The sequence below is a fragment of the Lampetra planeri genome, chromosome 14 (genome assembly GCF_965212315.1).
Source record: "Lampetra planeri chromosome 14, kcLamPlan1.2.h2, whole genome shotgun sequence".
Lineage (NCBI taxonomy): Eukaryota > Metazoa > Chordata > Hyperoartia > Petromyzontiformes > Petromyzontidae > Lampetra > Lampetra planeri.
In genome coordinates, this window is record NC_136120.1 from 7,945,035 (window position 1) to 8,017,123 (window position 72,089).

At 47.5% G+C, this 72,089-nt stretch overlaps 1 protein-coding gene across 3 annotated transcripts; it reads right to left on the reverse strand.

The window, feature by feature from the left end:
* Positions 1 to 35,707: 35,707 nt before the first annotated feature.
* OSR2 (odd-skipped related transciption factor 2) lies at positions 35,708 to 52,526 on the reverse strand. Of its 3 annotated transcripts, none has more exons than XM_078600515.1 (4): positions 51,973 to 52,526; positions 41,678 to 42,401; positions 40,703 to 40,802; positions 35,708 to 38,356 (listed from the first exon to the last, which is right to left on the reverse strand). In XM_078600515.1, exons 1-4 carry the CDS (start codon positions 52,076 to 52,078, stop codon positions 38,174 to 38,176), a joined length of 1,113 nt encoding a protein of 370 aa, XP_078456641.1. In that variant the 5' UTR covers positions 52,079 to 52,526; the 3' UTR covers positions 35,708 to 38,173. The 3 variants fall into 3 exon arrangements, with proteins under 3 accessions (XP_078456641.1, XP_078456643.1, XP_078456642.1); XM_078600517.1 differs by lacking the exon at positions 51,973 to 52,526 and adding an exon at positions 43,402 to 43,564; XM_078600516.1 differs by having other exon boundaries at positions 38,221 to 38,356; positions 40,664 to 40,802.
* Positions 52,527 to 72,089: the final 19,563 nt, after the last annotated feature.

Below are 72,089 nucleotides of genomic sequence, written 5' to 3' on the forward strand. Positions count from 1 at the left end.
TTTCCAACACCGACTCAGATATGGCAACGTGAGTTTAGCCCTGCCCAATACTGAACTGCGCATGGAGTCTCTCTTTCAAGTTATTATTTTCGTGGATTCATTCACTTAAACGCAATTTTATTATTTTTTGCACAAATATATAAATCCGCACCTGAAACCATGGCAGGCAATTGTTGTAGATCAGGGGTGGCCAACCTGTATCAGAGCCAAGTTTTTATAATATTACATCATACAACTTAAATTCATGATTTATTGCGACTTTGAGAGTATGTTCTACGTTATGCCCCTTCGATAGAGCAGCATGTGGTGGATTAAAGAGCCCCATGAGGCTCGGAAGACGCCGGTTGGCGACCGCTGTAATGTAGATGAAAGGTCGCACAAGTTTGCAGAATGGAGGAGGACCAGTTACCGAGCCAAGCCTTGGAATGGTCTCCACGACTCTGGTGACCAAGCGGCAGACCACGTGGCGAGATACTGCTCAGGCAGATCTTGGAGGTCGCACACTGTCTTCTACTGTGCAGCAGCAGCAGGATCTGGCACAATGTAGGACGCGCTGGCAAGACATGGCAGCATCAATGACTTTGGCCACGGTGACGTCTTGATGTTGACAGAGGCTGAGTAAGCCATTCGTTTAATTGGTGGTATCCCAGCGTGGTGTCAGCGCGTGGAGCGAGCAGCAACAGCCAGCACCGAGGAGCCCATTCACCGTTGCCCACGACCTCAAGGAAACTATTGGAAAAGGGAGCGCGTTCACTTCCCAATGCTGGCGCCGCTACAACTGCCCATGTGTGGAAAAAACCCGATTTTTTCCAGCGGCAGGCATCGGGTTTTTTTTTTAATACAATTAAACCCGATTTTGGGGATTTAAAACCTGGTTTAATGAATACGAAACTCTGATAGGCTTAGGCTGCTTCCTCATCGGTGCTGCTATCGTACTCGGGGCCGTCGGGCACGGGGTAGTCGTAGAATGCGGCGGGCAGGTTGGTCTTGATGAACACGAGCTTCTCCACAATCGTGGGCGCTAGTGAGTTCCTTAGCTTGGAATGGATGAAGCCCATCGTTGCGAAGTGCGGTTCTGCAATTAGAACCAATTAAACCACATTTCTCCCAATCTCAGATGATCGGGTTTAATATAAAAAGACGATTAAACCCGATTATAAAAAACCCGACTGTGCCACCCTTGCAACTGCCCAATACGCCAGCACGAAGCTGCTGTGATGTGAACACCACGGCTAATACCTCTGAAGTCGAGGAGGACAGCATTCCCTATGATGTCCGTTTGTCCTAAAGGGAGATGCTTATCCTGCAGGTTGGCTAGCGTTCACTCGAACTGGCATCACGGGATAACGACCTTGCTGCACATTATAAATGCAGCAAATTATGTACAGTGATCCATCTATAGTTACCTCACCAATTTCTAATGACCGCTCTGCTTCATCTCAACGTGCGATTGAACAGTGCGAAACTAATAGCTTCGTATCTTGCAAAGGAGATGTGTTAAAATATTTAATGTGTAAGGAGATTGGGGGGGGGGGGGGGTTACACGAAGAGGCATTGCAATAAGACGTTATTTTCCTCTTTTATTATTTTAGTGGGGTATCTGTAAATGGATCACCCTGTCCAAATGCCTGGGTGATGCGATGGCTGAAAATCGCTTTGGATATGCCACCTAATGACAATTCGGATAAGGGGTCTCCTCCGGAGTGAGTACAATGAGTACCATCTTTGAGAAAACTGCCTGGTATTGTCCTACGGTGGCCACCTGTTGCTTCCATAAGAATTTGGCTTTTCCACTATAGGCTCTAGGAAACAAATTAAGGCAAGCACTGCCCTACACGTTTTTCAAACGGTGCCACCACGGCTACCATATTATCTCAGCGGCAAGTGATGTTGAGTTTGAATCTAGGGCACGGCTCACCTCATCAGCGGCAAGCGATGTTGAGTTTCAATCTAGGCCATGGCTAACATCATCAGCAGCAAATTATGTTGAGTTTTAATCGAGGCTACGGCTCACATCATCAGCGACAATTGATATCTAAACCAGTCTTGGGCACCCCCCCCCTCCCTCTTCAGCAAACATGAACTGACTATGATGGTGAAGTATGGTAAGAAAATGCACACATGACAAACATGGCCTTCATTGCTTGGTGGATGGAGAACAGTGGCAATGATTTTATTGCATTCAACCCCCATAAGACAAGCGACTCAATACTTACCCACCATAATGAGGGCATCCTATTGGCTTCCCATTAGCTTGAGCAGAAGCGGAAACTACTCAAGAGCGTACAGCTTGATAGGCTGGCTGCTCGACTAATGAAGCCCATAGACAGTTTTCACTTAGGGCTGTGGACTTCTCAATGGGTGACTGGATACCGAAGCATTATCTGGTAAAGGGAGCAGCCCTCTTTTTGATGGGGGTAGGGGTGGGCTGCCTGGCTGGGCTCCAATTTTCCAAACTTGCCAGTTCCGCCAATCTAACAGCTTAGCTATTGATTTTAAATAAAAATTGCTACATACCGATTTGAAGAAGAGAGGTGGCATTTTTGTTCTTAGTATATTTTTCAGAAAGCCGTACATGTAGCTTTGAAAAGTGGTGTGCAGTAAAAAGGGTTTAGAAGGGAAATCAGCAGCTACCGCTTAATGCGCGAGGGTTGGCAAGTATGATATACATGTGTAGTGACATATGACGTCAATACTGTGTTGGCTCTGTACGGGTACTGTAGGCGGGGTGTCACTGAGGTCGCGTCAGGCCGTGACACTCTGCGTGAACCCGACAGGACACGTGACCGGACAAAGGGGAGCTTGGTGGTCACGTGGTAAGGGGCCCGTACCTTCCCGAAGGATCAGGAAGGGGGGCGTGGCCGAGGGCGGGGCCGGCCCCGCCACGGCAGTTATAAGTGAGGTGTGTATGGAGAGCTGGGATGTTTGACCCCGGGATGAAGACACCACCAGCGGTCGTCGAGTCCCCCATCTTCGTCCGTGACCAGGCAACCTGTTAACCCGCCCTGGTCACGCTATGTAGTATTTAATCTGAGTGTTAGTTAAATTAGGAGCGGTGGTCACCATCTTATGTATCGTGTTCAAGTTGGTTGTTACATGTTAATAAATAGTGTTGCCTCCAAGTTGAGTGTGCACTTCAATGGAAACCATTAAACATGCCACCACCACCACGCGTGAGTTAGAAGGCCGTCCTGATTCCAGGTGTTCCTTTCGTGTTAAATCTTCTACTCAGCTGCATCACATCAGCAATGATGTTGTCAAAGTGTTTAATCCCTCACGTATTTGTGAGATCATTTTTTTTTAAAGTGGCCTGTTCTGTCCACTTCATTATTCTTGTACGATAATTGGGCAGGGTTAACGTGCACTTTTTTGTTCGAGACAATTGTAACCGAATGACGGATTCCTCGTCAGAGCTTGCGCAGTGGCAGTATAGTGGCAACTCCTGTGTAAGTCTCAAGGGACATCACGGCGGTGCAAAGCAGGCTGGGTATTTCCAAGAAGGCAGCATTGTTCTGGCATAGCAATTGAATTCACTTTCACGTTTCCTGTAAAAGGGCAGGTTAACGTTAAACTACCTTCAGACAAATGCATTGCAAAGTGGACAGCAATCAAGCTATTGTTGCATTACTTTCAAGTTCGAATATTCACGAGTACTCAGTTGACGTGGTCAGAGGGGTAGAGAAAGCCCTGGCCCACACCAACAGCAGGAGAGACTAACTCACTCGAAAGCAGCAGAGCCTGGATCGTGCTCGGATGGGTGGCCACCATCGGCTGAAGACGTGTAAATAGGTGGTGCTGTTGGCAACGCAGCAAAAGCCAATGTTCCGCATTTTCCCTCAAACATCACAGACCCCACACTGACCGTCGTGGTGAGGTATGGCCCAACATCCCTCGCAGCCCGCAAGGTGTGACGAGGCCCTCATCCAGCAGTGGATTGACATCAACAAAGGGCGCTGACAATTGACATCATACCGAAGGGTTATTGTGCAGTAGTAGAAAGCAAGTGCATGCATGCATGGGTGGGAATAGGGACACACCGAGGCTCCAACTGTTAATACACAACACTGATAATGTGTCTACTTTAGGTCACAAAAAAACCGTTGTAATCTGAACACGAGGAGAATAACACAACTCAATGAATATATTCGACAACAAGAGCTGCTGTAAAACAAAACGATTGCCGATGATTGGGCTTTGCAATGAGCAGATGTGTGAGTGGAGGTTCGACTAATTGGCGTGGCTTTAAATCCGAACTTTTGTAAATGTGAAATCCTCAACATGGAAAAAGAAAAAAAAGGTAATTTTTTGAAAAGGCATTAAGGAGAATAAAAACTGTGTTACGGAGTCACTGGAGCATCGCGCTTTTAAATCGAGATTTAAAACTCATTCCTTTAAAACTTTTTTTTGCGTTTAGTTCGTTGTCCTTCCCCTGCAACCTCCGATTAACGCAGTTGGCTGCGAATGGTGGGGAAGAAGTTTAACACACACACACACATACAAAGCTGTGCCGCATGCCTAAAGTGACGACGCTGTTCAAAGCTGAGCGCTGTAATCCCACAACCCCCTTTGTTTGTCTTCAGCCCCCCTCGTACAAGTGGCACTTTTTGTCATTAAATCCCACAACACCCTGTTAGCCTTCTTCACCGAGGGTGATTTTTATTTCTGGTACTACATGTTATGCAGGGCAATCGTGAATCCCCTCCCCATGGTTGATAGGTAAAATGTATCTTCACGGCAATGTTTCATGTTGAGGCCCACCTTAAACATGTCGGACAAATAAAAATGTACGCACCATCATCCCTCGTTTGTTCACACTCTTGCAGACTTAAAACAAACTTGATTCTTGACAGATGCAATTTGGTGTAATCCGTCTGTGCTTTTAAAACAAATACTTTTAAATCTTGCATATATAAATAATAATACATCTTCATACATCTCTCTATATATAAAACAATACAAACATATACTTTAACACAACCCTTCAGACTCACGACCAGTGGGTTGTGTAGAATGTGTTAAATGGAAGGATCCTCTCTTCAACATATGGGTCCTAGTTCAACGCAAAGTGATATAATACAAATCCCAATCGTTTGCATTGAACTCTGACCCATATCTGAAAGAGCGGGGGGCATTGGCTATGTAACATCTGGCACTGCACGTTAAAGCTGGTCCACAGTTTGCTGCTACCAACTCATTGCTGCTGCAGGAATGATGCCCTCCCCCAAGGTTGTAGGGCTGACGGTTTGTAAAAAACAATACTTTTATTTGTGGATAGACGGATTCATTGATGAGACGTATTATCTGCGAATCGACTTTGTTTCATCCTCCACAACTGTGTCCGTGGTTATTGCGCTACTTTACAGCTGCGTGAAAGCTCTGTACAGGTTACCAAATGTGTAATCATTCTCCTCGATGAAAACGGATATTGAATTGGTGCCTCTTTCTCAGAGGTGTGGACTCGAGTCATGTGACTTGGACTCGAGTCAGACTCGAGTCATGAATTTGATGACTTGCGACTCGACTTGGACTTGCATAACAATGACTTTGTCCCACCTATGAGATGTGGACTCGAGTCATGTGACTTGGACTCGAGTCAGACTCGAGTCATGAATTTGATGACTTGCGACTCGACTTGGACTTGCATAACAATGACTTTGTCCCACCTCTGCTCTTTCTATTGGGCATTGTGAACTACAACGGTGGAAATTTTACATCGTCAGGGTCCACATTGTTTGTAGGGACTTCACCGTCTCTAAAATTCCACTATAAAATCACTGCACTCTGTATAAAATATTCCAAAGTGTCTCCTGGTCAAAAAACGCATGGCACCGATCTCAGCTCTGTTGGTGGTCCCAAGGCCAGTGGTGGAAATAACACACACACCTACATCAGGGACCTATAAATATTCTAATTAGAGTTAAATGTATTTTGAGGGGCCGATGTTTTTGCATTAGTATTCATGTCTGCAACTCATCACGCCGCAAAATGTTCCATTTCGGCGACTCGGTGCCGCGTTGGACTGAGCTCGAAGCGGCGGGTGGCGATAGCGGCGGAGGAGGTTTTGAGAAAGTTTCGACTTTTTGGTTACACAGTGTCAACAGCTCCAAACACAAGGGAGTGGTGTCCACATCACAGGCAGGAGCCACTCGACACAGCAGAGGCTGTCCCACCCCCACCCCATACAACAACATTATCGTCGACGCAGATCGCCCATTTCCCTCCCATCGCCTCCACCCCCCGCGTGCCGCGCGCGTTATCTGCTCCTCCGCGCGCCATCCTAAAGGGCCACTTTAACCGCTGCTTGGGATGAGGAGCAGTCGTCACAAACACCAAGACGTGCTGAGGAAAATTGCGACCCGGCTCTTAAGTAAACAACTCGCTGACACTTTGATAGAGGAGCGAAAACAAACAGCAGGCCGCTTGCCACGGTGCAACACAAATAAGCCCCATGCAGACAGGGCAATCAGCAGCGAGGCGAGATAAGCCAGAGCGATTCCAAAATCACTTAATTGTGGACAATGATGAAGCCCTTCGGGTCAGGGAGCCACTCCTGTTTAGTGGGGCGCCGCAGCCACGCTGAGGACGCGAAATCAATTTTCTAGTCAGCGCGGTTCTAGAACGACCGATTAGAATCGATTGCCAATCACGTGGCCACACTTTTCCGGGAGGGGGAAAGTTAATTAAAAGTGTAGTCATGCCCTAACGAGCATCGGGGAGTACACGTTCTCATCAGTTGCAAGCACTGAACCAGTGGAAATCGGATTTCTGACGGCAGGGACCATTCTATCCATACACGATCATGGTTACTTTCTTCTAACAAATTAGTTTTTTTTTATAGATTGGAGATGAATCAGGGGCTAAAAAGAGTCCCAATAAATGTGCAAACAAATTCAAAACACTTAAAATTACATATCCTCATTAAACATATCGTTTTACCAAATAAAAGAGTAATTTGACACACCATAAAACCGGAACCTTCTTTGGATTGAGCCATGTTTGCTTTTGGCTCGTATAACTAAAATCTTGGAGACGGTGGAAATCTCGTCGGGTGGTGGAGGGGTGATTAAATTAATTCTGGTATAAAACTACCCCACGTGGCCCAGCTAAAAAACAAATACAGATCATTGCACTGGCTCAAAAAAAAACCTACGCTTTAAGTCGTTAGATTGTTTGATGATTTTTTTTCCTCATAAAATGAAACTACTAATAATATTCTTTTTACGTTCATCTTTTTTTGGTGCCAGAACGTATGTTAAATCGCTCGTCAACATCTGAAAAGTGCATTACATTTTATTGCAATGTATCATCCACGCGTACGCTCGATTACGGACTTTTTACAAAGACGCTGGGGAAGATTGAATTGCAACCCCAAGCTCAACAAGCGATGTGCCAAATGAATGTAAAAGGCATTGTAAACAGCAATCTAATACACGCGGAGTAACTGTTTAATCCCATAACCCTCATTGACATAGAGGATGAGGTCCAACATTAAAGTTTCTTCATGCTCATACAGGACTGTGCTCATCATTCCCATTGACATCCCTTGCCAGTCATGAGACATTTCCGAATTCGCATGGCAGGGGTCAGCTTTTACATGTTTCTGACACAATGTAATATACTATTTACTATATATATATTGTTTTACCAGGTAAGGCCCATTGAACTATACAGCTCTTTTCAGAAGCGATCTGGCCACAAATGACAGCTCAACAAAGTGGCTTATCGTGTGGAAATTTACAGCAGCCAAACACTCGAAACGCTTGTATCTAAATGTGGAGGGAAAACCCCGAGGACTCAGAGAAAATCCATGCAACCATAGGACGAACAAACATGCAAACTCCAAATATAAAGGCGTCAGGGTCGGGATCGAACCCACAACCTCCTCCATACCAGGTGATGGTAGTTAGCATCTCGCTACCGCGGCACCCCTATACTTTCATTGGTACAGCGACCGAGATCCCAGTAGTAAAATCCTGAATTTTAAACCAGTGTCATCATTGTCATCATTGTCACCTCCACAAACACTACCACCGCCACCACTATCCTGCATGACCGGTACAGTCACCAATAATTATCGAAAAACAAAAAATGAGCGCCACCCAATAATGCTTCGCAGCTTTGTGGAAAGTAATTAACCACGGTCGTTCAATTTGGGGAGAACAGGTCCCCGCCATAGCAACATGGATTTTTATTTATTTATTCGGCAACTGACTCAGAATCGCCAACGACGTGAAGGACGACGCTCCGTTGGCGTCCGCGGCTGTGCTCTGGGTTTTGTCGTTGCGCCGTTGCGCCGACCGACCCAAGTTGCGCTCCCAGCGCGTGGAATACATCGGCAGCATCACCCCGTCCTGAAAACAGACGAGTTGAGCACCACACATTCACATTGTGTTTCAGGGGTGAGCAAAAAGGACTGTATTTGTCACAATAACTACAAAAATTAGGCTAGATTTTATATCATGTACGATAGACATACACATACGCACACTCGAACGATAAACAATGTACATGAAAGCCAACAAAAAAGCATTGTATTTGCTTTGTCTCGTGATGGGGCTCAGTCGTGCGCAAGCGCTTGCGAATTTAAGATGCAACAGTGCACTGCAAGCTATACTTCACTGGCGCATGACCATTTCACTTCAAAGACAACCACTTATACGACGGGGATTTACTACCGGCTAAGAAGGGGCTGGCCAGGACACGGGGGAGGGAAGCCGAGCTGCGATGCCTGAAGACGTGGCATCCTCCCACCCCAGTTACTCACCGCTCCGCTAGGAAAATATTGTCTAACCCTTGGCTTGGCCTGGGCTCCTCCTGTTGCCTCTCGTGCAATGCGCGGCGCGCCAGACACTGCTGTGACCCGAGCTAAGAAAAACAAGCGTCCAAACCATCCTGCTGCCTCCACAGACATCCCTGGCACCCGCCCTGCCTCGCCGCCACCTCCCACCTCTCTGCGACCTCCCCCACCCCGCCGCCACCACTTGCAGAGGGAAACTGCCAAGCCCAAGACAATCAAACAAACAAATAAAAAACACAAGACACGTCGCGGAGACGACCTCTGTTTGCGAGTCTCCTCGCTTGCGCTTGCTGCGAGGATGTGGCTTCAGACTCGCTGGACCGTGGAGCATGATGACATGGGTTTATTACCCCAGGGGGTTGTGTGAGAGTGACACCTCAGCGCAGGGGGGAAGCTGCCCTGGTTAGCTGCAGATTCTCCCTCGGTTACATCCCAGCGCGTGAAAACAAGCTCCCTGATGTGGTGAACATTCTGCCAGCAAATAACCGCAGAGGCATGCATGCTGTAGAGGAGTTTACAAATTGTTCATGACAACAACCACCTACCCATCGTCAACCAAGACATCAACAATGTTCGTCGATGCCAACGCAAGCCCGGATCCCCCTTCTAGAATCGCGTTGTCACCATACCAGAATCGCACCCACATTTCGGCAGAACGCTGGTGAACAGAGTGGAACGATGCGGACGTTCAGAAGAAAAAAAAAACCCCAGCTCATTCGGGAGCCAATCAAAAACATCGCACCTCCCTCTTTTGGAATTCCTAAAATACTCTGGTTTCTCATCAACAATTGCGTCAGCGCATCAACAAGCCGACGCACACGTTGCCTTTAATAATTGGAAAATTAAAGACAAGCCACAGTGCGATTGTGACTATGCAAGCCCCAAACTATGGGACATAATCAACAGAGTAGCGACACACCACGATCTTTCTGCTGACCACCACCACCACGTGACTTTTCTTTCGTGTTGTTGCGCGGTGCTTTTAGTGCCACAGCAAGTGGATTTGTGTCGTTCATTTTCATTTCTTTGCTGGTGACTGTATTTCATATCGAAATCGCCTGCAATGTTTTTGCTGCTGGCGGCAATAAAGGTTGTTTAAAAGTCAAAAGTCTCTCCTGAAACTCCTATCTCAAAGTGGCGAGCAGACCTCACCATTCGCATTTAACTCTTGAACAAATGGGCCCTCCATAAATTACGTCACGCACCTATGGGGGCGGGGGGTCAGACATTTGTGACGATGTGTGACGACGGGAGGGTGGGGGGTTGCGAAATGTGACGTTACGTAAAAATGCGCGCCTTTTAATAAATATAGACAACACGTTCTACTTAATTAAATAGACTTTTTAATAAATGTTTTCTCCTACAACATCAGAGTGCAGCGCCACATTACATACGCACTACAATGACAATAGTTTAAAGCGATTTGAAGCATGTTTTATTTGTTGGGGGGGGGCAGAGCTTTATGACGTCATATTTGAGGGGGGGGTCTGCATTTTCGTGACGCCGTGTGACTAGGGGGGGGGGGGCGGGGTCAAAAATCGTCCAAAATCGCGTGACGTCATTTATGGACGGCCCCATATTGCCATATCCAACAATAGAATGCGGAAGTAACGACTGCATATTCATTGTATTCAACAACCCACGTTTCACACTACAGTAAGTGGTACAGGTGCTGCCCTGCATTTTCCTTCTCATGCCACTACGCCTCCACACTGGCCAGATGTCTTGGAGGAGGTGGGACTAAGAGATTCCTTCCTGCTAACGCTCTCCTGTAAGAAGTCAAAAACACCGGTGTCCCTTTGTTGAGCATTCTGACAGTATTCGTCACCATTGCTGGTCCTAATGCAACGGTTGAAGATTCCGCGTTCTCGTGGCCAGGGCATTTCTAACAACTACCAAGTTCCCTGGAGTGGTTAGGGGGCATTCTATCCATACTGGCAAGTCAAATTCTGATGGGAAGTACGATTATGGTTGGTTTGGTTTATGACTCTACTGCAATATTCCATTTGCGTGTGAAACCCATAACTCATTTGCAAAGACTTCATAATATTCATAATAAACTTGCAAAGACTTGTCTCTCTGGACTCTCAGTCATAAAGGATCTTCAAAGTTTTTTTTTTTATCCCAAAAGCAATTTTATTGTACACTCGTTGTAAAGTTCAAATGTTGTAAAACAAACGAGCAATTGGTTGATTAAAGAAACACAAAACATATAAAACCTTTGAAAGAAACATGACGATTTAAGAGAGAAAATGTTGTTAATCAAGCTGCTGAATTTAACAGGGGTCATTATGCAATTATTCCATTTTTATTACATTCCAAAGTTTTTATAATCCCCGTAAAACGCATCAATAATCATGCAAAATTGTCTACAACATTCCTACTCTTTCAGTGTGTCTCGAGAAGAAACATGTTACATGTGTTTAACGTTAACAAAGTGCTCATTTAGAAACATTACAAAAAAGTGTGTATTTGAATCGTTGGTTGAGGAAATCGAGACGTTCTCCGAGTACACATTGTTTCTTCCTTGTCAACTCAAAACTTTAACCATTTGAAACAAGTGTTCAGGTGAGTTCACCGTCTTTACAACTGAACAACGCTATGCGCACAAAGATGGCTTCTGGCAAAGACGTAAATAAAAGCACGTTGTCAAACGCTTTGTGTTTTAGTTTATATTTCGCCACACTGCACGCCGCTGGAATGCTTTCAATTCCTCATAATTGAACTGTACTAATGGTGACTTTGAATAAACACGTTTGTCGTTAATCACGGTGAATATATGCCTCCAAAATGGAACATAAACAGTTTGTCTGCTCGCAAATTACTTTGCTGGAAGCGACAGTTCGTTGATGGATAAATCAAAAGCGGCATTTTCATTGAGCGCTTTGTAGAACAAATATAGAGCAGCCACACTCCGAATCTAGACTCAAAATGGCAATTTAGCTTCGTTTGCGGGGAATATAACCTAAAAGTGGCTGGTTCGATCTCCAGCCACGGCAGTTGAAGCAATGAGTGTGCTCCATTGGTGGCTTGTAGCATGCGATTGGCATTAACACATTCATATGGCAAAGATGATTTAACTATTGGACAATTACAGTTAGCTGCCGGAACAATTGCACACTGTATTTGATATCAACAACGCCACACGTATGATTGGTTGACTCAACATCATGCAAAGTGGTGTGATCAAGGAATTGCAGGGCTGCACTTCTATCAAAGACAAAGATCCCCCGTGTAGCCTTTAACCGACTGTTGGGGCAAGTGCTGTTGGCGAGCACCTATGAAAGACTGCACCACGCCGGGCCGCATTTGTGTCGTCAGTAGCAATGCTTACAGGCCACCGCAAGTACTCGTGTGAAGCTGATTCGACCTCTAGGAGGCCGAGGACCGGTTCAGATAATCATCACTGATGGTGGCCGTGAGCGGGAATCGAACACACGCTCACTCAAAAAGCGCTGAGACACGTGGAGTAGAATTGACCATTCAGTTCTAATCAGTCACTATTATTAATGCTGCGTTAAAAGAGCACTTGTTATGTTCTAGCTGTGTGAATTGTAATGGTTTGTTATATTGCTGTCCAGTGTACACATCCGTGTGATGTAGGAGCTGGGTTCAACTCTCGACCACGCACAGCTTCGGTGGCAAGTGGTCTCTGAAACTGTCCAGGACCTCCCGCCCACCCCAGCTAGGGCCACTCGGCCTCAAATACAACCGCCTCCTAAGGTACGACATTGTTAACAAACTCTTTGGTTCTTTCGGCAAAGTCACGAAGGTAGAACATTCAAAATTATCTAATCACGACGTTTCGATTGCAACACATCAGGTGTGAAAACTACGGTATTTTTTTTATTAGCCGTAGTTTTCACACCTGATGATGATTGCTTGTGCTGCAATCGAAACGTCGTTATTTAATTTATTTTATATTTTATACCTACGTGACTTTACCGAAAGAACCAAAGAGTATGGATCCCTGCAGTCACGAAAACTTCAAATCTAGACATTGTTAACGCTTGGCGATTATTTGAGCAGGCGGGCGGGTAGGTATGATGCACTTGGAGGAGACAGAGGCGGCTTGGCCACGCTCGCCACAACCTCGTGGGCTGCGGCAGCCCTGAGCGGCCAGACAGAGAGGTAACAAAAGTGCAGCCCTCCAATAGTTTGCCCACAGTACTGCTGGTGGAAGGGCCTACACTAGGGGGAGTTCAAGAGTGCCCCTCCTCCCGCACACTTCGATGAGGATCCTCTGACTCTGCGCGTGTATCCTCTAAAAATTAAGGATATTTGTAACATCACCACCACCACCGTTAAAATACATCTCATTTTAATCGTTTTATTTTTTTAACTCTGTGCGTGACTCTTCGAATAGGCTAGACGTCTTCTGACCCAGAGGATCGCGGTGGGCTCGCGTCCCCGCACCTCCGATTAGCACGGTTGGCTACGTACGGTGCAGAAGAAGTTCAACGCACATCCATACACGAGATGCAATTTGGGAGACTTTCACGCTGGCCTGATGTCTCAGAAGGTGACCCACACTTTACGCTACCGCACGTAAACGGCCTCTTAACCGACTGTGGTGCACCCATCCAGAGGCAGTGGGGGGGGTTAAGAAAACGTGCGTCATTGTTTCAACTGTCGCGCCAAGAGACGTCATCGAATCGGCAACTTCTGAACTGCAAGTCCAGTGAGCTTACCTAATAACCACTTGGCCCCAAAATCAATAATGATGCACGGGGGATGTTTATCTTGGTGCGTGGTTATAGGAATAAAGGGTCCTCAGCTCAAAGGTTAAAGCCAGAAAGCCCGATTCAGTAAGCTATAAATGTACATTAAATCATTTGAAGGCATTATAAAGCTGCCTATTGACTTCAAATCGTGCGACACTGTGAAGCACCTCCGATTAGCGCGGTTGGCTACGTACAGTGCAAACGAAGTTCAACATACACAAGGGGCTTTGTTGTAATCCTCAAGAGTTGGAAAGATAACCCCAACCAGTCACCCCTCGGATGTCTAAAGTCAACCAAATCCCATAGCCTTCCGGCCAGCAGTTCTGATGCCTTTAAGATTGCATTCGTAAACATGTTGGCCTTTTTTTTGTTAGAGAACAAACGTGCACACAGACGCTTTGCAAACGTGGACGGAAAAAAAAACCACCTCCATTCATCGTTTGAAAGCAATTGTAATTCATTTGTGGAGTATAACAACTTGTGCGCCACTTCTCAAATTACAGAGATTGTTCCCCGCGTAGCCTTTAACAGACTGTTGGGGCAAGTGCTATGAGCAAGCACCATTAAAGGCCGGCACGGCACATGAGCGGGGTGGGTGTTCAACACCACGGCACGGCTGCACTTACCTCCCCGGTGCTGATGTTCATACACCGCATCAGGTACTCACTTAAGGCCGATTCGACCGAGCTGAAGCCCAGCACTGGTTAAAATATGTGCCACTGTTATTGGTCATTGAGGAGTATAGTGTTGTACTGCGCTAACCGCTGCAATACAAAACCACTGCGCGGCTGTTTACCAGTACCACTTCTCGCAAGCATTGTATTTCACGCACACACTTGATTATGTAATGGCAAAAAATGGTCACGAGTGTTTGAAGCGTGTATTTCCGTACGTCGTGCGCGTCTATTGATGCTGTTAACGTGTGTTTATTGGACCTGGCAGTGAAACAATCGGGTTCATGTCTTGTTAATTATCATATTATCTTTTTTTATTGCATGATGAAAGTTTTCCAAGTCTTGGGCATTTCCACTCAATTCCAAGAACAATAAAAATTAAATACTTACCATAAATACGTAACCATTGGACTTTGCTAGCCATCAATGAAGTAGAATTGGTCCAATACCTTTTTTGCAGATGCACAGGTTACAATTAACATAAATATCCGTGCCTACAAATCGATAGTAACATTTTTGGATAAATCAAGGACGATTGGTTGATTCAACTTGTGACTGGAATTCTTACGGGTAGCACCTATGAAGGCCAGCGTGGCACGCGAGGGCGTGAGTGGTCAGCACCACGCCTGGCCACCTTTGTCTCCCTAGTTGCAATGTTTGCACACCGCGCCAGGTACTCGTTTGAGGCGGAGCTGACCTAGGGGAGGCCCAAAACGAGTCACTGATGTTAGCTGTGAGTAGGAATCAAACTCAGGTTGCCGGGCTTGTAACTTAGTGTGCTAACCGCTGCGCCACCGCTCCCCACCATCGACACTAAGACAAAGATCCCCCGTATAGCCTATAACAGACTGTTGGGGCATGTGCTGTTCGCGAGCACTCATGAAGGCCGGAACGACACACGAGAAGGATGGGTGGCCAACACCACGCCTGGCCTGCCTTTGTCTCCCCAGTGGTGATGTTTACACATCACACCAGGTACTCATTTGAGGCTGAGTCGAACGAGGTGAGAACCAGGACCGGTTCAGATTATCGGCAATGGTGTTGGTTGTGAGCGGGAATCGAACTCGGGTCGCCAGATTCGTAGCACAGTGCGCTAACCATGACACTACCGCTACCCACATCGACACGCATACATACACGCATACCCAGTTATGATAAACACCAAGTAAAATAAAAACAACTGTGTTTTTTACTGACAATGGGAAGATAGAGTTTTTGGTCCATTAGCTTTCTTCAGTGCGTTAAAAAAAACCTGTTTCAGTATTCGTTGGGCAAGTTGGCTGTGGCAGAAAGTTTCTACACCGCAGCTATTTGCATACAGACAATTGGCACAATCAAACGCTCCTTCAAGCACCTTACATCGTCGCTGTACGCATCCGACAACCTATCAGATCGATCGCATGATGACATATGACAGCGTGCGATTATCCCTCATATGAGTTTCACTCGCGACGTACGAATTAACAAGAGTTCATTCTCGCAAGAGCGGGCTGCCTCGTTATCCGCGTTGCACTTCTGCTCTGAACTTCAAAAAGGAGCTTGCTTTGCGTTCGTCTTCAAAGTCTGTCATGAATGTTTTTTTTTGGTTGGTGGTCGAACACATAAACACATGAAATTGTGGCAGAGCTACGCAAACATTATGCAAGGTATCCCACCCAAAGTTTGGGGACTTTTAAATGCGGACTTTTAAATGCCATCTGCCCCCTCAATTCCTTTACAGGCTTTCATAATTACACGTCTGAAGAAATGATTGCACATGGCAAACTATCGGTGGGGTAACTACAGAGTATCATTGATGAGTAGTCAGAGACGTTCTAGCGAATGCTCGGACAGCATTGCAACGCTCCACTGCTTTATGCGCTGTCGTTTTAAGCAACGATGAAAACACAACTGGTAACAAACCCACTTTAAAACAGGGGCACCACACACGCCCACGAGTATTACACACGCGAAAAAAGGTCCTCCGTAATGCGCCACCAAAGCCTCGTTTCGAGTCAAACATCAAAACGTGGCTCATTTATGGGCGATGTTTTTTTTCAATCAGAGATCAAATTCATGAGAAATGTGTATGGGTGGGGTTTGTGTGCGGTTCGTGGATGAACACGGCGCCTGTGATGAATTTGCATCACCGGCAGTCGTGAGAGATACACGAAGAATGGGCATTACACCTTGAGAGCGCCTTTACCTTGAACCTAGCAGTTAAAGGTTCAGTCCTGAAAATACTTGCTCACACCACAGCTGACAGAAGGTCCTCCACTAACAGCACCAAAGCCTCCCCCCTACTTTTCCAACACGCTCTTGCTTGCAAATGCCCCTGCACGCTGGACTTGCAATCCACACGTTACACATTTGCATTATCCCTCTAAATGTGCGTTGTACATGTGATTCGATGTTACATAACGTGCTCACATAAAGCTTTTGTTTGCATTGCCTGGGTGTGACAACTGTGATCTCACGCGAACCACAATAATAATCGGCTTGCATGAAGTAAGCGTGTCTCGATGTCTAAACGAGAGGGTGGCACGATTGGTAATAACCCTCTCCTGGCTTTCCTGAAGCAGTGACGAAAATATCCACATTCGTGCAACGGAGGACCTTGTTTCTATCAACGAACTCCCTCTTCAAAACATGACAACGAATCCCTCTGAAAACGCCCTGGAATATCTTCAACCTTAAAACAACATTTTCTGGGAAATAGCAAAATCCAAGGGCAATGGATAGAGAGAAACTTGAAAGATCTGCAGGTAACAATTTATTTGGGAGTGGATCTTTAAAGTAATAACTTTTTGAGAGAGAGAGGGGGAGAAAACAACGTTTTTTCGAAAATAAATTAAATAATAGAATACGACGTTTCGATTGCAACACAAGCAACCATCATCAGGTAGAACAACATTTGGGTCTCTGTGTGTCTATGTTGTGTCTCTCTCTGTGTGCCTCTGTGTTGTCTATCTCTTTCTCTGCTTGTCTGTGTGTCTCTGTGTCTGTGTTTTGTCTCTCTCTCAAACGTAGTTCTACCTGATGACAATTGCATGAGTTGCAATCGAAACGCCGTACTCTATTATTTATTTTATTTTATTTCTACGTGACTTTACCGAAAAAAACAAAAGAGTCATTCCTGCAGTCACGAAAGCTTCAAATCAAAGTTTGAACGTTATTTCGGTGCCACTTCGTCATCTTCACAAGCTGTCCGTGTTTTGGTCAAGCGGTCGTGGTGAGCGCGCCCGTCCGCCGTGGCTGCCCGCGGAGTTGTTTACTCACGGGTCGAGGCGGGGGTTGGTGGGTGGGTGGAGAGTGCCACCCCGCAGGGGGCCGCACGCGACCGCTCTTGACGCGGCCACCCTGACAGCGACTCGAACGCGGCCGTCCCATTGAGATTGGATCCGCGGCAGAGCGCTCCAAGGTCGCGAGTTCAATTGCAAAGTCGGGGGATGGGGGGGTTGGGTCGACTGCTGCTGCCATCGACTTTTCGCCTAGATGAGTTAAATACGTTGTGGGGGGTGGAGGTGGGACACATCGTGCTCTACGATGTACTTGACACATATAACGATTGATCATATATAACGATTGGCGAAATACTTTCGTGTAAATATGACATTGGGGTGGAGCGGTTGGTAACGTGACGAGTGCACAATCGGTCTTGCCCTCCCCTCCATGCCCCTGGGCTGACCAGCGTGGCAACGCACGGCTAAAGAACCCCCTGGCCGACACGGTGATGGATTGAGGAGGCCTTTCGTCTATTTGGTGGATTGAAAATTATTGCGGAAAATAGACATTATAATGTATACAGGACGACTGCGGGATGTTAAAAGGGGTTGTTCTATGGAATAGACCGTCCCCCTCCATAGAAATGTGGAATGTATAGCACTGGCTTAGGGCCACCGATTGAAAGGAAAAGTTCCCAGCACTCGCTTGACCAAGGGCACACTAATCCCCCACACCCCACCACTACATTTAAACAAAACAATTTATCAATAGCATTGCTTTTTTTTTAAACAAGAGTAAACTTGGAATGACACCCCAATTTTTAAATGAGCAATGGCATAATCGTGTGCACCGCATCGTAGGTTTTCACCGTCGTGCCGTGTCGCTCTCTTCCGGTGAGTTTTCGGGTTGTACCGCGTGTTGATTGGCACGATGTCCGACGTTTCGCAGCATGCGCTGGGTGCTTCATCAGTAACTAAACGGATGGGAAAAAAACTCCCGAAACGTGAATAAAAAGTCCCCATCCCACACTTTCCCCGCCCCCATTCATGGGAATAAAAACAAATAAAGCAGGAAGACTTTGTTTGGCTATCAAAAGGAGACATCTGCGGTTAACTGTAAGAATGGAAGTCTAAAAGACACTTGTAAAATGATTGCATAAAAGGGCCTTTTTTAATTTGTCTCCAGTGGCTAAGCCTCAAACCATAATAATAATAATGACGCCTCCCTCGTTGTTGTGCGCCAGAGCACGAAGCTTCTCTGCCGAGACAGGTTTCTCTTGCTGAGAGAGCGCAGTTTCCACCGCCAGGCGTGGTGACTCACAAACAAAAACAAAGATCCCCTGTATAGCCTGAACAGACTGTTGGGGCAAGTGCCCTTAGCGAGCACCTATAAAGGCCGGAACGGCACACGAGAGGGGAGGGTGGGGACCAACACCACGCCCAGGCGCCTTTGTCTCCATATTTGAGGCTGAGTCGACCTAGGGGAGGCCCGGGACCGGTTCAGATAATCGTCACTGGGTGTTGGCCGTGAGCGGGAATCGAACTCGGGCCGCCGGGATCGTAGCGCAGCGCGCTAACCGCTACACCACCGCTCCCCACGACTGCACACCCACACACATCAGCACATGGGGGGCGGGGGGTGGTGGTGGATCGTACTCAGAGGAGACATCAGGTGCACAAGACACGCAGTGGCTAGCTATTGATGTGCGCTTCCAGTCGGGAGGAGAGCAAGCGGGTTGGTCATCTTTCTGTGTGTACATGGTTTTGCCCCCCCCCTCGACCCCCCCCCCCCCTAAATGTAAAGCCCGAATAAAAAAAAAGGTATTTGGCAAACAATACGGTCCACGAGAGAATCCATCTCAAGACTCAATGAATCCTTCCTGGGGGGGGGGGACCCAAAACAAAACAAATAAACACCAAAGTCTAAATAAACTCTTTTTCTTCAAGCTCATTTGTGGCCATGCGCCTGTGACAAATCCCACATATCCTTTGGTAGGGTCTATTTATATCTACATTGAGACAACCATTGTCAACCTTCCAACGCGTTGCTCTTTTCATCTATTGATGAAACGGGCACCACGGTGGCGAGATGTGAACTACCTCGCCTTGTCTACAAGAGGTCGTGGGTGCGATCCCGACCCTAACGCCTGCTGCTGTATATTTGTAGTTTGCACGTTTTCCCCGTGGTCGCGTGAATTTTCCTCCGGGTTTTCCGGGTTTCCCTCCACATAAAAAAAATAGCATTTGAGTATTTGGCCGCTATAAATTTCCACGCGATAAGCCACTTCATTGGGTTATCATTTGTGGCCAGGTCGCTTCTGAAAAAGAGCTGTTTAGCTCAGTGGGCCTTACCTAGTAAACAAAATAAAATCTCGAACAAAATGTACCGTAATTGATTTTAGCCGTTTAACAGCTGTGTTTTAAGAATTGACTCACGGGCGATAAATGAATTAATTTACTTTAAAGAGGAAAACAATTACACGTGAGCAAGACCGGTCACGCCGTGTAAAGCACGCAACTTTGTCCACAGCCTTTCTCAAAGAGCTGAAAACAAACCGTGCTCTCGAAGGAGAGAGGATGGGCTGACACTCGTCTGCATGACATGTTGATGATGAAGGCTGACAGTGCTAATGTCCTTCCCACCCACCCACTGCTCGGGGCTATGCAGCCACCCACTCAGTGCCGGATTAAGCGAGTGCGGGGCCTGTAGCATATGTTATAAATGGGCCCTAAATAAATAAATAAAACACGTAAATATTAAAACCCTAATGTTTTACTTGCATAGTAAGAAGATTGTATTTTTTAAAAAATGCTATACAGCCAGATAATACGACAAATCGCTAGCCGTAAACAACCAGTCGTTCATAAAAGTTGAAGGCAGTATAGTACTATAGTAATAGAGCAAATGCAGAATCACTGAACCGGAATTGATAGCTTGAACGCATTTAGCGCGGGGCCCTTGAAAGTGCGGGGCCCGTAGCATTTGATACTTTTGCTACTAAGTATAATCCGGCACTGCACCAACTCCGTGTTAAACCGTGCCTACAGATCCACACACAACCCAAAACGAAGATGTCGTCGTTTTTATTACGCTGATTTTCTTTGTGTGACCAACAACAATAGTTGACGGTTAATTAAAAACGAGGCCGGAGAAGACCGTCCCATTGCGGTCAGCCGCAAAATCTGCTGAGCAATGAAATGTCCGCACAGAAGAACGCAAACGCACCGACCGACCAATGTACGATCCTGGCGTTGGAGAGAGTGACAGATGCACACGTGCCCATTGTGTTGGCATACAGCGCAACCGAGCAATGTTGTCGCTACGTATATAAATACTTGTTTGAAATCATTTCGTTGCCGGTCTTTCTCAAACTATACCGATCTGGGTACGAGTAGCAAATAAGCATTTTTTTCTATTAGATTCTCTCTTTTTTATCATTACAACGTTAAGTCTCCTTTAACAGAGAAAGACATAGATCGCCCATATAGCCTTTAGACTGTTGAGCCAAGTGCAGCATGTGCCCCTATGAAGGCTGGCACGGCACACGATGGGTTGGGCGGACATAACCACGCCCGGCCGCCTTTGTATCCCCAGTGCTGATGTTCACACACCGCACCCGGTAATCATTTAAGGCCAAGTCAACCTATAGGCCAGTTCAGACATTCATCACTGATATCGGTCGCAAGCAAGAATCAAGCTCGGGTCGCCGGGTTCATAGCGCAGTGAGCTAATCACTACACTGCCGCTCCCCACTAGACGGACATGATAATGACAGACAAAATGACAAGCTAATGAATGGGCATAGCTATTAAGTAGCCGATAATCCGCATCAATGTTGAATCCACTGCTGGACTAAGCCCTCCAAGCAGCCGCCATCTCTCACGATCCTGCAAAGTAATAACGTAGCCGATGTGGTTCCCTTTAAAATATACAAACAAAAAAATGGACAAACATTCGTTGACATAAAGGGTAGCCACGAAGCACTGAGAATGAAGAGAATGTGAACAATGCCAAACTTTATTGTCCATCACTCTACAGCTACACATCAGATGTGCATTGTTTTTTTAAAGTGCCTAATTGTGCCAAGATTTTTTTTTAAATTAACTTTCTAAACTTATCATCCTCTTGCAGCCTGAATAAATGGGCTATGGACTACAGTTAAACTCGACTGCACCAGGCAGCGAGATTTCACGAAAAATATTGCAGAGGAGTAATAAAGCAGTAATAAGGCACGCGCTCGTTGATCATCGCATATACGAAGTATTAATCCTTAAAATGCATTCATACTAAGATGGTATAATTTTAGCATTAACGGACATTATTTTACCACCAGCAGTGAGGTAAAAAAATCAATAGCAACTCGCTCAAAATGCCAGTGCAATTTACACGCGATTTACTGTCAACGAACAAAATAAAGGCAACGTTTGTGCCATTTAACTCCAGGGGTGTTTTTTTTCACACTGACACACAGTGTCATCGTGTTCTAACAATTCACTGCGAAACGCCGAGACGAAGACCTTCGCCCGAACAATGTGTCAAAAAAAAAGTGATATCCATCAAGAATTCAATGTGGGAAAGCTTCTCAAAATAACAAAAGCACACTTCCCTGCACGCAGCGATTTGCGGACATGAAAAAAAAATGTGCTTCTATATCTCCTGCTAACTTTCTTGGTATTTGGTGTTTACACAAACCTGTCTCACTTCTGTCTCTGTGTTGTTTTGTATGGCAACTCCATCTTTTTGTCAATTCTCCGTTCGGTTGTCCCATTGGGGTATAGCTTACATTGGCCCTCAAAAGGCCTTAGGCGATTTCCATTGAATTCTAAGAATCGTAAGCCCTGGGCACAGAGCCAGCTCGGAGAATAATAGAGGTCGGTTACAGCTGTGGTTAGAAAACCACCACGTCCGCACGAGAACACACACAGCTCAACCCACACAATCATACACACAGCTATTACACACACACATACATATCTACACGCCAGAGAGAGAGAGTCGAAGCAAAATACAATCAAAGGTTCCCTTATTAAGATCCGGGTAACAGATAGCAGAAGCTATGAGAGAGTAAGATTAACCCATAACTTAAACCTATTGCGTATTTCCTCCGAAAAGGAACAACTTGATAAAAAGCCGTGTCCATTACAAATTAGATTTTGACAATTGGGGTACCCCTGCAGCGATAGGCACTGACTACAAGACACTTATCATTGGATACCTCATTATCTAGGCATCTAGTGTGAACCAATAGACAATTGACTCAGCCTAAATTCTGCTATATTCGATACAATCAATGACACGAATATAAAAACACACGAGGGTGTATTTTTTTTACTTCAGTTATCGGGTGTAGTACTACAGGTGTCAGGCGTTACTGTGAAACAAGGTGCATCAGCAGAACTCAATGTTCGTGTGTGTACACACACATATATCATACATTTTACTACCCAAACTAACGTCGTATAGGCTTTGAATGGCAAACGAATCATTTCGGTTTTGCTTGCTTCATCACAGAATGCAAAGTATATCGGACGCCTCGTATTGTAAAGGCTGTGGACCGCATTGAATCGACTTAGTGACATTTATAAAATGAACTAGGTAGTCCTCTACTTACGATGGAGATGCGTTACGACATCCCCATCGTAAGTCAAAAATATCGTAAGTCGAAGATGGCCTAGCCTACCCAGGAGTCTTAAAAAATGGTGATAATTTAGGAAAACAGAGCAATTTACAGTACCGTACTGTATAAACGATGTATTTATTAATTACAATACTGTATTGCACGGGAAAATGTAAAGTAAAAAAAACCAAGGTCAATTCTTAGCCTACCTATATGAACTGCAATTTAATAGAAATAGAAATATTTTTCAGGAAACAATCCTATCTGCTATAAAAACTTTTAACATGCATTGATCGTGTCGCAAAGTATCATATTGTATTGTACTCACCAAGATTCTGTCCATCGTCTGCATACTTGAACGATGTTAGGTTGTTGATGGCAATTTTGTCGTATCGCCATCGTAAGATCGAAATATCGTAAGTCGGACCATCGTAACTCGGGGACTACCTGTACTCTTTTTTACGCGTCCAGTGCTGACACGTGGCAACGTGTCACGAATACGCAAAGGCTAAACCACCGCGAGGAATCAGACTCCCGAGTCTCTGTACTGCCTAAACCAACGCCCCGAGTCAAGCACTTTGTCAACTCACAGTCCCGGGGACATTCATTTCCCTCTAATTGTTCGTGACGTCGCGCGGCACTCTTGAACACATTTCCAGTGGTGCCTCGAGCATTAGCATCAGTGAATACCCCAATACAAAATTATCCGGATAATAAGACGCACGCCCCCCCCCCCCCCCCCCCGCAATTCAAAGCAACGGTTGTAAGGGGTGCGTCTTATAGTCCAAAAGCTGCGTGCGAGAGCTAGGTTCATACATGTCAACCCCTTATCAGTGCTAACCTTATTGCATACCAACTCAGACCGTATTGGTCACCCCGTGCCCTTATAAATCTCAACGTTTACCCTGCAAAGTGCCATCACAAGGGCAGAAACACAAACAAATAGACAACAACAAAAACTTGCCCGTATTCAAACGTCTGTACGCCTTATGGACCTGAAAACTCAATTTCATTGTGCAAGAATACGGGGTAAACCGCATGGGTTGACAAGTAATGAAGTTTGTTGTGGGGGGGGGATGCAGATTTTTTTTCCGGAACGTCTCATAATAACCAGGTGGCTACGATTAGACCGTCTGTGCGCGTCTTGCCGTGCATTGAATGTTAGGGCCATAGAACCCGGAGCCGAGTTCCTTGCAACTGCCGAGGGTCGCACTCCCCACCACCCTCGAGTCGCCGTGAACTTCAAGGTCGCATTGCCACGCAACGGAATGCAATTGCCTCTCGTTCTGTGGGTTAATATACCCGCGCTACCGGGCATTTTCTCTCAGTTGTTAATGCTTTCCAAGGCTGAAGCAACTCGAAAGGTGTTTTTTTTGTGTGTGTTTGCCGAGGGTAGAGGGCATGATACATAGAGGCTGTGGTGGCGAGATGTTAACTACCGCGCCTTGTATGCAGGAGGTCGTGGGTTGATCCCGACCCTGGCGCCTGCTGTATGTTTGGAGTTTGCATGTGGCGTGGGTTTTTCTCTGGGTCCACCGGTTTTTCCCCTCCACGTTTAGAAACACGCGTTTAGAGTATTTAGCTGCTATAAATTACCACGTGATAAGCCAACTTCGTCGAGCTATCATTTTTGTCCAGGTCGCTTCTGAAAAATAACTATATGGCTCAGTGGGCCTGACCAGCTAATATTAATATAAACCACAGAGTTTTTATCGTAAATAGAACTCCAGTAAAGAAGGAGGACCAATGCGACAAAACTTTTGTGTGAAAAACATTGTGTTGCTGCGGTAACACCAGCGCTACAAGTACACCAACAGAGGCAAAATCCGAGGCCCATTCGTCTCATCACAAGCACAGAAAAAAAAATCATCAACATGTGCCTCTCACAAGAGAACAATATAATAATCGGCGACGTTTCGGGCAATGGACCTTCTTCATAGGAGATATCTCTGTCGATTACATTCCGTTTTGTTTTCCTACTCGGGGCAGTGCAATTGACCATTGTAGAGAAGTATCGGGCACGTGTGCCCTACAAACTTCCTTGAGAACGTCTTCGTCATAATGACCTCGATGGGCACACGCAGTACTTGGCGGCAGTGCCCCCAGCGCCTGCCACAAGGGGCGGCAGGCTGCAGTGCCGGTACCCAGCGGGCAATACCAGGAATGCGCCACGGGCTCCATCCCGCATTGCATGAATGCATGTTGGACTTCTTTCGCACCGCACGTAGCCGACCGTACAACTGAACACAATTAGTAGTTCCAAAGAAAAGAGTGCGTCAAGCTAGGTGATGTAAAAGTCAGTGCCGGATTAAGCTAGTGCGGGGCCTGTAGCATATGTTTAAAAGGGACGCTAAATATTAAAAAACACGTAAATATTAAAATACAATGTTTTAACTTGCATAGTAAAGTAATTGTATTTTTTTTCTATTTGCTATACAGCCAGATAATACGACAAATCGCTAACCTTAAACACGCAGTCGTTCGTAAAAGTCGAAGGTGGTATAGTACTATAGTAATAGAGCAAGTGCAGAGTCACTGAACCGGAATTGATAGCTTGAAAGCATTTTGCGCGGCGCCCTTGAAAGTGACGGGCCCGTAGCATATGTAGCTACTTTTGCTACGAGGATAATCCGGCACTGGCTCCAGTAGCTTCGGAATATCGGAAGGAAGAGCGTTCCAGATGGCCACAAAAGCATATCTGAAAGCGCGCGATGCGGTTACCGATTTTCTTCGATGGTTATTAGTTTTGTTGATGGAAAATTAATGTTTTTGGAACTGTTTTTTTGTGTTTAGTTTGTGGTCCTTCCCCCGCACCTGCGACGAGCATGATTGGCTACGTACGGTGCGAAAGAAGATCAACACACAAACATTACCATCTATAAGCCAGTATCGCCATGGCACGACCACCCGCTCTATATATATTTATAATTTGGGGGCGGTAACGTAGTGGTTATCGCACGACGCTAACAAACCTAGCTTCAATTGTGAGCAGTTGCGGTGTTGACGAGTGATATCTAAATCTGTCCTGTGCCTCTCCCAGGGTGGCTTGTAAACATTAACATTGGGGAGACAAAAGCGTCCGGGTGTGGTGCTGGCTACTCCATCCCCTCTCCCTCGACCTGCCGTGACGGCATTAACACGTGCGCACTAACATCACGTTCTAGATTTGCAGCTTTTGTGACTGCAAGGATTAATACTCTTTGTTTTTTTCGGTAAAGTAACGTAGGTAAAACAATAAATAAAATAAAATTAATGAAAACAACTAAATTAAATACAACTTAGTTGTTTACATTTATTTTATTTATTGTTTTACCTACGTGACTTTACCGAAAAAAACCAAAGAGTATACCAACATCACGTTCCTCAATAGTTTGTTCAAGGATGTACAGGGGATGTTTGTCTTTCGCTGTAGGATCGCCTTTATCACCAGGTCAGAGCCCATTTACACCACGTATATCAATATTTGTAATAGATATTTGGTCCATAAAAGATGTACACCGCGATTAACGAATGCATGGCAAACATTAACGTCTTGATGCATGGACATGCGGCACGCAAATAACGTGGCCACATTCTATCGCTGCTGCTCGACAACGTGCAGGCCTTAGAACCGATTCAAAGTATCGGGCGATTTCCTAAAGAAGGACATTTGCGCAATGCGTATGATGGTCCGGCGGCCAAGACTAATGACTGAGTGGCAGCTAAACGAGGGAAACTCGCGCATTCGAGGAGCTACGCGATGACACGCGGTCTTCTCACGTGCAAGGTGACGGATGCGTGTCAACTACGTCTCGTGCGGCCGTGCGAGACACGGCGCGGGCTTGGGAAGGGGTTTCATCCAGCAGTGCGTAGAGCGTGACCGACGGCGACTACAGAACCTGCGACGGGGGCACAATAGTTAGGGGAGGTGATGAAGCGACCACGTCTCAGACGGTGGCTCAAGCTGCGACTCCGCGTCAACCGGTAGCGCTCAAATCCCCCCGAAGTGGCGCCAGCGCCTCCATCCAAAGACGCAGCAGTAGCAAGCAGCAGTAGACAAGCAGCAGCAGTAGCAAGCAGCAGCAGTAGACAAGCAGCAGCAGTAACAAGCAGCAGTAGACAAGCAGCAGCAGTAACAAGCAGCAGTAGCAGTAACAAGCAGCAGAAACAAGCAGCAACAGTAACAAGCAGCAGTAGACAAGCAGCAGCAGTAGCAAGCAGCAGTAGACAAGCAGCAGCAGTAACAAGCAGCAGTAGCAGTAACAAGCAGCAACAGTAACAAGCAGCAGCAGTAGACAAGCAGAAGCAGCAGTAGCAGCAGCAGTAGCAAGCAGCAATAGACAAGCAGCAGCAGTAACACGCAGCAATAGACAAGCAGCAGCAGTAACACGCAGCAATAGACAAGCAGCAGCAGTAACACGCAGCAACAGCAACAAGCTGCAGCAGTAGACAAGCAGAAGCAGTAGCAAGCAGCAGCAGTAGACAAGCAGCAGCAGCAGTAGCAGCAGCAGTAGCAAGCAGCAGCAGAAAACAAGCAGCAGCAGTAGACAAGCAGCAGCAGTAGACAAGCAGCAGCAGCAGTAACAAGCAGCAGCAGTAGCAAGCAGCAGCAGTAACAAGCAGCAGCAGTAGGCAAGCAGCAGCAGTAGCAAGCAGCAGCAGTTGACAAGCAGCAACAGTAACAAGCAGCAGCAGTAGGCAAGCAGCAGCAGTAGCAAGCAGCAGCAGTTGACAAGCAGCAGCAGTAGGCAAGCAGCAGCAGTAGCAAGCAGCAACAGTAACAAGCAGCAGCAGTAGGCAAGCAGCAGCAGTAGCAAGCAGCAACAGTTGACAAGCAGCAGCAGTAGGCAAGCAGCAGCAGTAGCAAGCAGCAACAGTAACAAGCAGCAGCAGTAGGCAAGCAGCAGCAGTAGCAAGCAGCAGCAGTAGACAAGCAGCAGCAGTAGCAAGCAGCAGCAGTAACAAGCAGCAGCAGTTGACAAGCAGCAGCAGTAGCAAGCAGCAGCAGTTGACAAGCAGCAGCAGTAGCAAGCAGCAGCAGTAGACAAGCAGCAGCAGTAGCAAGCAGCAGCAGTAACAAGCAGCAGCAGCAGCAGTACCAGCAGCAGTAGCAAGCAGCAGCAGTAAACAAGCAGCAGCAGTAAACAAGCAGCAGCAGTAGACAAGCAGCAGCAGTAGCAAGCAGCAGTAGTAGCAGCAGCAGTAGCAAGCAGCAGCAGTAGACAAGCAGCAGCAGTAGGCAAGCAGCAGCAGTAGACAAGCAGCAGCAGTAGCAAGCAGCAGCAGTTGACAAGCAGCAGCAGTAGCAAGCAGCAGCAGTAGACAAGCAGCAGCAGTAGCAAGCAGCAGCAGTAAACAAGCAGCAGCAGTAAACAAGCAGCAGCAGTAGACAAGCAGCAGCAGTAGCAAGCAGCAGTAGTAGCAGCAGCAGTAGCAAGCAGCAGCAGTAGACAAGCAGCAGCAGTAGGCAAGCAGCAGCAGTAGGCAAGCAGCAACAGTAGCAGCAGCAGTAGCAAGCAGCAGCAGTAGATAAGCAGCAGCAGTAGGCAAGCAGCAGCAGTAGATAAGCAGCAGCAGTAGGCAAGCATTGCGGGTGGTACCCTCATCATCATTATTATTAATAGGCGCTTGCATCCTTCCAACGTGTGGGTGCGCCGCGCATTACTTTTAGCGTTGCTATTTTTGATAACCGCTCACAGACAATGAGGAGCCTCCCAGCCTCTCGTCGCGAGGACATCACGGAAGCCGGACATCTGTTACACGCGAAGGGTCATTGCAATTAGCGCTGTCGAAAGTACATATCTGCTGCTCTCCAATTATGCTCTGCTCGCTGACACTTTATATTTTTGGTGAGGGGCGGGTAGGGGGGTGTGGTTACCACTTTGGCAGTGATCCACACGCACAAACAACAACACCCTACCACAATCGCCAATGATACTGCCCTATTGACCGAAACGTTGAACGAGTGCGTTTCACGCTATGTTGATTTTTCTACTCGTGTGCACTTTAGGGGCCCGAATCAAGAGACAGTGCGAACCATAGGGGGAGTTTGACTTCTATATTTGGGGGGGGGGGGGGGGGCAGGGGTTCGCTTTGTCCCTCACATTAGGAATCGCGGGTGTGTATGATTTTTTTCATCCTTATTATAAACGAAATAAAAAAAAAAGATGACCTGTACGGCTGATTAAATGTTTTTTTTTACAAGTACTGTACCATGTTTTGCCCCTACAATTAAAGTAAACTGCAAACTATTTCTATTTTACCAGGTAAGGCCCATCGAGATATATAGCGCTTTGTTATTAGCCAACTAGCCACAAATGATAGTTCAACGAATTGGCGAACGATGTGGAAATGTATAGCAGCCAAATACTCTCTAAACGCGTTACCAATCATCATCAGGAGGAAAAGATTATGATGTTGCGATCGAAACGTCGCAGTTTTTCTAATTTTTTTTTTGTTCTACGTGACTTTACCGAAAAACTCAAGACCCAAAGAATATAGACAGACCGTATCGTTCACACTCATATTCGACCAACTCGCGTTGATTAACACCGGGTGTCATCTGCGCTCCCCTGCGCCCCGAATACACTACAGAAGCCGAGGTTGTCCTGCTGCTGGTTCCTACGAACGCTGCGTGTTGTTGAACTTCTTTCGCACCTGACGTATTCAAACCTGGCCAGATTACCGATCGTATCGGCAAAGTTCTCCCCCAGAAACTTCGTCACGAGCAATAATTATATTGAACAGATGCAACTCCGGACTCTTTAGCCGAGCCCGTGCCTCGCTCCGCATGTAAAGGTTTCCGTCGCCAGCTCCAACAGAATGCAGGTTCCAATCGGCGTGTAATACCAGCCGTGTGACACGTGGTTCAGCAGAAACATGGTGGTTCACCGACTGAACAGTGCACACCGGAGCATGGGGAGATGAATGCTTGGAATTACATTCGGAGGACACGAAAGAGGAACACGTTGATAAGACGACACACGGAGGGTTCAAATGACATCATCCTCCGAACTACGAGGAAAAGTTGATTGGCTTGGGCAGAACACGCCACGGCTAAAGTGGACGATGGTTGATGGTCGAGAATAATTCCAGACGTTCTAGGAGTTCTAGACAATAATACAGATCTCAAATATCGCCGGGGTGGAAGCAGCAAAACGGATCGCAGGATCGTGACAGTTGACGGCGGCTTGGGGAGGCCATCATCCACGTGTGCATTGACCTTGGGCTGACAATGATTATGATGAAGGGTGACAAAACGCGGATACCAAAAAAAAGACCAATTTGTCAAAAAAAAGGTGCGTTGCCGTCTCGGAGCCATATCTACAAACCGCTGGTGGCGTCCGCATAACCCGCGACGCACGCAGCTCCGGCGCTTTGAACCATTGCGCCTCCGAACGAATCCTGCTCGCTTTGCTTACTTGTGAGAGATTCCGAGGCGGTGGCTGAGAGGGGAGGGAGGGGATGATGAGGCGCGCGTGCTTTCCCGCTAAGCTGCGCCTTAAGCGACGCTCTGATGTCGGGGTCACCTGCACGGAGCGATGGGGGTACTACAGACAATGTCTTGCACGCGGCTCCCTCGCGGTACAACAACAGGGCAGGCGCAGAGCGGGCACTTGCACATCAATACATCAATACCGGAGCGTGTGCTTAGCCCGTGTCCCGGCAGATGGGTGGCAATTTGCGAGTTATTGATTACAATTAAAACACAGACTTCGTACGCGCACGTGTTTCATTTTTGCATTACTGTTTACACTACTATTTTTATTAAATCAAATGGCACGCGAAAAGCAACAATGACAGGCGGCCGCGGCTCGACTGTGCGCTCTCCCCGCAATGAGATGCGTCCACAGAAAACGACCCATTCGCGTGCACACACACGCTCACACACACACGCTCACACACACACGCGCACACACACACGCTCACACACGCTCACACACACACGCGCACACACACACGCTCGCACACACACGCTCAAACACACACGCGCACACATACGCGCACACACACGCGCACACACACACGCACACACACGCGCACACACACACGCGCACACGCGCACACGCGCGCACAAACACGCACACGCGCACACAGGCGCACACACACACGCACACACACGCATACACACACGCACACACGCGCACACACACAAACACACAAGCGCACACACACACGCGCACACACACACGCACACACACACGCACACACACACACGCGCGCGCACACACACACATACACACGCACACGCGCGCACACACGCGCACAAACATGCGCACACACACACGCACACGCGCGCACACACACGCACACACGCGCGCGCGCACGTGCTCGTGTTTTAGTTCCGTGACAGCCACGGGCTAGATTGTCACATATACATATGTTGTGGGGTCTGTCCCGAGACCTCGTGTCAGCGAGCCTTCGCACTTCACGTGGCCTCAAAGTGCACCTGGCCTGGCACAGGCCCCGTGGTGACGTCGCCGTCACCCAAGTGGCGAAGGGCGGCGTGTCGGGCTGTACGGTCGTTGAGTGAGGTGGGCGAGCGACACAGAGACGTCTCCGTTGTTTCTCACGCGCTGTTGAGCGGTGATTGAAGGCAATGCTTTGGCAGGTTTTGCGGGGGGTGGGTTTGTGCGTTCTGGCACACGCACGCGTTGACTGTTTCCACAGTCGGCACTAAATAACCGGTCTGACAGGTGAACAGAATCTCTTTTTTTTCCCTCTTGTACCCGCCTGTGATGGGCAGAGTGCTGCATTCACTTGGCGTTTTTGGTACTGCACGCTGTGATAGTTTCTGTGTGTGTGCGTGTGTTGTATGTGTGTGTTGTATGTGTGTGTTGTATGTGTGTGTTGTGTGTGTGTGTGTGGTATGTATGTGTGTTGTGTGTGTGTGTTGTATGTGTGTGTGTGTTGTATGTGTGTGTGTGTATTGCAGAGGTGTGGACTCGAGTCATGTGACTTGGACTCGAGTCAGACTCGAGTCATGAATTTGATGACTTGCGACTCGACTTGGACTTGCATAACAATGACTTTGTCCCACCTATGAGATGTGGACTCGAGTCATGTGACTTGGACTCGAGTCAGACTCGAGTCATGAATTTGATGACTTGCGACTCGACTTGGACTTGCATAACAATGACTTTGTCCCACCTCTGGTGTATTGTATGTGTGTGTTGTAAGTGTTTGTGTTGTATGTTTGTGTGTGTTGTATGTGTGTGTGTTGTATGCATACTCTTTGGTTCTTTCGGTAAAGTTACGTATAGGTAGAAAAAATCGATTGCCACACAAGCAATCGTCTGCATTTGTCGTCCCACCTGAAGACTATTGCCTGTGTGGTCCCCCTTAGGACGGCTCAACCTCGCATGAGCAACTGACGCGTTATATAAACAGCAGGACCGGGGAGACAAAGGCGGTCGGGCGTGGTGTTGGCCACCCACCTCTTCGTGCCGGCCTTCATAGGTGCTCCCTAATGGCACTTGTCCCAACGGTCTGTGAAGGCTATACGGGTAACCCTGTTCTATGTCTTTGCACCCCGACCATACAGCAGAACGTCAGTGGCCAGTGGTGTTATTATACCTCATTTGTGCCTCCCCTAGGTTGGCTCAACCTTAAATGGGGAGACCGTAATGCCAAGGGGTAGACCATCGGCGCTGGGCAGACGAATACCGTGGGGCGTGGTGCTAGACATGTCATCCTTTGTCTGTATGCGTGTGGAACTTGTTTGCACCATACGGAGCCAACCGTGCTGATCGGAACACGCCTTCCTGAATAGTTGCTCGCTAAGAACGATGCTATTTGATTTATACCGGAGGAATCCGATGAGCAACAAATGTATTTTTATTCACAAATGTATATTTTTTTCCATCAGTACTTGCCTCCCAACAGTCTCTACATGTTGCATTGGACCTCTCATTAATCGCGAGAGCGGTTGGCTCTCTATGAATGAGTGTGGGCTCATGATGCAGCAGTGGATTGACCATGGCTGACGATAATGATAACTATATCATAAATCTTCGTAAGCGCTATTATCACCCCATCTCCCTCTCCCACCTCCACTCACTGCGCACGCATATAACGTGAGCAACATCCACTGGCAAATTAAGACAATTTATACGGATGGCTGTGACAATCGTCATTCCGTGGATTTTCATCCTTTTCAAAATGTCCAAATCAGATAAGCACGGTTGCGAAATAAGTTATATTATGTTACATTTTGGATTACTAAAGCGCCTTTCGCCAAGGCGCTGCATACATTTATCATATTTTGACTCCAGCGTAATTTAATTAACGTTATTATCGAGATAAAAGCGCAGTCCTTTAGCATTAAAAAAACATCAAATGCCATTACTTGCGTCACTGATTAGGAGCATCGATCGATGTTTGTAATCGTTTCCCACGAAACGTCATGCGATGTTGACCTTTAGGCTGCGTGATCTTACCTCGTGAGAAACGAATCAATCAATCTCCGCGCCGTAACGCATGAGGGCTCCCAAATGAGAAGAAGTAAGAGTGTTCTTATTGGTCTACTTATAAGCGCATACTCGTCTGTCTATTTAACACGTAGGCTTTCGCGACCAATGTTATTCATAAGTAATCAAATTGTAAATGTTGTGGCTTCAACACACCGGTGGGCTAAAGCAGTGAACTATTTGTCCTTTGTCAACGTGACACATTTTTACTGATTGGCCGTGTCGGGTGGTGGACGGTTACGACACATTTATAAATAACGCGATCTAAACCCCAAAAACGTTGATTATGAATCGTCTGTCTATATTCGTGGCAAATACGATCGATACATATCTAAAGATAAAATAATAAATTAAATAATAACATACGACGTTTCGATTGCAACACAAGCAATCATCATCAGGTATAAATTAAATAGCAACACAAATTTTAACCAGAAAACTATAGACAGACATATAAGCAGACAGATATCACCAAGATACATAGAGAGAGAGAGTAACACAGGCACAGAGAGGGAGATTGTCTCTGTAGCGAGGCCTTAAATAGACAGAGGGGGCGGTGTCAGAGAGAGTTGGAGGGGTTAGAGAAAAAATTAACATGCAATGTCTGCTTATATATCTATTTCATTTATACCTGATGATGATTGCTTGTGTTGCAATCAAAACGTCGTATGTTCTTATTTAATTAATTATTTTATCTTTAGACGTGACTTTACCGAAAGAACCATAGAGTAATTCCTGCAGTCACGAAAGCTCCAAATTCAAGAACGATCGATACAGCCTTTCTGAAACTCGTATTCGCTTCAAATCAGTCACGATCGTCACATTTGCATTCCACAATTTGCTGTGTGCGGCGATGTGATTTTCGAGTAAGAGTTGAATATTAAACTCCACGCGCTTGTGTTCTTGCCGTGACTCAACCCGCCGCTTGTCATCCCTGCACTCACGTAGCGATTTCCGCACGCATCGACGTAGCAGGAATCTGGAGGAACACGCCGTTTTACATCGCCGCGCCATGCAGTGACGCTCATCGCCGCTGCGAGAATGTCAAGAGACACAGGCACCTCAGTGCGTCACGCCTCCCACGTGTGCGTTCCTGCGTTGTAACGATATAGCCCGACAGACGGTGGGTGCACGCGCACCACGTGGGTGCACGATCGGTGGCGCAATGGTCAGCGCGTTGCGCTATGAAACCCGGCAAACCACCGGAGTTGCATCGTGAGGAACGGTCAACATATCATAACCGGTCCTGTCATCGCCTACTACCTAACACCAACCCGCACTGACCAGCGTGGTGAAGTATGATCAGGATCCCCCCCCTCCACCCATAAAGCAGGTCATCCACCTTTTCAACAGCGCGTGCGTGGGTACAAATGGATCAGAGTAACCCAGCCGCGTCCCGTGTGCTCGGTTATGCAATAGTTTATTCGATCGTCATAAAATATTAACCGCAGCAAATTACACGTCCATTTGCTCGTATGTATACCCATCCATCATGCACAGACGCTTGGGTCAACCCAATCTCTTGCCCATAACAACACCACGAATCAATTGGCAAGTAGACCTTCATATATCGCCCGTCTGTTATTGCACTCAAGTATGCGCTGTGTGTTCTGCGACGCTAAATAGCCAGTGTGACTGCGAGGATGATATTAATCCTCTCATGCAAATCACATGAAACATTTTCAACTAATATCTGCGGTTTAACTGCCGAAAGAACATTTACACCAAAAATAAAAAAAATAAACCTCAACACGTTCGTCAATAATACAGTGGACGTAAAAAAAAAACACAAACAATAATAATAGGTGACGTTTCAGGCAATGGTCCTTCTTTATTGATTTAGGTTCCCATGAAGAAGGGCCATTACCCAAATCATCGCCGATTACGTACATTTGAATTCAAAGACAGTGTTATTTACGAATGCATGGATATGTTTTTATTTGTTTAATTGTGCTTGTGCACCACTGTCAATGCAACAGCAGCAGCATCACCACAATAAAAAAAATTACACGAATAATTAACCGTAATAATAGTAATAATCGATGGATGAAATGGTTAACTTCGCGTGTGTAGATTATTCTTTATTGCCATATACACGTATGCCCGTGCCTTCCCTTTGATATAAAACATATATACACAACAAACAACGATGTATTGCAGTCACAATCATTCGTGCGTCAGTTGATTGCAGCTCGCTTTGCATACGAGGCTCTCGATAAGCCCGAACGACCCGGACAGCTGGACTTTGGCACCCTGCTTGGCAGGAAGTTTATTAAGAAAGAGATGTCCCGAGTCAAAGATAGGCTTTGCTGTAGAGGGAAATAGCCACAGTCGCCGTTCACGATATCAAAACAAAAACCGTCTGGCACAGCTGTGCACAGTTCTTAGAGCTGCGCGAAAAAAAACTCGAACAAGGCACGCGTGTTGCATTGGCACAAATCGTCACCGAGACACGCGTTTGACGATGCGCTTGCAGTGTTCGTCCTTGCGTGTTCAGCGGCAACCTGGGGTTCTCTGTTCCCGGCCACGCACAGCACCGGCGGCACGCGGTACCTGAACTTTTCCTGGGCGTGCACCTAGCCTGGCACAACAAGGGCCGTGGTGACGTCACTGCCAATTTCGCGGCGAATTGCGGCGGTTGTTGTTGTTGTTGTTGGTCAACAACACCTTTACATGAAGTACCCGGGGTGTGGTGAAGAAACAGGTGGGAGAGACAGACGTGGCCGAGGTGATGTATGTACGTTGAACTTGTTTTGCGCATGCAATGTCACACCCCGATAAATGTTCGCTAACGGTACAAGAGTTCCTACAGTCCTACACGACCGCTTGGGGAATGTGTGTGTGTTTGTCTCGCTGTGTAGGTCGACTCAGTCTCAAATGAGTACCTGGTGCGGTGTGTAAACATCGCCACTGGGGAGACAAACGAGGCCCTTGCGTGGTGATGATTACCCACCACCTCGTGTGCCGAACCCGGCGACCCAAGTTCGATTCCAGCTTACGGCCAAAACCAGTGACGATTATCTGAATTTGTCCATGGGCCTCCCTGATGTCGACTCAGCCTCAAATGAGTGCCTGGTACGGTGTATAAAGATCGCCACGTGTACCGTGCTGGCCTCCAAATGTGCTCGCTAAGAGCACTTGCACAGTCTGTTAAGGCTGTAGGGAAATCTCCGTGTTTACGTGTAAATATGGCATTTCGGTTTGCCCAATTACAGCACAAAGTACTCAACTCGCAAGTTCAATCTATACGAGTGATCTGCGTCTGTGTATGTGTGTATGTGTGCATGCGTAAATATGTTATTATTTTAAATGCAAACTGTTCAAATTCCCAATCGAGATCCACACACGCACACGTTTGATGTCAACACCAACCTCGTATTGGGTCCACGGCCCAGCCAGGAACATGTATCGTGATGACTGTTGTCCATTCGAGAAATCATGCAACTGTTTCCATTATTGAGCAAGGCACTTGTTTTTTTTTGTTTGTTAGCAATGCAGTACTGCATGTTAGCACTGTCACCAATCATCCGTCGCTGCTGTTCTTGTTATTATTGTTGACATGTGGCACGCAGGCATATCCGATGTTAAGATTGACAAGGCAAGTGGAAACTTGTTATTGGCACTGTGATGATACACACAACACACTCATTAGACCGATCGTGACTACCCACTTTACCCGATCTAAACAGTTTAACATTCATTTGTATCTGCTTTTTAATATTTCACAATGTTTGTCAAAGAATTAACATTAAAAAAATGTGTATTGGCGATGTATATATATGTAGCACAGTAAAACAAAATGTAAGTTAATTTGTCTTAACAGGGCGTGCAGGTACACAGTACTCACAATGCCACTTCACAATTTAAACTCAATGACGGCATCTGATCGACAAGATTTTAGTCAACAAAAAATATACAGTAGAAAAAAAAAATCAATCAACGATGCACTGAATCCTCTCGTTCCATAATTGTGAGGCCTTTCAAAAATAAAAAAGCACGAGAGATCACAGTTCCCGAAGTCAAAATTGCGAGCTCTTCTTTGACACATCGTCCTCGTCATCAGCGGCGTTCTCCCATAAGCGCCTTTTGCATATAAAACAGAACTTGGAAACATTCCTTGGAACTGCTTGTTTAGCTTCTATTTTTTTGTAAAAATATATATAATTAGTATAAAAAGGTAGCATTTAGCTGTAAGACGCTTTCGGTGGCTGAGTGCACATTTTTTCTGCTTATGCACGCTGGCTCTGTGCCAGGGTACCTATGGCTTGCGATGAAGCACTGATGATGGCTTTGGAGTCCACGAGCAAGCACTCGGAAACCGGCGAGCGGTAAGGCACATTGCATTGTAGAGGTCTACCATGGACGCAAATCTTCCTCCGTCTGGCACCGTCCACGAATGTAACGTCTTGGATTCTTCTTCGTCGTCATCATCATCATAATCATCATCCTCCTTCCCGAAAAAGAAAGTGGCGAGGCCCCTCTCTGACAAGGGGGCACTGCGGGAGAACGCACGCACCCACGTACCTCCAACTTCTTCCTCACCGTGCTCTTTGCTTCGAGCGGGGAGCGCACAAACAGCCGCGTCGCACGGCGGGCGCCAATGCGGGCTTGGCCTGATCGTGGTTGCGTTGTGAAGGTGTTAGGAGCCACGCGAGCTGGTGGGGGGGGGGGGTGATGGGGGCATGCCAGGCTGCTGTCTGCAACCTTCTTCAGAAGACGTCTCGCAGGCTGTGCGTGAGACTGTGCCGCCGCAGGTCGCAGTTGCGTCGAAACACCTTTCCGCAGTGCTCGCAGTTGTAGGGTTTGATGTCCGTGTGTGTCAGAAGGTGAGTCTTCAGGTTGCTGCGCTGGTTGAACGTCCTCGCACACGTGGGGCACTTGTGTGGCGATTCCTGCGGGGGATTGCGCATGCGCACACCGCCACAATGATCAAAGACAAAGATCCCCCCAGTCGTATGGCCTGAACAGACCTTTGGGGCAAGTGCTGTTAGCGAGCACTTGTGAAGGCCGGCACAGCAAACGAGGGGGTGGGTGGCCAAAACCACCCCCGGACGCCTTTGTCTCCCCAGTGATGACATTTACAAACCACACCAGGTACTCATTTGAGGCTGAGTCCACCTAGGGGAAGCCCATGACCGGTTCAAATAAATCGAACTCGGGCAGCTGGGTTCATCGCGCAGCGGGCTAATTGCTACACTGTCGCTCCCCACGCAACGCGCGGCACACACGTGCACACACACACAAACACACGCGCACACGCGCGCACACACACACACACGCGCACACGCACATTCTCACACACACGCGCACACACGCGCACACACACGCGCACACGCACGGCCACACACACGCGCACACGCACGTACAGACACGCGCAGGACGCGCACGCACGTACACAAGCGCATGCAGACGCACACACACTCGCAACACACCACCCGCACGTGCAAACAGAAGGACAACACGTCAGTCAATTGCTGTCCAGATGTACTGTGCTCTTAAATGAGCGCGCGTTTACGTGTGTAATTGTCGTGTTAGTATTTAGCAAAGTGTGCGCAAACATAAATTCGCACTAACGTCCACGAGGCTAAACACGAGATACGTGTCTTGTGTGTCGTTGCAGGCTTTAATAGGTGCTCAATAATTGCACTCACTCCAGCAGTCTAAACGTGAGATGTTTTGTTTTGTTCGATCGAGTCTGTGTCACTCCGCTCCGATCATTGTCGACCTGTGTTCTATTCCCGGCCATACGAAACATTCGAAGCAAGTGGCACGTGACGCTGCACTGCCCTCCCCTAAGTTGGCTCAGCCTCAAATGAGTAACTGTTACGATGTGTTGACATCGTCAGTGCAGTGGCGTTCTTAATTCGGTGCTTTGCGCATGCCACTTGTTCAGTGTCAGATTCCCTATCGTCTAATCGTGCCTTTTTGTTTGTCACGTGAACAGCAAATATGTGCACAACGTGTGTCTCAAGTCGCTTGAACTAGTTAACGTGTGTTTGATGTGGATGACAATGGTGCATGGGCTATGCGCATGCTATGGTTGCGTAATAAAGGCAACTAGATCAACCCATAACGCAATCCACGGTGAAATGGTTTGTGGATGCGAAAGCGGTTAAAAAACAGCTACTGTGTATGTATATGCACAGGTTATTGCAATGCACTCAACTCAACAATAAGCGCGTGTCTATGCTGTCGTGTTAATAATAATAAATTAAACATCAAACGCACGACTGCTGTACGTACAATAATAGCCTCCACATACACTGCACAGCTGCATATTCATGTGAATGTATATAGCGCGAACGAAGCCTACGCTGAATTAAAGTTTCACAGTTGTGTTCTATCGGTAGCTACATTTAACACGAGCAAAAAAAAACACATTAACTGCGCGTGGCGGTACGTTTGCGAAACTTTTATTAACCAGATATTATATAAAGTCCCACACTATGTATATACTGGAAAGGCTATTCATGGGCGAGCGGTCGCTTAGTGCTGGGCATAGTGCGGCTATTAACTCGGCGATTGAGGTTCAATTAACGGCTGTCAGCTGACATCAGGGGCGAGTAAAACCTGGACCGATCCTCCTCTTTCCCTCCTCCACTTCACCAACCCGCACTGACCAGCGTGGTGAAGTATGGGCAAACATCCCCACCCCATTACCAACGGAGCAGTAGATTGATAACGGGGTCTGACATTTAAGATTGTGTCTATCCAATGTCAAAGTTCAAAATAGAATGCGGTACGGTGCTGAAATCCATTGGTGACTGGATAATGTGATGTAAAATTCCACATTCCCACGACGAGGATCTTTTTATAACAGGAAAGAATGATTTCTACACTGATAACGTTCAACAAACTAGGATGTGCTTTATCGACCTTGGAAAGTTGATGATGTGCTTGGTCGACAACCCACCGGTATTTTAACTCAAAGCCCCCGTCTATTGTGGTTCACCGTCTAATATATAAGGTGTAAAAAATATATGCAAATTGAAGTTACATTATACGGATTTGTAATCACTTAGCCATTAAATGCAACTGGATCAGTGGAAATGGCGTTGTGTTCACGCATGGCGTTGCATCGCGATCGTTAGGCAAAGTGTGCAGCGTTTGGGAATGAATCCAATATGTGTTCGTGCAGATAAATGATTCGCAAGGCATAATAAACACATTTTTGTTTTTTTTTTGTTGCAACAACTTACTGGGAAATCATATGACAGCGTCTTCCTTTAGTCTTTTACCTGCATGTGCAACGTTTTATGGACTGCCAGAGTCCGAGACTGGCAAAACCCCTTGCCACATTCTTGGCACTTGAAAGGCTTTTCTTTAGAATGTATGTACCTGTCAGTTGAAACAACAAGGGGGAATATTTATAAGGTGCTTGCTGGAGCAATTGCCGTAACTCATATCAATAATATATTTTATATAAATGTGTCCGTGCGTTAAAGTGTAAACAAGACACATTAATGCAATTTAAGCATGCAAAAAAACGTTGCAAATAACGAAGAATGTATGGTGTGCCTAGGATTGCATCAACACAAGTGTACACGTGCACGGGCGGCACAATGAGACTATGAGTTGCGGCCGTTACGTCCGCAAATTTGCGCGCGTTATAAATTGCATTATTATTATTATCTCAACGCTATAATGCGGTTTAGAATGTACATTCTAGGAATGCACGATACGCAGTGATTCATGGCTGTACACATTGGCCAAAACGGAACGTGTCTCCCTGCTCAAACGAGGAACCGGGCAGCAACTCATCTCAGTTGCACGGCCCTAAGTCAGTGCTGAGATATCCCCATTGCTGTGACGAGGGGTCAGTTTACTCCCGAGACGACCACGGTTTGACATCCGTCGCACACAGCGAGGTACCTGATTTATCGACCCCGGAAGAATTAGAGATCAATCAACTCTTGAACGGAGATCTGTTCTTGCAACCGTTACTGTCTCATTATTGATCATATGTTGGGTCAGATTGCGTAAATAAAACGTGTGTCGTACACCCTCCTCCAGACGACACAGTCGATTCACAAAGTCGTCGCGTGCACGTGCCAATGCATTGCCGCTTCAGTACAGAGGAGCGCAAGCCACACAGTCTAACAATCGGCTACGGCGTTTCACGTCTACGTCGTTTAGATGGAAGTGGACCGACTGTTAACAACAACAGCAACAACAACAGCAGCAATTGCAAATCAGTGGTGGTGTTGGCGCACCTGTGGTCCCTGAGATGGTCTTGCCTCCTGAACGCCTTGTGGCAAATGTCGCACGTGTACGGCCTCTCGTCCGTGTGCGTCCTCTCGTGTATAAGGAGATTGTACGACTTGGTGAAGTGGCGGCCGCAGAATTTACAGATAAACTCCTTCCTCGTCTTCACGGGCAGGCGGCCTCGACTCGGCCTGGCTCTGCCGTCCCCAGCCGCGGCCGCGGGCGGGTACCCATGGTCGCCCCCGCCGCGGCTCTGATCGGAGGCGCGCGGCACTCCTTTGCTCGGGAACGGGTCTTCCTGCGTGGCGGCGAGTGCCAGGTTCGCGAAGTCGAACCGGGGCCGCTCCTTCTTCACGCCGAGCGCCTTGCAGCCGTGGAACGCCTGGGGCGACAGCGGCATCCCCGGCAGCGGGAGGCGACACACGTCGAGGAACCCGCCGGGCGACGGCGGGAGGTCGCCCCCGCGCAGAGCGGCGAGCTGCTGGTAGCCCAGCGTCCACTGGTTCACCTGCATGGCCTGCAGGGCGCTGAAGCTGCCGTAGAAGCCCTGCAGCTGGTCGAGCGCGCACGGGAAGGCGTTCACCGCCTGCATGAAGGAGTAGTTGGTGATCTGCAGCGACGGGTGGATGGGAATGGGCGCCGGAAGAGCTTTGCTGCCCATGGCTGGGCACGGTCCGAGCGGCGTGGGCGGCGGAGTGGGCAGCTGGCTGTAGCTGGCCCTGAACCCCGGATCTACGCACAGACGCACGTGTGGTGGTGGTGGTCTCGTTAGTTCAAGTTAACGATGGCAGGACGCGCACCCCCACCCACCCTGCACACCCCCCCCGCACCCAGACCCCCATTGCTCAAGGCAGCTCCTACGCGAATCGTGGCCCTGGGCCAGCGGAGGAATTGTCACATTCCTACGGCGTGGAGGTCAACCGCTGTTGGAGCGCTCACAAGTAGGTCCGTTATTTTATCGACCCCTCCTGCACGGCTGATGAGCTGAGACGACCCGCCGAATGGGATTCGAACTCGCAGGCTTGCAACTGTGAAGTCGAGCCTAACGCTAACAGCGCCACTCGGCCGGATTGACAAGTTAATGAAGCTACGCGACTGTCAGTAAATGCACAACTAATGCTATACAAGGTAGGTCAAGTGGTACGTACACATCATTGCATACATAGTCAACTCTCCCCCCGTTTAAACGACACTAACCGTATGAGCAAGTGATGTTAGCGAGCACCTGTTTAAGGGCGACACGGCGGGCACATGGTGAGGTTCGTGTGGCCAAAATCGAGCGCACGCAATCGATGTTACCATACCGCCAGTTTCCTCTCGTTTAATGCTCGGTGGCGGGAGGACTCTAACTCAGATCGCCGGGATCACAGGATATAACGAAGCACAACAACCGCCGTATCCGAACACACGGTGACGATCGTACATACCTGCGAACATAAATTATGTTAAATCCCCATGACATACACCACGTGATAGTTTTAAAGAGCGGAACTCTCTCTATATATATCCCGATATATCATACTAAGTTATTTCCTCTCGCTTAGAGCAATGGTCATTAATTCATCATACATGAATGCGGTCATGTAGTTTATCATTTTTAGAACGTGCAATATACACACACATAACAAACTGACAATAATAGACGAACGTTGTTTTTTTTTTCTCGGTAAAAAGGAATCCACGTACAGCACTTGCAAACACCAATATTAAATTAGGTTAGCAATTACACCACCTTTGTCTCGTGCTGGGTGATGTACGCACAACTAGTCATCCACCACCTGTGTTAACGGCAGAGTGGACAGAGGGGAGGCTCTGGGCAGGTGATTATGATACCACTTGGCGCCAGTGATGCTCTGCCCCACGTGTATGGAATTGAACCCAGATAACGGGGGTTCATATCGCCAAGCACTGGCAACTTCGGCAGTGCCCCTCCCCCAATCCCTCCCCCATCCCTCCCCTCCCTCCCTTCACACCCACGCACGTCATCTCACACAACAACAGCAGCAGCCAGTGACGTTCCCAAAGGGTCATCGCGGTTGCGTGTGCCAAGCTCGATGGTGCCCTCAAGGTGCACGTAGCCTGGGCACAAGCGCCGTGGTGGCGTCACCACCCACTTAAGTGGCGGATGGCGATTGTCGCGGATGCAACTTTGAAGCTGCGTGGATTGTCGAAGGCTGGATGGCAGGAGGTCACGGGATGGACCCCAGGTGTTATGGGTGCACAGACTGCGATGATTGTCAGATGCACCACCCGTGCTGACGATTCTGCCCCCACACGTACAAAGATGACCCCAATAGCCGGCGTGAGGCTGTTGGGCCAAGCGCTGTTAGTGAGCATCTAACACACACACTCACGTCTAGCCTTAACAGACTGTTGGGGAAAGTGCTGTTAGCGAGCACCTATGAAGGCCGGCAAGGCACACGAGGGGGGTGGTTGGCCAACACCACGCCCGGCCGCCTTTGTCTCCCTAATGGCAATGCTCACACATCACAGCAGGTACTCATTTGAGGCTGAGTCGATCTAGGGGAGGCACAGGACCAGTTCAGATAATCGTCACTGGTGTTGGCCGTGAGCTGGAATCGAACGCGAGTCGAAAGGTTCGTAGCGTAGTGCGCTAACCGCTATGCCCTCTGACACACACACACGGGGACAGATGCACAACACTTGCACACATCACGCTGTACTCCGTATTGGACTGCAAGTAACCTACACAAGCGACCTACCCGCACCTCCGATTAGCACAGTTGGCTACGTACGGTGCGAAAGAAGGTCAACATGCGTACGCATTTCATTACATTGCACACTCGCAATTGTGACAATCGGAGTCTCTTTGGAACCGGAATGACCGTAACAAAAAATAAGGGGCAATGGCGCGGGTTGGCGAATCAAAGGCATTCGAGGAACACACGCAAAGAGGAAACTGCGTCGAGTTGAGCGAATTCAAGGTGTTAAAGACAAGTCCTTGTGGCGCACGCAACGGGGTTACCACCTGCAGCTCCATCAGCGTATTAGCGCTAATGTAAGACGTTAATTAGCCACTCGGTTTACATTAGAGCTGACTCTTTCCCGTCGTGGGACCGACTTCCTAAAGTAAAAAAAAAACACAAAGACGAGAATAAATATAAAATAAGCGGCATCGCGGACGCCATCTGGAAAATTTCACACTTCACACACAAGGCGAGCCGAGGGAGAGGGGGAGACGACCGAGCTCTCCCTCTATCCCGGATCCCGGGAAGTCTTTGCGCGGCGATCCATCGCTGCCCTCTCATCCGTAAGAGCAACAAACAAGGCCAAGCGATGTTAGGTGGTGCGGGGGGTGGGTGAGGTACAGGAGGAGGTGGCGCTCCCTCCCGGGCAGGGGGGGGGTAGGAAGGGTAGGGGGGCTCCCTAGGAACCCCCAACTCCACTCGCCTCGCGGACACGGCTTAGTTGTAGCGTTGTGGCCGATTTTGATCGACGCGCCTGTGCAAACTTGTACGCGGCCTTGAGGTCTGAGCGCATTTTAAAGTAACGTAGCGAAGAAAAAAATGTTTAAAAAAAAATCTATCAGCAGGAAATAGTATAAGGTTAAAGTGTTTCCTGGGACATTTATCCAGCTGTCAGCCGGGAATTTTATTTTCCTAGTGCAAATTTGCGTGAAAGCGTGTAAAACAATAAACCTTACATTCGTAACACAATTATACGTATTAACACGAAGCAACGGAGGAGAGGGCTTTTTTTTGGAGCGAGATTCATTTGCGCTTCCATCGGTTCTGGGGTTCGCAAATAATTGTTCAAAATATCCCTTCATTTTCTTTTCCCAACGCAAACGACATAGGAATGATACATTGAAGTGAAACTCTTTCAACAACGATTGCTTGTGTTGCGACATGAACGTCGCCTGATGACGATTGCTTGTGTTGCGATCGAAACGTCGTGATATTGTTATTTATTTTTTATTATTTTTTCTATCTACGTGGCTTTACCAAAAGACCCAAAGAATATAAATTCCTGCAGTCACGAAGCTTTAAGTCAAGATTTAACAAAAATCTTCTCTTTCAAATCGACCAAACGACGCTTTGCAAGAGCCTCAAGCCGTCCTTCTGCAAAAGCGGAATTAATTACGCCACCTTGGGAAACGGAACGACGTCGATTGCGGTTGTGTGTGATATTGTACATTCATGTTTTGGCCCAAAGAACAATCGAGCTCGTTGGGGTTGCCCCCATCGAGTGTAATTAATGACGCATTTGCCGACCGCCGCTCGGGGTCTTTGCTCATTTCGTCTCGCGATGTTTGCGTTAACTCCAACCCAAACATACCCGCGCCGTGACGTTCTGTTATGTTCTCCAAAAAAAAAGGTAGTTATGACCTGCGGAGACTTGTGTATGCGCCCTGATGAATATCAATGCGCGGCTCTGCTCCCGCAATGATTTGCTGGGCGCTATGCCCGCCGCGGCGCGCGCGAGCCACGTGTTTAAATTGTGTACGGCGTCAATAGTTTCTCTCTCTCGCTCGGATAAATAACGTGTTGCCCCCCCCCCATCTCCACCCCCCCCCCCCCCCATGCATGTTTTCGTGTACGAAGGCCGGCACCGATCGTAAGGTATTACCCGTGGCGGTGCGTGTTATATAATGAGCGGAGGCGTTAAAAATAGGCGAAGGGTTTCCCTTGCCCCGCGCGGGTCCATTTGTCTTGCTGGAGAAATGTTTTGAAACAAGCGCCCCCGACAATGGGCTTATTCTTAAAATCAAAGTCGATTTGTATTACAGCCATATTTATAAAAAAAAAAATTACCCCGCAGGTCTGCGCGCACGTAGAACACGGAGGTGGGGGGTGAATCGCAATTTAAACAGCCACGAGCGGTAGTGCAGTGGCTAGCGCATTACGCTTTGAACCTGGTAACGTCAGTGATGAAGGATATCTGAACCGAACCTCGGTCCCCCTCCCGCTCACACCCCGTCCACCAAGCTGTAACCATGGTCAAACGCAAGGCTGTAGCCATGGAGTCAACATTTGGGGGGGACCAAATCTTCTAGGGGATCTGGGGGGTCCATCCCCCAGAAAAATATCTAAATTTGGAAACTAATTTCCTGCCATTTCCTGCCTAAAATATTAAAAAATTCACTAACACATGGGATGGACTTTTTATTTATTTTTTACAATAATGTCTAATAGTGTATTGTATTACATTGTTCTGTTTTTTTCTTTTTTACCTATTCTTGTTTCCTTGTATGAAATGGCAGAGATTAGGAATTAATAAAGTACAACCATAACCACAATCATACAAACAGAAATATATTTTATAGCGATATATTGGGGGGGGGACATTTTGAGCATATTTGAATATTGGGGGGGGGTATGTGTGTGTCCCCCAATATATATTATAATTACGGCATTGGTCAAACTACCTACAAGCTTCACACGACGTGGTGCGGCCTTCCTGAAGCAAGTGCATTGGCGCGTGCCTGCGACTGATCCGATTACTCACTGCGCGTGTGACTGCACGGGAGCGCTATCACGATCCTCATCGGTGTCGTGCCGTGCAAGTTTAAATCGTCACAGGCAGGTAGGGCAATCATCGTGTGCTCGCCGTGCAGATGTTGAGGTCGCGCGTAATAATCGTTGTGTACCCACACGATGACAGCGCTTTGAGTCGTCGCTTAAACGGGCTTTGCGGTTGAGGTGCACGTTACGTCGCTGCGGTGCGGGTGCGTAAGCCGCTCCCGAGGGACGCGGTGTCGATGTTGATTAGCGGCGGCGCCACGCAATCGTGCGGGCGAGCGAGCGAGCGCGCGCGCGCGCGTCGTGCCCACCGCCTTGCGCCGCAGGGGCCTCAGCTCTGAATATCGCAGGGATTTGGCCTGCACCCCTTGCGGTCACCAGGCCGGGTCGTGTTCTAAAATAGATCTCCGTCACTCGTAGCGCGCGCGCGTGTGTGTGTGTGGCGCAGACCACAAAGGCTAAGACAACGATCCCCCGTGTAGCCTTTAACAGACTGTTGGAGCAAGTGGTGTTAGCCGTGCAGCACCGATGAAGGCACGGCACACGAGGGTGCAAGGGTGGCCACCACTACGACCGTCCGTCTTTGTCTCCCCCAATGCTGATGTTTACACATCACATTGCGTACTCGTTTAAGGTTGAGTCGACATAGCGGGAGTCCCCGGGACCGGTTTTAGATATTCGTCACTGATGTTGGTCACGAGCGAGAATGGATCGTGGCTCCCCGGTGTTCGTTGCGCAGCGCGCTAACCACTACGCCACCGCTCCTCACCGGTGTGTGGTCAGCACCCGCACACAGACTCGTGGCCGTCGGTGCTCGCAAACGGCACTCGTCCCCAGGGTCTTTGAAGTTAAGGGAGGGATGTTTATATTTTGGGGGTATGTTTTAAAATAACAAAAATTTTGCCAAGGGGTTGTGTGTGTGTGTCTACTTTCTGTAGGGAATTTTTTTTTTCTAACAGATGTTTGTTTCAGCGGTAGGTGTATCTGTATATATCCGTCTAAATAAATATTCTGATTCCGATAAATCAAATGAGCGCATTGCGTGTTGTGTACAGCATATTTCGTTCACATTAATTCTTTCGTTTTATAATGCTGCGTTGAGCAAATACTCTGCATTATACATTGAATTATCAATTAATTAAAATTATTTTAAATACCTTAACTGTCATTTCCTATGTAAATAGAATTAATTTACTTGACAAATATTTTATTTTTACCCATTTCACTGCTCCAATATCGTATTACATATCCCACACTAAAAACAACCCTTGTTAATTAATGTGTCATAAAAAAAGAACTATCCAATATGCAAACAGAGTGTATACACAGAGATGTAGCCAGTCTGTAGGTGATTAATACCAATTCAACACGTGGGTAAATCCTCGCTGAACGAACGTTGTTGACAGTGCCTATCATGAGTTATCACTCATTGGTTGCGTAGACTGCTTCTACACCACACTCAACAAGGCGCGCGCGCGCTACATCAACACGTTATAAATAATGACTGAGAAACCTTCAGGCGTGCGCGGCGATCGACACGGGACTTAGATCAGCAAGCAATTGTTGTTCTTTAATTCGTTGCAGCGGCTCGCTTATTAAGAGCGGCAGCTCGCACTCAGGCGTCGTGTCATCTGCTGCCGCTGCGTTGACAGTGATGCACACACGCGCCATGAAGACGACGTCCAACACACTTGCCTACAACACTGCCTTAAAGGGAACAAATGCAGGATATACGGATATAATCGGCGACGTTTTGTGATAATGGCCTTTCTTCATAGCCCAGAGCATAGCAAACAAACGGTATCTACAGTGATTTGAAGCTTTCGTGACTGCAGAAATTACTCTTTGGTTCTTTCGGTAAAGTCACGTCGAAAGAAAATACGTAAAATAATTGAATACGACGTTTCGATTGCAACACAAGCAAGCGTCATCAGGTAGAACTTGTTTTGTCTCTCTCTCAAATTTACCTGATGACGGTTGCTTGTGTTGCAATCGAAACTTCTTTATTCTATTATTTATTTTATTTTATTTCTGCGTGACTTTACCGAAAGAATCAAAGAGGTATCTACAGTATCTCAATGCGGCTAATTTACAAATATGTCTATACGTGTAATCTGCAAATGTGTCTTCTTGTGTATGACCTGCAATGGTGTCGATTGAAATCGTTGCGTGCTGCGCGTTAGCGACACGTGTACGTAGCAAACCTAGGTAGAAATGATATCGATAAGTCTACAGGTGTAGAACTTACCTACGCAGAAGACACCACGTATATATATAGCACGCGCCCAAGATATCTCACGAAGCCATTGGCTCTCCTAAGCACGCCAACGCATGCATCGCTCAGTCTCGCGCTGCCTTCTCTCGTCCAACTTATGTTTGGAGCGAAACAATTCGACAGTGTGCCGTGCTGAGACGTTTCTGCTTGCACCGTGTATTCATACTCTTTGGTTTTTTCGGTAAAGTCACGTCCCCTGCTCCCCACGAGTGTCGGCGTGAGGTGCCCGCGACAATGCTGCTACTCATCACGATACAATGTACAGCGCTCACCGCCGCAGTGGCAGAGCCAGGGCTTAGCACACGTCTTCACAGGGATCTCGGCGTGCCTCCATTGCCCTGCGGCAGCTTTTTATCCCTGAGCGAAATCACAAAATCACAGCTCCTTGGCACATCGGCTCCGCGGTTGAATGAAAGTCGTGTCCACGGGCACGACGGGGAATCGAACGTATACCGCCCCTGTCGCAACCAACTCTTGCTGATTATATTTATTGCGTTGGGCAGTCGTGCACAAGCACAATTGGCAACACAGAATCGACTCAACACGTTCGTAAATAATCACACCGCCAATAACACTTCCCCATATATATACATAATTATTATTTTGATTTTAAGGACCATTTTCTTTCTCTCCGACGAATGCGTTGAGTTTGTGTTCGGTGCGCGCTGCAGTTACTCCACTAAACATTCGTACTGCTGCGTAACTCTTGATGACAAACGCCGGGCTGCTGTACGCGCAACGCAGCAGCGGCCCGAGTCGCATCGCTGTACCCACGGCGTCTCAATGTCAAGCACGGGCGAGACCCCGAGGCACGGAGCATCACGGCAAAATGCGATGCGTGCGAAATCAAAGGAGGGCGCAAAATCAACTCGCATTGGAGGTCGCTTCCTCAGCGACGTTTGAAGCCCGCCGAAGTATTTACGATTCGCTTCATAATGATAAGATAACCAGATAAAGTTTATGCTACTTAGAGACATATTACCCGCAGCATGCTAAAGTGCACGCGGCATCGGCTGCGTCTCGGTAGCCACGGCAGTTTGCCGGTGTCGCGTGAGTCGTCTAGAATTGACACAGCGGAGACACGATCAGACGACGGAACACACAGGGCGGTCCTTGCGTGTGCGTGCGTGTATGTGTGTGCGTGTGTGTGTGTGCGTGTGTGTGTGTGTGCGTGTGTGTGGGGAGCGGTAGTGTACCGGTTAGCGCGCTCATGGCCAACATCGGAGACAATTATCTGAACCCGTCCTGTGCCTCTCCGAGGTCGACTCAGCCACAAATGATTATCTGGCGCGGTGTGTAAACACCGCCACTGGGGAGACAAAGGCGGTCGGGCGTTGTGCTGGCCACCCACTCCCTCGTGTGCCGTGCCGGCCTTCATCGGTGATACTCGCTCAAAAGCACTTTACCCAACAGTCTGTTAAGGCTATACGGGGGGGGGGGGATCTTTGTCTCTGTGTGTTTTGTGTGTGTGTGTGCACAGGACAAGGTGAGCAATCATTCTCCTCGCTGGCTCTCTCCGCACCCCGTAACCGCGCCGCGACGGCGGCTCGGAGCCCGGCAGCTCGGAGAGTCGCTTGTTCGTGCGGATCATAAAGGGCACCGTGCTCGCGCCGTGTGTGTTTGCGGGGGCAACGATCAAAAGTTCACGACTCGGTTGGCGGCGCGCTCCATGCAAAAAGCCGCCGACAGCCGCGGCCCCTTAAACAGCGCCGCCAGAGATAACTTAGCCCGGAGCACGGGAGGCTGTAAACCACTCCAGCGGAGCAAAGTGCGCGTCTGATCGACCACTGCGACGCGGCTAAAGGACCCCATCCATCATCATCACCATCATCATCCGATCATTCGAGAGAGCATATCTGATAGCCGATAACAAGCTAAACAAGCTCGACATTAACACTGTTGCCTCGAAACGAAAGAGCATGATTGGCGACGTTTCGGACAAAGGCCCCTTCTCCGTAGCACATAAATGAGCGATAACACCTGCAACATTAATCGATTCCACCCTTAAGCGGACTCACTCTTTCCGGATGCTACCTTGGGCCCATATGGGCCGCGCAAATGAAATGCGCGCACGTGGTAAGCAGGCGTTGTAGATGGATGATAAACGACCGCGCATTCGGAAATGCGATGCGCCTGTCGTCTCTCTGTACTTTGTCAAAGTCACACCGCGTCCCCATACTCAGACGAGCGAAGGGACGCCGATGTGTAATGTCTATGAACAGCGATATAAACGGGCAGCGAATTGAAACAAAAACACCCCTACGTGCTGCAATGGACAATCATCTTCAAAACATTACCCTGACGCTCGGGATGACGAATGGACCGCATTCAGTAAAACATGTCCACATAAGCCGAACACGCATTCTCAAGCGGTATTCATCTCCACTGGCGGCCCTGGGCAAGTGGTGTCAATTCCACATTACAATGACGGGGGGGGGGGGCTGGGGACTTGTGTTACAATCTACTCACACAGACCACAGCGTTGACTGCACCTCAACAAGCGGAGTAGGTGGGTGGGTGGGGGAAATCAACAGTGGAAACTCACCGGAGGCAGTGACGGAGCCGTCCTGCAGGGCGGCTGCGGCGCAGGGCGGCAACTGCGTTGCGTGCGCGTGACGCTTGAGCTGGAGCGGGGAGGACGGCTTCGACATGCTCCTCCTCGGCCGGGCGAGCCCTCCTCACCGCTCCGATCGGCGGGGAGCGCTGCGAGCCAGCCGGCCAGTCGAGCCAGCGAGGTTTGTTTCGTTAATTAAGAAGCGAAACGCACGCGCGGAACACACGCGCGCGCACTGCGGATGTGCGCGCGCGCGCGCGCAGCACAGCACTCGCGCGGGCGGGCGCACGATCTCTCTGAAACACGCGGAGTTCAAACGTGAGGCTGTTGCGGTGTGTGCAAGCTCGGCGCACTGCGGAGAGCCGTGGGTTCAGAGGCAGGCGTGTTACAGAGCAATGCACGTATAGGCAGCGATCGGCGTCCTTTATTGTTGCAAAGTGCTGCTTCGGATCTGTCTCGTTTAACGAGGAGCGATGCGCGCGTGGCTTTCACTTTGTGATTGTGAATGGCGCTGTTCGCTCGCTCGCCTATGCTGTTCTACAGATACCACCCCCACTCCTCCACACCCCCCCCCAACCCTCAATCCCTGCTCCGCCCCGCCTGCCCGTATCTCCAGGCGGGGTTGTGCGTTTTGAATGGGGTGGGCAAGCGGGTGGCCCGGACACGCATGCGCTGAGCGCGAAGTGTCGCCTCGTCCCTCTCTGCCTTTTCTGACAGGCGACAAACTCGCGGCGTCGATTGTCACTCGGATGGGGCCGTTGTCACCCACCACACGAGGGCCATGCTCCGACGGACGGGGGGGAGGGGGGGGCTTTAGCCTGCGCGTGGTGCTGTAGACGCACTGCCCGGGTGCGCGTCGTGTGATTGTGAGCACTCTGCTGCCAATAAAAGGCAGCGCAGTTCACGCGCGGGTACATTTAAGTCCGATATTATATGTGCTTGGCTCTCTCCGTCATGCAATGGTCATCGTCGCTATCTCCCTCATCTCTTAAGATTAGCCCACGGCAAGCAACGTCGCGTTCGCACTGTTCAGATGGAGTTGTATCGACGCGCCGAATGCACGATTTAAAGATGCGTTTTAATTGCTATACACCTGCACACACACACATATATATATCCATGAAAAACTGTTTAGTTCACCAAGTGGTTGATTAAACAACCACGATGCCGCGCAGGTTGTGGGGGCTGTTTGACCACAATTCAGCACTCTGGTCAGTGCGAGTTTGTTGGGGAACAGCCCACTACGTAGCACCCGCGACCCCCGATAACACCTGGTGGTTGTTGTTGTTGTTGTTGACTACTACATCATTATCAACGACGTCATTATTTCCCCTTACCTCGTGGTAAACGATAAAAAAGTATCATGTTTCATATCGATCTCCTTCGATACGAAGAGTTCACAATGTGTTTATATGTCGGGAAAGAGTTCGTTCAAAATAGACGTGCATACGAATTGCATACTAACCAGTGACGTATATCACAAAGTGGTACATGCTTTATCGACCCCCCCCCCCAAAACTCATCAAATCCGCCTCCGCGACGAGAACATCTTTATTGAACACCGCCTTGAGAGAGATAACCGCTCATCGCCACCATCACCATTATCATCGAACCTCGCCATCAGGGGACCATCATTATCAAGATGCGGAGGGTTAAAGAGGCGCTTGATTTTGTTTGTTGGTATTTGTACCAGTTGAAAGGGTAAAAACCTATTACTATATTTTGCCACTGGCAAAATATAGTAATAGATCGTATAAGCGCGCAGCCGTCAACCACGCACACAGTAACAAAGACCCCCCGTGTAGCCTTAACAGACTGTTGGGGCAAGTGCTGTTAGCGAGTAGCACCTATGAAGGCCGTCACGGCACACGAGGGAATATGGTGGCCAGCACCACGCATTCACAAAGACAAAGATCCCCTGTATAGCCTGAGCAGACTGTTGGGGCAAGTGCTGTTAGTGAGCACCTATACAGGCCGGTACAGCACACGATGGGGTGCGTGGCCAACACCACGCCCGGCCGCCTTTGTCTCCCTTGTGGCAATATGTTTACACACCGCGCCAGGTACTCATTTGAGGCTGAGTTGACCTAGTGGATGCCCAGGATCGATTCGGATAATCGTCACTGGTGTTGGCCGAAAGCGGAAATCGAACTCGGACCGCCGGGTTCGTAGCGCAGCGCACGAACCACTGCACTACCGCTCCCCATGACACACACACGCACAAAAAATATACAAAGAACCCCCGTATAGCCTAGACATGCATTTGTGGCAAGTGCTGTTAGACAGCACAGATGAAGGCCAACACGCCACACTTAGGGCGTGTATTGGCCAACACCACGCACACACACGCACGTACACACGTACACACACACTTATGCACACGGACACAGACTCTGGCCTGCAGGACTAATGTTGTTTTGTTCCCTGGGCGATTGAGTATTTGTTTAAAACGTAGAGACAGTAGCGAAGGATAAACAGGCTCCAAATAATAAAACATTATGTAGTGTGTTTAGATATCACGCGCCATATTAAATGTGTAAGTCCTTTGTGTGTGATGGTGATATGTTAACAATACAAAGGTGTTTGTAAAGTGGCGCGTCGGTGCTGTATTTTATGTGTGCACGTGTGTATCGTACTGCAGCTTTAAAAAAAAAAAAAACTTTAAAAAAAATACATATAATTTTTCATTTCGTTTTACGATTTGAGATATTTTTTCGTATTAAAGCAATCATGATTTTTGTTATATTGAATGGCCAAGCGAGAGGGAATTTGTCGTTGATATTATTGTCACTGTAATGTAAACGATACACCGAGCTGACGCTGGAATTTATTCCATTTACCTCAAATGCCTAGCTCTGGAGTACAGAAATAGTCGCAATTATTAATATTATTAGTACATATCCCGTGGTCTGGATACGGGTATGGATATTCACTTGCGTACAATCCTGAGGCTGTCACGCAACGCCACGTTAGTTACCTTAACACGTTTAGGAAAAATAACAGAGATTGCACAAAGCGAAGAGTACCGTTGCCTTTAATTTACACACGTGACAATGTAATGCTGTAGAGTCGTGTACATCGGTGCATTAATCGTCGAATTGCAATGTAAAGTCGGTCAGGAGGGACATGTAGATGCATGCATGCATATATATGCATGCTAGCGGGCGTTCGACACTTCACGTGGCCTCAAGGTGCACATAGCCTGGCACAAGTGTCGTGGTGACGTCACCGCCACTTAGTGGCGAATGGCGGTTGTTGTTGTATGCAGAGATCGGGCGCCGCGGTGGTGAGATGTTAACTTCCTCTCCTGGTATACGGGAGGTCGTGGTTTCGATCCACGACGCTTGTATATTTGGAGTTTGCGTGTTTTCCTCGTGGTCGTGTGGATTTTTTTCTCCGGGTCCTCCGGCTTTTCCCTCCACACCTAGAAACGTGCGTTTAGGGTATTGGGCTGCTATGCATTTCCACATGGTGAGCCACTTCGTTGAGCTCTTATTTGTGGCCAGGTCGCTTCTGAAAAATAGCTATATAGCTCAATGGGCATTACCTGGTAAAAATAACTAAATCATAGTTCAGTTTAGAATGGAGTTATGCTAATACTTGCTCGTAAATACGGCGCAACACTATCTCAAAGCGGTGCAATACACGGGCACAGATGCATAGGTGGACACATACACACATACGAACGTGCGTACATGCGTACGTGCGACCATGGCCACAAACACAAACCATATGTAATTACATACGCAAGCCTACGCGCGTACCAAAGCACTCGTGAATGGACAGCCCCCACGAAAATAGCTTTTAAGACTCAGTGGAGCTTTCTTGAATGATTAAAGGGCTGTCATCATCGTGAGTGTTATGTATATACGAAACTACCGAAACGAATGTATCCTGTTAATACAAATAAGTAATTTCGTCTCTGTCAAGCACAAACATAAATACGGTCACGGCAGAGGAAGTGCTACTGTTAGCCAGCACATTTGACGTGTATACACGTAAACTCTGGATATGTACACATACATGCAAGCACAAGGTCTCAATTGTCACATTGCAACAATACCCCCAACACTCTAACACATTCCTGTGGAGGGAGCTGGTAGGAACGTTGGGTTGCTCGGTCAATGGCCAGGGTCAATAGCGGCGTGGTGTATTCCGCAAATATGCCCGACTGTGAGGGCGGGCACAAGCCGGCGTGAGTAGGTTAAACGTTGAGTTTTATAAGGGCACCACGGGTGACCAGCCCCTTTCCACCCAGCCCCAACCCTCCCACCCGCCACCCAGCCCCACCCTTTCCACCCAGCCTCTCCCCACCCTCCCCTCCCCACCCAGACCCTCCCCACCCTCTCCACCCAGCCCCTCTCCACCCTCCACCCAGCCCCACCCCTCCCATTTTTGGATGCACGACAGACAGACGGACACAATAATCCCATGTGGGCTGGTGTAACCCGGAGGTTCCTACCAGTATAATGGATGTTAACTACCTCGCCTGGTATGCAGGAGGATCTTGGGTTTGATCCAGATCCCGACCCTGACACGTGTATATTTGAAGTGTGCATGTTCTCCTCGTTGTCGTGTGGATTTTTGGTCTGGGTACTCCGGGATTTACTTGCATTTAGAAACACGCGTTCAGAGTATGTGGCTGCGATACATTGCCACGTTATGAGCATCTTCGTGTGGCCAGGGCGCTTCTCAAAATATCTATATAGCTCAAAATAAAATATATATAATGCATGCATCCTGTTAATGAGCCTCAACATTACAGCGGACATATAATTTTGCAACTATGCGTATGTTGTAATGTACACACTGCATATGTTTGACATACATGGGTCGGGGATGACAGCATAGCAAATCGTTTTTTTTTTCTTTGTTCCCTATCAACTTGTGGAGAGCGTCGATGTGGTTATCGCCTCGCATGCGTGGGTTTTCTTCAATCAAAGTTTTCACTCTTAAGACGTCTGTGGATACATGCAGAAATGGCAATAGTTATCGCGCTGGCGAATCTGAGTTCGTTTCCAGGCCACGGCTGACATTAGTGGCAAGTGTCATCATAACCGTGCCCTGGGCGACCAGCCACATGAAACCGCACTAACCAAGGTGGTGAAGTATGGTCAAACAATTCTCGTGACCAACACGGCAGTGGAGAGGCCTTAAATCCAACAGTGGGTTGAGAAAGGGCCATACATGAGTATACGATAGCAGACATACGAGTAACGAAACACTCAGCCTTTGCACAATGCATCATACGTGTTTACATACACATGACATGCATACACTGACTCCCATAGCACGTCATACATGTGTTTTACAAACACACCACTAAACAAATATCTCCCGCATAGCAATTACAGACTTTTGGAGCAAGGTCGACACGGCACACGACGGGGTGGGTGGCCAGCACCACGCCCGGCCGCCTTTGTCTCCCTCGTGGCAATGTTTTATACATCGTTCCAGGAACTAATTTGAGACTGAGTCGACGTAGGGGAGGCCCAGGACCGGTTTAGATAATCGTCACTGGTGTTTTGCCTGTGAGCGGCAATTCATCTAACTCGGGTCTCCGGGTTCGTAGCGCAGCGAGCAAATCGCGACACAACCGCTCCCCACACACACGCACTGACTCATGCGGGAAATATAGACCGCTGACACTAATGAGCTGTGACGGCATTAATTCGCGGAGAGACCCGAGCAGTGACCGGCTTGTTGTCCCCTCGGCATGGCTGCCACACAGATCGAAGTCTACCCCTAACCCCCTCTCTTCCCCCGCCCTCCCCCTCTCCTACCCCCCACACCCCCTCCCCAACCGAGCTGGCTTCTAGTAGCCCCTCATCACCCGGGAGGAGGGAGCATCGGCCTGCCAGTTGTGTCCCACCGTGAACTTTTCACCTCGGAGTCACTCACGGCCCCACGGATGCTGCAGCGAAATGAGGGCGACCAGGGTCCCCGTGTCCGTGCGCGATGGCGATGATGATGGTGATGATGACGACGATGGCGATGATAATGGTGATGATGATGATGATACGCAGAGCAACGCTGTGCTGGGCCAGTGGGTGGCCCAGGGCCGGTTCAGATATCGCTCGCCGCTGCCGGGAATAGAACTCTGGTGGCCGGCCTCGGAACGCACTGCGTTGACTGCACCAACGCTCCAAAGACAAAGACCCCCCCCCCGGCGCCCCCCGTCTACATTTAACGAACTGTTGGGTCAAGTGCTGTTAGCGACCACCTATGAAAGCCGGCACTGCACACGAGGGGGTGGGGGTAGCTGGTGGCCTGAGCTACGCCCGACCGTCTTTGTCTCCCCAGTGCTGATGTTTACCCGCCACCGCCGCCACACACACGCATAGACGCACGCGCACACGCGCGCACATTATTCTTCAACGCGTTTCCTCCAAGCCTCGCCATCGTGGCGCGTTTATTTGCACATCCATAGCGAGGAGATGCAATGCATTGCACGTGATCAATAGGGGTGCATATTAATTACAGATGTGAGACGCATACGGAGCGCGTGAAAAGAGGTTATTACAGTGCTCGTAAATAACAAGCCGTGCCGGTACACGGCACAGCTTGATGCGTTATATTAAACGCGTATTACACGATTCAGCGGAGCAAATGTTCATAAATTAACGTGGCGAGGCACAGCGGAGAGACGCGCGAAGTCGCGCGCCCTGAGCGAGGCAGCCGAGAGCCTCTTTCTCATAGCACGCGGGGGGCGGGGGGGGGGTCACCTTCAAGCGCTCGCTGCGACTATTTCTCGTCAATAGCACCGCGGCCTCATACTTATAGGTGGCGCTTCAAAACAATGTTGACACTTCTGAGAATGTGCAACAATGCCACGTGAAATGTGCCCCTGGGCTCTGGAGACCACCTGGAGAAGATTCCAGCACGCGTTGACAATGATGGCGAACAAGTGGGAGACTCTTTGACTTTTTGAATCTATTAACATACAATTTGTTATCATGTTACAGAGTGTATTAGCCGTTCGTTTTCCATTTAAAACGATAGTCCCATGTAAGTGTTCACATTTTCTTGAAGGGTCCTGTATTCATCTATAATAGGCGACGTTTAGGGGAAATACTCCTTCTTCATATCATCCTACAAAATGAGCACGTAAAAATGTGAACTAGGGGCATTGTCTGAAACGTCGCATATTATATATGCTTTAATTGTACTTAAGACCTCTATTTAAGACCGAAACAGGAGGATTTCTCCACAAATCTGGCTGCCGCATGATGATGTTGGTTGTAATTGCTGGCGAATCGTCGTGCTAGAAATGTAAATGTCGTGGGTTTACTTTCCAACACACCGGTGTTGCTGTACTAGTAACGAATTGGCACGTTTTGTTACCGTTACAACCCTGACTAATTGGCTGTCTCTGATGGTGGCGGGTTCAACTACATTGTTATATTTACGTGATCCCACCCCTATATTCTGGATCACTGCGCCAAAGCAGCATCATCACGAAATGATTTGTTCAGCTATTGCTGTTGCTGCTGTTGCTGCTGTTGTTTTATTTGACACGAGGTGATAGCAATTTGAAGTCGAGTACTTAATGAGGATGTCCGGCCAGCGTGGGAGAGTGTAGGCCACACCAGCGGCTGGAAGGGGCTCTGTATATGGCGAGATGTTATCTCCCTCACCTGGTATGCAGGATGTCGTGGGTTCGATCCCAACCCTGACCTATGTAAATTTCATGTTTGTATGCTCCTCCCACCACACACACATTTTGAATCACCTTGCGTTGAGAGTATTTGGTGGCTATAAATGCCCACACGGTAAGCAACTTCGTTGAGCTATCATGCGTGGCCAGGTCGCTTCTGCAAAAGAGATGATAGCTCAGTGGGCTTTGCCTGGTAAATACAAGTTGAGTTTAAAGTTGAGTATATCGCTCCCGAGTGGAAGCCCTTCTGCCACCAGTGGTGTACTTGGACATTTCGCCGTTTAATGTCATACTAATCGAGTGTGTATCGTGTGGAGTGTTGGTGTGCACTATTCGAATATGATTTATATATATTGTTAATGTGGAACAGACCGATTGTGATAGAGCCCTACCGGGCGATAGTTGTTGTAATGAAAACGTATTTTCAATCTACCAGTTGATGTGATAGCATGAAGTCAATACCTGCTGTGGGTGTGACAGGCGTAGGGATCTACCGTTCTTTCTCGTACACACTTGGAGCACGTGCTCTTCGTGGTGCCCGCTTATTAGGACACGCGCTCGCGCTACATGGCTTACGGTAACGTGAGATGTGATGACAAGTCTTGATAGCTCACGCGGACATCTGAGACATTTTTTTAAAACTGAAAACTGGTATTTGGTTCTCGAAAGAAAACTCCCAGAACGTGGAGCAAAACGTCGGACATCACGCCGAAACACACGGGGTACGACCTGAAAAACACATCAGAGTGCCGGTAGAAGATGTGACCAAACCTGCATTATGTGGATACATATTAAATGATTCCTTACATATGTATGTACAAAGGATGAATCACATAGTTGGTCATAGTATGAGTCTCGTAGTACATCGCGTCGCATAGAACTGTTCGCTCGCCGCTCAATGGAAGTGCCCAGCGGAGTTTAACATCAGAGTTAAGATGGGGCAGGGTTAGGATGGGGCAGGGTTAGGATGGGGTAGTCGTCTCATTAAAGGCGCGTATCGGATTACCGGCACACGCGTTGCTCATATTAATCGTTTTATTTTTCAGCAGAGCATGCTGGGATTACCTGCGCGAAACTTCCTCACAAAAGCCGATTCTGTTCAAACGTGCATTTTTTTTCATAATCATGTTCTTTTAACATTTCCACTCTGACTCTCAGTCTTCAAGGTAAATTTGGAATTTATTCCAATGATCTCTTCTCCCACATTCGTATAACCTTACTCAATTCAAAAACAATGCATTTACTCTTAGATTTCACATCTTAATGAGTGCTGCTTGTTACTGGCCCCTGGGCGTCCTGCGCCTCTGGGTCTGTCCTCGGCAAGTCGTGATTTATAATGTTATATATTACAAACTAACATACAGGAAGTACATTACGAGAACATATGTATGTAGGCTACACAAACAAACGCACGTGTCGACGTGCAGACTTCTACTGCTACATAAATACTCGAGCCATTAACAAAGTCGTTTATTTTACGACCAAAATTACAGTCGAAAGGTTACAAGACAGTGCACTCGTTTGCTTGACCGTAACGCTTCGAGAAGAAATAACACAACTTCTGCTCTCCGTGACAATGCTACCCCTATCCCCTCCCTTTGATGCTGCTAATCCTGCATAATGCACGGGCATAATATGACTTTGAAACCCCCCGCCCACCTCCTACGCATTTCACAAGTAGTACTAATCACATACCTGCATTTCCCATAAATATGCTAAATTCCTCTTGATATGCAAATTATTTTGTCAAGGCGCCTTTCCCCCCTTCCAACCCAGCTTAAATATACGCTCCAAGCGTGGTGGTGTTTCATTCAGACGCTGTCTCCCCGACAGACCTGGTCTTCACCTGAGGACGGCTGCTTGCGTTGTGGCCGAAACGTCGTGAGAATTATTTTATTATTTTATTATTTTTATTATTTTATTACTTCCCTTCTACGTGACTTTACCGAAAGAACCAAGAAGATGAATCCCTGCAGTCACGAAAAGCTTTAAATCGAAATGCACGGAGGCTCAACAATTTCAGTTAAATCAGCAACAACCTCCGATGCTCTCCAAGCGTCGGTTATGAAGTCAATCCTCAGATTATTTTTCGCACTCCGTTGCTGCTGCTCGCTTTGCCGTGCCGTAGTTGCCGTTCCACATGCTGGCCCTGGCTTGTAGGAAGGCTCCAGCCACAGAGTCGAGTGTTACCTCGCTAATATATGAGCGGTGGAGTTGCGCTCATCGCTTCAGGTTGGCGATCGAACTTGAGCCGGTGTAAATTCCACATTCTATCCGGTAAACAGGCAACGTTGGTCGAACGTTGGTTGATGCTGGACCAAGGTTGGTCCAACATTTGCGTTTTTACTGAGCACAGTCGTCTTTTCATATAATAGTAATACTAATTACAGCTTAAATGACACCTTGCACCAGACAATTTCATGGCGTTTCACATCAATGACAATGGGAGGTGTGCTTTGTGAAAGAGTAATACTTTTAATGCGGGGCTTGAAGGTCCCAACCGAGCCGGGATCCTTTAACAGCCTTTAGCAGAGAGTTCCAGAGTCCAGGTGCCAGGGACTATATGACAATGCACCATTGGAACCTCATTTGCCAGAAGAAAAAATATGATAATTGTTTTTTTACCCTTTTATCTGGCAACAAAACTGACACCTTTTTTTTACAGGAAGTCATGTTTGTATAGACCACAATACCTGCAGTCGTAATGCAAACAAAAAACATAACTCTGATAATGCATGCACTGTCCTTGAAGTTGATTGGTCCACACCCGAGACAGCTTTCCTTAGAGCCTAGTCTCACATGGTGTCATTTGGTCCAACACCATGTGAAACTAGGCTCTAAGGAAAGCTGTCTCGGGTGTGGACCAATCAACTTCAAGGACAGTGCATACATTATCAGAGTTATGTTTTTTGTTTGCATTACGACTGCAGGTATTGTGGTCTATGCAAACATGACTCCTTGTAAAAAAAGGTGTCAGTTTTGTTGCCAGATAAAAGGGTAAAAAAACAATTATCATATATGACAATGGTTTTGTTTGCGATACAGCTTATACCTAAATACTATGGATGTGAAACTGCAATACATAGAGAGAGATACGGAGCGTAATTACTGAAGAAAATGCAAAGCTTAGATTTCCAACCGAACTCGTGGCCGGAAATCGAACTCAGGTCGTCAGGTTCATTGGGCAGTGTCCTAACCACTGCGCCACCACTCGCCATTACGTTGATTTCTGGAATTGTTTCTGGGAAATACCGCCACCTAAATAAACACGTGTTGAACGCAGTTTGCCTGCATAAATATGTCACAGGCAGCGCGCACGTGTGTGTGTGTGTGCCAAGGCGGTTGGTCGGTACCACCTGGGGTGACAAATGCTATCAGTGTTGCAACGTGAGAAATATCCACCACGAGGAGAAATATCAGCGTATCTACTGTTCGTTTGATCGACACACCACCTATTAATTTTCAACTTCCGTAAAAAGTGTCATATCACGCTCAGTTTTTGTTCGCCCCCCCCCCCCCAAAGAATATCACCTCTCAAACTACGATAACTCTTCCTTGACACCAATTTTATCATTGCAAACCTACCACGGCCAACGTGCTACCATGCGTATTTGTCATCTGGAGACAGCACGTGGCAATACACTAATTGGTAGCACTTGCCACCGTGGGGGGGGGGGGGTAACCTCTGAGCCAACGTTTGTGTGTCGGTAGACTGTAGTCAAGGGGGGGATCATGCGCACCTTCGTTTGGACGAGCGAGCCGGGATATTTGGGAGTCGGTGGCTGCTCCCACAGAGAGAGAGAGAGCAGCCTCCTGCACATAAACGCCGCGCTGCCGTAGCCCGACACAAGCACAAGCTGTTCCGCGTCTGGCATCACGCTTGCAATAATATTGATGCATAACCATAACAGGCGTACAAGTAACGTATTTACCGTTATTAATTTAATAGTCACGAAAGAGGAACGATTGAGAAGAAAACACACGGCCCTGTAGTTTATTAAACGAATCGTAAGTTAAATTGAGCAGTCGTGTATCATAATAATCCTGCAATAAAAATGCTTATACAATGGGTAATGCACCAAAGTTAAGAGTATCGTTGGATAGAATGTGCATTTCTGTTGGCAGACATGGGTCCAGCGGTGGTAATTACACATTAATGTGGCCAGTCCATCCCACGGGAAGGACGACCTGTGCAGTAGATATAAACACCTGTACTGGATACTTTTCAAAGTAAGTTTTCAGAAATCTGTTCATATTGGCAAACGTCTTTTTTTTCTATTCTGCCAGTTCTTATTTTTAATACACAATAATTGCAATTTGCCCAGATTGTATTGTATTATAAAACGTAGCGTGTTTATTTAGTTTTACCTTCTATGCCTATGGAAAGGCTGTCCGTAAGTACATATGGATTTATATTAGCAGGTATGCAACACGTACATTAAAAACATAGAAACCCACATTAATACCCCAGCGCATGCATTTACGCGCGCACACACGGTGCACGCTGCACGTGAATTCGCAATGACACGTACAAGACACTCCAGTCCTCATACATTTGTCAGCGTAAAACATTTTTACTTTGCTAACCACAAACACAATTTCTGCCTGGGCCCTCACATATTCGTATGAAGAGTGGCTTTGGACCAGATGTGGGCTTCTAAGCGCGGGGATCCAGGTTGGCAAAGTGGCGGCTTCGTGCATTCTTCCCGGAGCTCTCGGGCAGAAGGGGGAGGCATGCGCTGCCGCTTGCCACGTGCTCGTGCACGTTTAAAACATCACGCGGTGAGCGCTGTGTCATACAACACATATGACCGTGATGGATTCGAGTTTCTGTGCGTCGCCGCTATGTTACCGCTCCCCCATCCCACTCCCCATTTTGCCTTACGAAGTGTAAGGTCCAGCGCTGTTAGCGAGCACCTATTTACCGCACGCGATGGGTGAAAGAAGTGGCTAGAACTGCAGAGGGCCTGCCTACTGCATGCCCGACCGCATATTCTCCCAAGTGTGAATATTGACAACACCGCCCCAGGTAGGGAACTCACTTTAGGCCGAGTAAACCAAGTGGAGTCCCAGACAACTCACAGTAGGTGCTGCGAATTGATCGCCCGTTGAAAAAACAAAACGAATTTCACTTCTAATTGTTGTTTTTAATAACGTTAACGAGCTATCTCTGTTAGTTTATTTTTTACTGTTTATAGGTTCACTTGATACTTAATATCTGCTCAATTTGAATATATTCGCAGCTGTCTCTAAACTCACCATGCTCCGTTGGTTGGGGTGCTGGGGGTGGTGGCACCCCCTGTGACCCGCAGAGTTCAACTCCGAGTCAAGTCACAGGTAGTTATTTTGAACAGGGAGAGGCTATTTCGCATGCTTTGTCCAAACGCAGCGGCAGCTCAAACGGCGATGTTCATCGCGTGTTTGCCGGCGGTGCACTCGTACAAAACACAGCGAGGCGAATTCAATTCAATCGCACGTGTGTTTGATGGAAAAAAAAAGCTGATATGAATTAACATTTTGCTTAAGAACAATAACGGTGACGTCGAAACTAAATCATTACAGATCAGAGGCGTCCAGTACTGTATTAAGAACATTCCAATTCAGATCCTGCATATCGACTTTGGTGCATCGCTCGTAAGAACACACTACTTCCTATTATAAGGTATTTAAGTCAAGATTTATTTAACAGTGGTTTCTTATGCAAGAAAATATAGCTCCCGCCATAGCAAAGTGGAAACTACATCACTGGTTCACAGCTGCCAATGAATGAGAAATCGCGTGACGCCCATTCGGCTTCGCAAATATTGCTTTCCTTTAACGTAGACGCAGAGCTTGACAATAAAGTAAGATTGCATTGTATCGCATAGGTTCAAAATATAAATGATCTTCAATTCGACTTTAAAACACGCTGTATTTGCCTACCGAAGTGTCACCATCGCAGCGGCTTTCGGTTGGCATGTCGAACAAAGACGGTCACTACATTGCGTGCTTTCAGTTGCGCTTCCGCGGCCGTCTGGAACGCTCTTCCTCCCGATATTAGGAAGCCACTGGAGCTATGAACGTTTAAATGTAAGTTGAAAACTTATTTTTGTCTTTAGTTTGGTGTTATTTCCGTGCACCTCCGATTAGTTGGTTACACACGGTGCGACAGAAGAAGAAGCTAAACATACGTCCCTTGTGAGCCACATGCCTTAGCCATGACTACCGCACAGTACTTTCACGTGAAAAATACTGAAAATAATATTATTTTATTATGTTTTATTTATATTTTTATTATTTTTAATATTTAAAAAATTTAACATAATAAAATAATATTATTTTATCATGCTTATTTTTATTATTTTATTATTTCCCTTCTACGTGACTTTATCGAAAGAACCTAGAATATTAATCCCTGCAGTCACGAAAGCTTTAAATCGAAATGAAATACTTTGCCATTACTTTCATCGATTAGAGATGTGTCCGACGTTTCAGCGCAAAGGGCCGTCTCGAGGAGGAGGTATCATCAGGGCGAAAAAGTGTCCGCACGAACGTTGCAAACGGGGGGGGGGGGGGCGTTGATTGCCGTTCGGGGCGAGAGTTGAGGACGCTACCTGAGCACCGCCAGTTACTTGCGACGCCTCGTCTCTTCCTACAATCGCTTAACAAGCGCTGGGCCCCCACAGGACTCGCGGGGTGGGGGCCAGGGTCAAGAGGGGTGAACGCGCCGCTTGGGTCACGTTGACGGCGAAGGAGGGGGGGCGGTGGGTGCCCTGGTGCGTCGGCACGGGCGCGCGCGCGTGCATTCCTATGGGGATGAATGTTTTTGCTATTTTACAAAATAAAACAAATGCAGTCATGCAAAAAAAAAATTATTGGCTCTTTTTGGAGACCTCATTCCGACCTGGACACGCAAGTTTCATCAAACTCCGACAGTCGGTCCCCCCAAAAAATTTACCACATTTATTCGAGAAAATACCCAAAAAATGCCGCGAAATTTGACATCCCGGGAAGTCTGCGACGCCAAATGTTCACTACGGTGAGAGGCTGGCGCTCCGGATGGTGGATTCTCGTCGATCCCAGAGCAAAGAGGCGGGTGGAGGCGTTACGCGTGAAAACAGCTCCCCCGTGTGGTTAATATTAAAGTTTTGTTTTTGGAGGGTGGGGCGATTAGATCGCGTAAATATTCACGTGTCGTTAAACCCACCACCACCCGACACAGCCAATGTATAAGGTCTGTGTCGGGTGGTGATGGGTTAACGACACATCTATATGTACGCGATCTAACTCCCCCCCCCAAAAAAATCTCTATTACGAATAATATTGGTCGCGAAAGCCCCGTGTGGAACACAAAGACAACACAAAGATCCCCCTCATAGCCTTAGCAGACTGTTGGGGCAAGTGCTGTTAGCGAGCACCTATAAAAGGTCAACGCGGCACAAGAAGGGGTGGGTGGCCAGCAACACGGCCGGCCGCCTTTGTTTCCCCAATGGCGATGTTTACACACCGCACCGTGTTCTCATCTGCGGCTGAGTCGACCTCGGAGAGGCACAGGACGGGCTCAGATAATCGTCACCGATGTTGGTCGTGAGTGGGAATCAAATTCGGGTCGCCGGGTTCGTAGCGCGGTGCGCTAACCGCTACACCAGCATTCGTTATTATTATTTTATCCAGTAAGAAATAAACTACATGCAACTCACAGTGTCTAACCGCTTAAGTGATTGCAGGATCAGTGCGTTTCTTAACTCACAGGCCAGAGCAAGTGGTGAAAATTCCACATTCCTATGGCAAGCGTCAGTCTCTCCATGTGACTACTGCTCTTGGTGCATCCAGAGAGTATGCTACATGTTGTATCGATCCTGGAGGGTTGAGAGACTAATAACAAATGATCGAACCCTAGCTAGAGATTAAACTCACACGTATCCAATTGTGAGTCAAGTGCTTTTAACCCAAGAGTTGTGAAGTCAAATGTTAAACATATAAGACCACGTTGAATTATGGGGGGAAAATATGTATATATATCAGTCAAATAATAAAATCATCTGAATTATTTTCATATTGAGACTGTGAAATGTCCAGCACTGGTGAAGAGAGCTTCAGAAGATTTTGGCCCAGATTTACACAATGGGTGAAACACACGTGACTTCGATCATTTCCCCCATTGTTGGCGACATATATCGGCACACATCTTTCAAATAATAATAGTAATCATCTGTAGTAATAATCATAATAATGTAGTGCATTTAGTCAATCCACTGATGGATGAAGGCCTCCCCACGACTTATTGGCCATGGAGATTGTTTGACCAGACTTCACCGCGCTGGTCAGTGCGAGTTGGCAAAGCAGGGAGGAGCCAAGGAAGATTTTCAAATGTCGCGAGCAATCCATGTCAGCTTTGGGTAGCTTGGGTTCACGTTGCGGTTGGTTAATCCCTGCACCAACGCTTCAACTCCTGTGCCACATATCCGCTGTGAAAATGACATTAATCACGATGTTAATTTTGCCGTTTTGACCGATACATCGAAAGACGAAACAACACGTCAAACAGCAGAAGTAAGAAAGTGCGTGCACTGTATAGTGTGCGCCTTACATGCTTACCTGCAGGTTTTACTTATTCACAGCGAATGTAAATTAACTTCACTTCAATTTGAGGAACAAAAATGTAAGCTGAAAGCTATTTCCATGACAATTCTGATTTCTTACAATGAATGATGAACATTTATCAGTATTTGAATACAAATGTCGCGGGCGTTTGTTTCGTATCATCATAATTACATGCCTTTTTGGGGGGGAGTGGGGGGGAATGATAGAGCTGTTAGGTGATCACTATTATTGCATTTATGCCAGTTGTCTTTCGAACGCACAAACGGGCGCACGTATTTTCTGTACACTGACCCCAGATTGCCAATCTCGGGAGACGTCCGTATCTCGGTGGACTCTTACCTGATTAAATGCCCGATATTTATCTTTGTATCTATTGCCTATGGGGACATCTGGTGAACCTCATTTCAAGGGGCATCGAGTGAACCTTATCTCAGGACCCTTTTATGGCCACGTTCACCTCTGTGGCAAACATCTGAAGCACGCCTAACCTCAAATTGACGCGTGGAGTATCTGTAGGCAAAGTCGCCGTGGCCCATGCAACTAGAGGTGCCACACCTTGGCCATCACTTCCTTCCTTCTGCCAGATTTCACAACTCATCGATAGCCATCCCCTTGCTTGGTGACCTCTTGGTGCCACTCCGGTGTTCGTTTCACGTCAAACTAAAACTGACTGACTTATTTAGTCCTCTGCCTCATGGCAGTGAATTCCTTATGAATAAAAAAAGAATGATAATCATGAAAGTATAGACCATGGGGCACTGGGAGGTTGTGGGTTCGATCGCGACCCTAACGCCGTTATATTTGGAGTTTGCATGTTCTTCCCGTGGTCGTGTGGATTTTTCTCCAGGTCCTCTGATTTTTTCCCACCACATTTAGAAACATGCGTTTAGAGTATTTGGCTGCTATACATACCCCCGTGATATGCCATTCAATTGAGCTATTATTACGTGTGGCCAAGTTGCTTCTGAAAAAGAGCTATATAGCTCAGTGGGCCTTACCTGGTAAAATATATATATATTTAAATAGATTAATAGTTTAAAAGCCTGGTATAGGGGATGTAGATTTTTACATTTGGAGCAAGGTATAATTGATTGATTAATTAAATATACGTATTGGTAAATGTGGTGGAGTGGTTTTGTAATTTTGGTGATACATGTCACTATTGGTTAAACAAATGCAGTTGAAATCTAAACCAGTGGTTAGTTGACTTATCCCGGTGACCTCAGTTCTAATCCCAGCCATGGCCAACATCGGTGGCGAGTGACATCTGAGCCAGTACTGCACCCGCCTCCTTGACTAACCCACATTGACCAGCGTGGTGAAGTATGGTCGCCAGTCTCTGTGACCCAAACAGCATGGGGAAGCCTTCATCCAGCAGTGGATTGACACTAGGATGTACATTATTTATACATATTAAACTCGTGAATACACATAAGTCATTGTTGGCACTGTCACAGCGTGATTCACTCACAATGGGAAGCTTCCAAGTTCCAATCCCAATCGGTGTTCAACCCGCATCATCTTCCTTATGGGGTCAATAAAATAAGTACCGAATAGTGGGAAGTCAACAGCACGTAACTTACTACTAAACCTCCCCTCATCATTGAAATGTGAAATGTCCTCTACAGACAAGAGCCACCTGAGTAGGGAAACACCTTGCCTTCGTCCTGATTATCTATCTGTGTGTATTTGCAGGTTATTTGCATTTTAAATAACCTTAGCCTGGAGTGTGACATCACCTTATATTTGCACCACCTGGCGATGGCATAATCTAGATTTGGCCATCATTGTCATTTGTTTTGGAGAGATTGGTCCATGCCAACGAATGTAAGAAAGACACTGACACCGGCAACTCACGGCTGCCACCAATTGAGATAAGAACAGCCCGATGACTGTTTGAGCCGGGATACACTTTGAATTTGACTCGAGTTACACAAGCAATCACTGTATTTCCCACAGCTGGAACAGGACATTTGAAAATCCCGGCAATGGATCAACGTGTGCCTTATAAACCAGAGAATGGCCGAGGTTATGGTTATCATTGGCTCCAAGCCAGGACTATATTATGAGCCCTCGTTGCATGCCTATGGGTCTGCTATCACTCACTCCCCCAATGCGAGCCAGTCCTACGGGCAACAGCTTGCTTTGACATGCCTGGCAATGGGAGAACATTCATTTGCCGTATAACGTCTTAATAGGAGCACAATCGTGACGTTGAATTTTGACAACTTAACTCCACGATGTCCCTGAATTATAACTCCGCAAGGCAGAAGCGACCGTGAATTGGAAACGCTGGCTCGAGTTAAACTGTTTACATTTGCGACTGGTGACGGGCATACAGTGCTGCCCTTTATCAACATAACCCCGGGAGTAGCGTCAAAGTTGTGTTGTCTCAAGAAAAGGGCTGGGAGTCAGGCTACATAACCTTTGGATTCAGAAGCCAATAATCCCTTTTATGTTTCAACCGCAAACCTCTTTGTTGATAACGCAATGCTTCGCTGTTTGTCACCGCGAAAGGCTTCCTTGCAATCAGGATGTCCCTTAACCACAGAATGGTCACAGTCAGTATCGCTGGTGCTAAATTCGGGTTGATGTTCACTTTAAACTGCAGTGACTCTATTTTGACACTAATGGTTGGCAATGCTCGTACAGTCAAGAAGATGTTCACTGTTTATTTGTGGTACACTTTTTCCCAAAACTGAACATATGATGGGCGGCGTTACTGTGACTAGGATTTGAATGTGAAGCCTTTCAATTGTGAGTCAAGCGATCCACCATGGCACCATCCAGCTGGCTTGAGAACAAACAAAATGTTTGGAACACGTAACCCAAGAAAAGCAACAACACCAACAGCAATAGCAGTGCAGTTATGTTTAATAGACACCTCGTATCACAAGGGGTTGTCCAAGAAAAAGTTTGCAGATTCATTGATGACAATGAAATATTACCGAAAGTCACAGTCACGTGGCTGTATGTTGCTTCATCGCCATAATAATCGTGTCCATTTAGTAAAATCACAGGTGCATTGAAGTCCTCTCACCCAGTGGCGTCGAGTGGTTGCTATCGGCCCATATGCAAGGAAACAAATGGGATCCCTATGTCCAATATCCCCCCACACTCCCCCGCCTCTCCATGGCTCAGCACCCGGGCCACTCATTTTTCAGAGTCCCGGTGGAATTGCACCGTCTGCACACTCGATAGCCATGGCTGGCCATCAAACATAGGTGCTCACTGCATCGCGCGCTTTTGGATGCGCTTCTGCGGCCGTCTGGAACGCTCTTCCTTTCGATAGCAGGAAGCCACCGAAGCTGTGTACTTTAAAATCGTCTAGATTGAAAACTCATTTCTTTAAAACTGCATTTCATGTGTTATTATGTTGTCCTTCCCCGGCACCTCGGGATTAGCACGGCTGGCTTCGTACGGTGCGAAATATGTTCAACATACACACGCACATATCAGCAATCAGCAGCCACTCTGGCGACAACGTGAAATACGGAGCAAGGAGGGAGCCACCCCACGTTGGTCTTCGGAAACCCATCGAGCGAGCGGCACGTTGGAAAATTCATGAAAGCTCTTTACCACCCTATGACGAGGAGTTGGGATTTCATACGTTAAATTGCTGTTGTGTTTTTTTTTTAATTATTATTTACAGATGAAGACTTGAACTGCTGCATTGCAATGGCACGATATTGTTTGACAAAGGGAACACATCACACCGGTTCGTTATTTTCTGAGCTGTTTCATCTCTAAGCCAAACATTACAATGTAGTGCATTTTAAAGGAATGAGCAAATACGGTAGGTAGGTAGGTAGAGCTAAAAACAAGCAGTAGCAGACAAGAAGCATTGACCCACAGAATCTAACCTTCA

Bases quoted from the DNA above. Each gene is read 5' to 3' on its own strand.
- OSR2 (XM_078600515.1), bottom strand. From the start codon at position 52,078: ATGTCGAAGCCGTCCTCCCCGCTCCAGCTCAAGCGTCACGCGCACGCA. The intron at 42,402-51,972 runs GTGAGTTTCCAC...GTCTGTGCGTAG, and splicing joins CGGCTCCGTCACTGCCTCCG to ATCCGGGGTTCAGGGCCAGC. The intron at 40,803-41,677 runs GTGCGCCAACAC...TTCAACTGACAG, and splicing joins GACCATCTCAGGGACCACAG to GTACATACATTCTAAAGAAA.